The 72,089-nt window shown below is 37.5% G+C and overlaps 1 protein-coding gene across 1 annotated transcript; it reads right to left on the bottom strand.

The window, feature by feature from the left end:
• Positions 1–19,012: 19,012 nt before the first annotated feature.
• LOC149259366 (uncharacterized) lies at positions 19,013–64,900 on the bottom strand. Its single transcript, XM_089453987.1, has 2 exons — positions 64,426–64,900; positions 19,013–19,146 (listed from the first exon to the last, which is right to left on the bottom strand). Exons 1-2 carry the CDS (start codon positions 64,898–64,900, stop codon positions 19,013–19,015), a joined length of 609 nt encoding a protein of 202 aa, XP_089310113.1.
• Positions 64,901–72,089: the final 7,189 nt, after the last annotated feature.

Raw genomic sequence — 72,089 nt, 5'->3', positions numbered from 1 at the left:
AGAAGTTCTCCACCAAAAACAACTCAAAAAAAGTCAATTCAGGATCAATTCAGAGGCTCCACTAGCTGCCTGCGTTGAAATGCAGAGTCTACACTGGCTAGGTGCACTGCAATGCAGGTGGAAGCACTACCAGGGTGCGCTGAGCAGGAAATGACAAATGGCAAACTCATTCAACGAGGTGGAAAGACCCTGGAAGCTTCCAGAATCTTTTCCAATGACACTTGCCTCAATGAATTCGACTAGTGATGAGTAAGAGGTTCTCAACCTCCAAGTGGAAGCAAGAACTGACAGAGAGAAGCCACAAGTCAAAACATAAGCTGACTCATCCTCTCTGCTTACATCTATATATGGATCTCTCACCCAGAGGTTCAGGAGGCTGGAATTTTGTACTTTGTAGAGAATTGTTGTTGGTTTGAGATTGAGATTAGTACATTGGGTGATTTATGCTTTGTTGGAGGAGAGGAAGGGATTCCTTTGCTGGGAGGTAGATGCTGGATCGGAACTCACTTGGTTGTATCTCCTCTTGGACTTTCTTATATTATCAATAAACTATTTGAGTTTCTCCTACATGCTGTGTACCAATGATGTTTTGTTATGCTTACATGTTTAGCTTAATCTGATCTTGAGCTTTTTATGAATGTATATTTGTATCTTTGTGTAGTTTCTCTATTTTGTTGATCTTGCAGGAATTCGGTGAAGCTGGGCCGGTGAAGGAGCAAGAAGCTGGGAGCTACTGAAGAGAGGAGTGATTTGGATCGACAAACTAGCAGAAGACACCGGTTAGTTACATCCTTCTTCCTCATTTACATCTCATAAAGAAGAATACTCAATTAGTTTACCTTGTTTGTTGCTAAGGCACTATCACACCTTAGAGTGAGATAGGGGCATTCCGAATTGGATACTTTTCCCAACAACAGGGGTCACTAGGCTAGTGACTTTACTGTGATCCATGGTCTGGTTTAGGGACCACTAGGCCATGTGCTCTATCATTTGCAGATCCACCATCCAGCAATCTATCTCAACCAAAACATGAGAGCACCATCACACCATGGCTATCTGGAAATGGCAAGGCTAGGTTGAAAAACATTGTCACACCTTGTAAAACACATGCCATGGTAGAAAAAAACCACATGCAACATCATGCATGCCAAATCTAGCAAGGAAAATACACATCCAAATCAACACCTGCAAAAGGCACTATCACACCTTAGAGTGAGATAGGGGCATTCCGAATTGGATACTTTTCCCAACAACAGGGGTCACTAGGCTAGTGACTTTACTGTGATCCATGGTCTGGTTTAGGGACCACTAGGCCATGTGCTCTATCATTTGCAGATCCACCATCCAGCAATCTATCTCAACCAAAACATGAGAGCACCATCACACCATGGCTATCTGGAAATGGCAAGGCTAGGTTGAAAAACATTGTCACACCTTGTAAAACACATGCCATGGTAGAAAAAAACCACATGCAACATCATGCATGCCAAATCTAGCAAGGAAAATACACATCTAAATCAACACCTGCAAAAATTCCTGATGTAGCTTCTTGATCCGGCCTTTCCCTTCTTGATCTTTGCTTCCGCTTGTCTCATTTTCCTTTCTTGCTCCGATGCCAAAGTGCTCCAAGAAAACTTTGTGTCCAAGAGTGAGAGAGAGAGAAAATAATGAGAGAGCTCCAAAAATGAACTAAAAAAAGGTTACCAACTGATCCTCATAATCCTTTTTATTAATGAGGCCTATATTTTCTTCATTTTCCTTTATTTTCCTTCACTTTCCTCCTCACATGCAACCTGTGACCTTTCACCTCCTTTTTCTCCTGATTTCCATTATTTTCATAAATAAATGTGCCAAAAATTTTATTTTGCCTTTCCAAATTCTTAGCCATTTCCTTTGCCGATTTTCTTAGCCATAATAAATCGATGAACACCCACACTAGGACGTTTTTCCCAATATTCAGCTTGGAATAAGTGTCCCATCAACTGTGGTTATTAGTTTTTCCTTTATTAACTTTAATTACATGGAATTTTCACTAGGGATGTTACACTCACCATAGGTTGACTAAGCTAGTTGAATTCGTAGCACATGTCAGGTCTTGTGTTCACAAGGTACATAAAAGACCCAACAAGTTACCTATAACTGGTAGCATCAACTTCCTTACGTGAAGAAGCATACTGCTTCCTCCAGTTTGTAGCTAGAGGTTTGTCCATGGGCTTAGAATTCTCCATGTGAAATCTCCGAAGTATCTCGGTAGCATAATTTCCTTGAGACACAAATAGTTCACCATCACCATGCCATACTTCTAGCTTGACGAAGTAATGCATGAGGGCCATGTCCTTCATCTCAAACTCCCTTATAAGATCCTCTTTGAAAGAGAATATTGGCTTCCCATCTCCTGTCAATATTAAATCATCAACACACAAAACAAGAATATGAAACTCACCATCTACCACAATGTGATAGAGTTTTTCATTTGCTTCACTTTTGGTGAAGTCCAATCCACTGAGATAATTGTCGATCCGAGTATACTATGCTCAGGGTGCTTGTTTGAGACCATATAATGCTTGCTTTATTCTGCACACATGTGACTCTCTATCAGATGTATCAAATCCTTCTTGCTGCTCTATGTAAATGTCCTCCTCAATAATACCATTGAGAAAGGTGGTCTTCACATCCATTTGGTGAATTTTCCGCCCCATCTACACAACCAATGTGCAACTGGTGAAACATTTTCCTCATAGTCCACTCCCTCTACCTTCCAGAATCCTTTGGCAACAAATATGGCCTTGTACTTCTCGATGATCCCATATGCTGCATTCTTCGGTTTGTAGATCCATATTGAACCAACTGTTGTTTTCCATTCTCGTCTCGACACCACCTCCCATACACTATTCTTCATGATGGATTCATATTCTTCCACAATGGAATCAACCCAAACAGGTTGAGAAAATTCTTCTTCAAATGAAACAGACTCTATTTCAATGAGATCTATCATGAGATCCATGTAACCAATGTAACTATTAGGTCACCTCCTCTTCTTGTCCTGTGATGTAGGGGTTTCAACATTCTCCGTAGCATCCTGCACCAATCTATCAACTTCTCGTGTTCTCTTCCTCCCCTCTCTGGAAGATTCCAAATGAGTGGGTGACTCCACTCTGCCTCCTATCTTCTCCTCTGCATGTAGTTACTCCACAACCTCCCAAATCTCATCCTAAAGCTCCTCCTTGGGAGCTAGAAGTTCCTGCTCTGGTGGGATACTCAACTCTCGTTCTAGAGAGTATCTCATAGCCTTTTCCTCATCGAACTTGACATCTCTCCTTACAAATTTCATCCTCAGTGAAGGAAATTAAACTCAGTAATTGTGAAGAGTATCAGTGTATCCTAAGAAAATTCCCAACTTTGTTGTAGGCTCAAGTTTCTTCCTCAACTCCTTAAAGACATGACAATATATTGAAGCTCCAAAAATTCTGAAATGAGACATATCAGGCTTTCTCCTAGAGAAAGCTTCCTCCGATGTGATCATACCAAGTATCTTATGAGGACTCTGGAACTTCAAGTAGAGTATGTTGTTGCATGCATTTTCCCATAGATGTAATGGCATACCCTTATCATGCAAGATGACCCTTTCTGCTACCACTATGCTCCTGTTCTTCCTCTGAGGACTCTAGTACTTCAAGTAGACTATGTTGTTGCATGATTTTTCCCATAGATGTAATGGCATCCCCTGATCATGCAACATGGCCCTTGTTGCTACCTATATGCTCCTGTTCTTCCTCTCAGCTACCCCATTTTGTTGTGGTTATGGGGTATTGTCAGCTCTCCTCTAATACCTTGGCACATAAATCCTTGAAGGCATGTGAAACAAATTCACATTGATTATCGCTCATGAGAGCCTTCACCTTCTTCCCAGAATCCTTCTCAACTAATGCCTTGAATTTAACAAATTTTGAGAAAACTTCCTCCTTCCGCAAGAAAAAGATCCAACATTTTCTAGAGAAATTATCAATAAAAATAACATAGTACTTAGGTTTTGTTGTGGAGGCTGTAGAAAAGGGTCCACAAACATCAGAGTGGACTCACTCCAAGATTACATCTTCTCTACTATCTTGTCCATTGAAAGTGGATTTGACATATTTCCTTAATGTGAAACCATTGCAGACATCCTATTGGTTAAGGGATCCTTTAGTGAGACTAATGGTAATTTGCTGCATGATTTTTAAGGCACCATGGTGTAGATGATCCAATATCCTATTCCATAGTTCTCCAACATATCGACTCTGCACTTTTTCAACCTTACTTCTTAATGTAGTGCAATATCCCACCTCAAGTTTGTAAAGGTTCTTCACTCGAACTTCGATCTGCTTCACTTCATTGGTAGTTATGTGTCTTAGAAAGGCTTTCCTTTTATTGGAAATAACATCATAGTCACGATCCCCTAATACTTCTACAGATATCAGGTTCTTCTTCAACCCAAGTACAAACATAACATCTTGGAGGTGAAGAGGAGAGACTTTATCTCTCTCAAAGGTGACCATACCAATTCTTGTAGCATTGTACCTCCCATCATCCCCCATTTCGATATTCATCTATAGATCCTTCTCCTACATGTTATTGAAAAAATCCTTGAAATTTGTCATAGGCACCAGAATCAAGGTACCACACACTCCCCATAACAGTGTTGACCATGCATGCTATTAGGGTGAAATTTAATTAGAATTGTGAAGCTAATGCTTCACCTACTAATCCTCCTGAAGGCTTCTTGGTAGACATCTTATGTGAATATTTTGTTGCACAGTGCCCGTATTCGTGGCAGTGAAAGCAGTTTATCTTACTCAAGTCTTTCTTCTTGCTATTATTTTGGATGGATTAAGGTTTTCTTTGGGTCATCTTCCCCTTTCCCTTCTTCCCCTTTCCAATCAATGAAAAATTCTCTTCATCCTCAATTTTGGATGAGGTTCCATCTATGTTATTTATCTTGAACCCTTCTTGAATGAAAATGGACCAAAACCTTTCCCAATTCAGTAACTTTTCCCTTCCATTCACAAAGTCCTGGTAGTTGTGCTATGATTTTGGAAGGCCTAAAAGAGCTAGGCTCACCAAGCCATCTTCTGCTACATTCAACCCAACCCCTCCTATCTCATCTCTAACGTGTGTAAACCTGGAGAGATACTGCATAATAATATCATTCTTCTGCATTCTAATGTTTCAGAGTTTGTCTTTGAGGGCCAATTTTCTATGGTCAGTGATATTTTAGAATAGCTCAGCCAGTGTCTTCCACATAGAAAATGGTGTCTCTTTACCATGGAGATTTGATATTGTATGTTCTCTCACACCTTTCGGAATAATTATTCTTGCCTTTGCAACATCCTTCTTCTGTTGGGCTAATTGATGTGCATCCGACTGTTGGGATTTTGCAATATCAATTTTCACACATTGTAACACACAACTTTCGTCAAGAACTACATCCATTTGATCCTTTCATGCTATGAAATTTGAGCTACCCTCTAGGTCATACTCTAATATCAGTCCATTGAAAGACATTCTCCCGATCCCAAAGAAAAATTCTTGGAATGAAGCTGCTACTTCGAAATTCCTAAGAGACAAGTTCAAAATATTGGTTCTAATATAGTTTCAGGGCTTTTATACCATGTAGAAATTTTATATACATTGCAAGTTCTCAAGATTTCAAACTTCAAAATAAGAGACACATTTCTACTATATTGATCTGCGAAATGTAAAGCACAATTTAGAAAAACATGCAACAAGCAAAGCCACAAATACACAGTGATTTCTAGGGGAATCCAATTGGGAAATGCCCCTCAAGCCTCTTTGCATTAATAAAATGAATAGAGAAACTATTACAATTAATATCTCCAGCTTCGACTCAACTTGCAAAATAATAATTGTTCTCTCTTCTTAATCACAAGCTATAGCCAAAACTTAGCCAATTATTTTCTCACCAAGCCTCTTATTTCTTGCAGAAACCCTGGGGAAAAATGCCCCTAAAAGATGGGAATTTCTTCCAAATTGATTGTGCATTCCTGAGGTTTGATCATTGATTGCATGCAATACCTATACACTTATAACTAGTTTACAACTAATGTTACATTACTTTGTCATCACCACTTCAGCTGAGGAATTCAAAATCCTTGCATGCACTAGATATTTTGAGTTGATTGATCAGTTAATATTAGATCCCTATGTTAGATTATTGTCCCACAACACCACTAACCTTCAACTAACTCAAACAATAGTTCGAGGTTAGTTAACTGAATACAATTAAAAATAACTGAACTAGATTACTAAAATTTAGCAACCACATATGCATAACTAAACTCCAAGCCCTCTAACTTGAATTTATTGAGCTAACTGAGTGATAGGAGCCATTTTACACTAGTTAACTACTTCCAAGTTGTCCTCTTGATGTGGAAATTCGATTTACTCAATTTGACTAAGGATAGAGTCAAAATGAGCCTTTATTGCTACATGTTTTTCAACATTGGTATTCAGTGAGAAGGTCAGTACAAAGATCAATTTTAGAGAAATAAATAGAAAAAGGTAAAGATAGAATACATAATACTTGATGAAATCACAAAAATAATATTTGAAAGGTTAAAAAAAATTAGAATGTTTAACAACAATAGCAACAACAAATACCTCAAACTCCTACAAGTGTTATTAGAATATCAACCAAGTTAAGTATACCTCATGAATGATACAGTCCATTAGATTATGTATTCTTGATTGATTCCAGTCAACTAGAAAGTTATGAAGAAGTAATGCAGTTAGATACTAGAATGAAATGGAAGCAAGACATGAAACAAGAGATATAATATTTAGTACATAACGAAAATTGGGACTTAGTCTCACTACCTATGACTAAAATAGAATTTCAGAATAAATGGACTCACATGTTGAAGGAAGAAGATGGAGGCATAAATAGGTACAAGGCCAAGCTTGTTATAAAGGGTTTTTCCTAGAAAGAAGGTATAAATTTTGATGAATATTTTCTCCTATTGTTAAAAGGACTTCAATTAGAACTATTTCAAATTCAGTGGCAACAAAAGATTTACATCTTGAGAAATTATATGTAAAGATATATTTTCTCCATAGGGACTTGGAGGAATAAATGTATATGCAACAACTAGGGATACGAGTTCAAAGCAAAGAAAAACTCAATGTTCAAACTAAAGAATATCTTGTATGGTTTAAATAATGCTCCAAGAAATTTGTATTTTGAATTTTGACATGTATTTGATAGAACTTGAGGTTATTGTTGATATGTAAATTGTCTTGGATATTCCACTATATAATTCATCACAACATATTTGATAAAATTATACTTAAAAATTCCAAAATATACAGTATTATAGTTTTATATATCTTTATATCTATAGATTTGTAGCTTACTGTTATTAGTGTATGCATGTGAATTAAAATTATGCAGAAAATAGAGAATGGAGAAATGAAATCTCATAAACACATTTGACACGTGATATGACCTCGAAAACCATTTCACGAAGGTGAGGCCACTTTTCTCTCTTTCTCTGAATGGAAATGTGGTTGAAAGTACAAAGAAGTATATCATGTGGCCTACTACAATACATAAATCTTCTCTATGTGCTATGTCTTCTATCCCTCTTGACTATTTTTTCTTAGCAATGGAAAAAATGCAGTCAAAATAATGGAACCCCTTTTCCTCCTAGTGGCCTAGTTATAACACAACTTGATAAATTAATATTGGTTAGGTTTGACTATCTCAACTCTTAACCGAAGTTACAATATAGACTCTTATAGAGTCTTCTTCATCATAATCACATGGCTAGCCCCTTTTCTATGAATTATGGGGGTTGGTGTGGCATCCTCTCAAATTATGGTGGTGAAAACAAGAAGGTCAACTTATTGTTAAAAATGCAACAAGAAATGCTAAAAATAGAAGTGCTAAAAATAACATTGCTATAAATAGCATTTTGGGTATGAGTGCTGGATTGAGCAACAAGGAATGAAAAATGGAAGTGCTAAAAATAGCATTCGATTTTTAGTAGTTCGGGATGGATTCCTATTTTTAGTGAGTCTGTCGACTAAAATAGGAAGTAAAATTCGAATTTGAACTTAACAACTGTTTGAAAATAAATTAATTAATTCTCCATGAGTTAATTAGTTGTGAAAAATCAAACATGAAGTCTATGTGAGGACATGCAACAGTTTATCTATTAATTGAGGAATTTAACCTTTAGTTAAAGAGATAAGGATGAGTTCTAATTTGAGTAGTAATTAGTTGGCTCAGTTAATTGAGTCAAGTCCAGTTATAAATGATTTCAACAGTTTGTTTAAATTAAGTAAGTTCAGTTAGTTAATGCATGCTTGCATATAACTATTGCACTTTAGATAACTAAAGATTCTCTCATGAATAACTCATGCATGTCAGTTCAGAAAGAGATCCAGTTGAGATCAAATAAGGGACAATGTACTATCAGTTGGATGAATATTTTTCCTATAAAGGAAGCTCATCCATGATGAGGATTTATCTCCTTTAGGACTGCGTAGTTGGATCAGAGGTTAGTGAGTGTGTGAAGAGGCTAATTCACACAAGTGGCTGCACTAGACCCCAATTAGAATTGCATAAAGAAATAGGAGGCTTGGAGGGTAGACTAGAGGTTAGATAGAGGACTTTGACTGTCTATGAGTAGTAGAAGTATTGCAGAGATAGTAGGATAGCTTTTAAGCTGATTCTTTTTGTAATACTAGCTATATTTCCACTTGTATGACAATACAGAGTTGGGGTTTTAGGCTGAGGCTTTCCCTGCATTATATCTTGTGTGTTATGTGTGATTGATGCCTTCTTATCAGCTATATGTGCTCTTATTGATGTTGCTCATGTTTGATTAAGCTTCCGCTAAATTGTTTGTAGAAGTAGATCAAGTTTTTTGCTTTAGTATATTGCATTACCACGTGATCTACAAGTGCGAATTTCTACATGGTATTAGAGCAAAGGTGATCAAAGTGGAGAACAATATACCAGAGGAGATTTCGAAGTTTTGAGTGTTGGGCCGCGAGTTTTCAGAGCAAATATTTTTGTACAAAATTTTTAGAAACAAATAGAAGATCTGGATTCCTTATGGAAAAATACCCAAACTCAAAAAAAAATTGGCTGAATCAGCGTTCAGATGAGGGAGATATCGCTGATTTAAAATCAACTCTTTTTCCAGGAATTTTTGTGACGGCGGGAAATATGAAACAGATTGGTGTGCTAGCCGAGACCCTGTATGTACTTGAGGTACAAGATGCATGCAAAGCCTTGAGGAGAAAGGAAAATGTTAGATACTTGGTGGTTGAAAGGGAGAGTAAATTACCTCTCAACATGCAGTGCCAGAAGAAGTCTCAGACAATTGTGGAGGAGTCACAATTGATGAAGCAGCTTCAAAAGGTTGTGGAGTAGCCATAACTAGAGAAGTTGAGAGGAGATCAAGTAGAGACATCTACTCATGCAGAGACCTCCAGTAGGGGGAAATTTCGAGCCAGGTGGGCAGAGGGATCACATGCATCCATACCTCCAAGTAGGAGGTGGGGTGATGTGGAGTGATCGTCCCAAGGAGGAGGGGCAGGATCCTTGAGGTACCCAACCTCTTGGATTTGACTTTGCTACAGGAGCCCTGATGAGGAGTAGTAGGACTGATTGATTGGGTAGAGATAGATGCGGACGGAGCGACAGAGAGAGCTACAGTGCAGGAGTCTTAGGACTGTGTAGAGCTAGGAGGCTGCAACAATGCGAGAGGCACAAGAGTGGTGCACTAATGCAGGATGATAAGAGAGGTGTGCAATGATGCGAGATGCATGGAGTGTTGCAGTAGCTCAGAGGTCAGAGAGGGAGCACTTGTCAGCAACAGGTAGAGCTTCAGCATCAAAGTATGTTTCTAGCCCAACGGAGAGGTCAGTTGGGAGTTTTTTTGTTCCAAGAGTTGCTGGAGCAACCACGCTTGGTAGAAGTGTTGCATGCAGAGCATTCTAGAGGTACAAGATCGGGTTCGAGTTGAAGCCTTTCTTGTTGAGAGAGAGTTTTGAAAATAGCAACAAGAAATGCTAAAAATAGAAGTGCTAAAAATAGCACTGATATAAATAGCAGTTTGGGTACGAGTGCTGGATTGAGCAACAGGGAATGGAAAATGGAAGTGTTAAAAATAGCATTATATTTTTAGCAGTTCGGGATGGATTCCTCTTTTTAGTCATTCCCTGGGCTAAAATAAGAAGTAAAATTCGAATTTGAACTTAACAGTTGTTTGAAAATAAATTAATTAATTCTCCATGAGTTAATTAGTTGTGAAAAATCAAACATGAAGACTATGTGAGGACATGTAACAGTTTATCTATTAATTGAGGAATTTAACCTTCAGTTAAAGAGATAAGGATGAGTTCTAATTTGAGTAGTAATTAGTTGGCTTAGTTAGCTAAGTCAAGTCCAGTTATAATTGATTTAAAATGTTTATTTAAATTAAGTAAGTTCAGTTAGTTAATGCATGCTTGCATATAACTGTTGCACTTCAGATAACTGAAGATTCTCTCATGAATAACTCATGCATGTCAGTTCAGACAGAGACCCAGTTGAGATCAAAGAAGGGAAAATGTACTATCAGTTGGATGAATATTTTTCCTATAAAGGAAGCTCATCCATGATGAGGATTTATCTCCTTCAGGACTGCGTAGTTGGATCAGAGGTTAGTGAGTGTGTGAAGAAGCCATATCACATTGTGTGGCTACACTGGACCCCAATTAGAATTGCGCAAATAAATAGGAGGCTTGGAGGGCAGACCATAGGTTAGATAGAGGCCTTTGACTGTCTATGAGCAGAAGAGTTATTGCAGAGAGAGAAGGATAGCTTTTGAGTTGATTCATTTTGTAATACTGGCTATATTTCCACTTGTATGATAATACAAAGTTGGGGTTTTAGGCTGAGGCTTTCCCCGGGTTATATCCTTTATGTTATGTGTGATTGATTCCTTCTTATCAGTTATATGTGTTCTTATTGATGTTTCTCATGTTTGATTAAGCTTCCGCTAAATTGTTTGTAGAAGTAGATCAAGTGTTTTGCTTTAGTATATTGTATTACCAGGTGATCTATAGGTGGGAATTTCTACACGTATGAGTGACTAAAATTTCACATAGGGACTTTGATTGACATCATTCTTGCACTATTCTAAAGGTCTATACATGTAGAATAGGAAAAAGAGGTGTGGCACTAACGCATCAAAACATTACTCTCAAATAATGTCATTTGATGCCTCAAAATTCTCTCGAAAGATTTCAAACCCCAATTTACCAAACCAAATATCGTCAGTAAAAAGGGTCATGTGAGATGATTCCTCCACTTTTTCAAGCATGAAAGCATCAAGACAAATGACAAACAATATAATGATCCAATATAGATCAATTGTATATTGTTGTTTGATCATCAAATTTATTTTAAGATACTAGATAATTGAAGCTATATTATCTTGTTATTGTATGTAGATGATATGGTTATTACAAGGACTAACGTGCATGATATAAATGTTCTTAAAGAAAAAATAGCCAATTCATTTGCTATGAAGTATTTGTGTGTTGAAAAATAAATCCTTGATATGAGAATAACAAGAGACAAGAAAAATCACAACTTAACATTATCTCAAAGCGAGCGCATAGAAAAGATGTTGGAAAGGTTTAAAGTAAAAGATGCAAAACTAGTTAATATGCCTTTGGCTAGCAATTTCAAATTTCCCGAGCAGATGTGTCCAAGACACGGGAGGAGAGAGACTACATGTCCAAAGTTCCACATTCATTAATAGTTGATAACTTGATGTCTGTGATGGGGTGCACAATGCTAGATATTGCACATGAAGTGGGACTTATGAGCAAGTATATGAAAAGCCCATGTAAAGAGCATTGGAAGTAAGTAAAGTGGATTCTTAGGTACTTGAGTGGTACTACTACTTAGGAATTATTATTTGGAGGTTCAAGCATTATTATATAGGCATATGTTGACTCAAATATGGTAGGTGATACATATAGTGGGAGGAGTACCATGGGATATGTTTTTCCTATAGGTGGAACAAAAGTAAGTTACAATTTGAAATTGAAAAGTGACATAATTTCAATAATACAAGCAAAGTATGTTGGTACTATAGAGGCTACTAAAGAGATTATTTGGTTACAAAGGTACCATTTCATATGATCCATTTTGGAATATGGACAATTGAAGCTGGAAAAGATACATACTAGCTAGAATCCTACGTACATGTTAACAAAGGGCATAACCAAGTAGAAATTGAATTCATGCTTAGTTTTATTTGGTGTTCAAGCATGATGATGAAGATGGGAAAATACCTAGGTCCAAAGTTGAAGCATAATCTAGTAGGTGCATTAGCAACAAAGTTGTTGTTATCAATATCCAAGTGGGATATTGTTGGTTGTGGAGCCTAATTATCTTCTTGATTCAAAGGTCTTGTTTTTAGCTACATTTGGAGCCTAGTTAATGATTAGCAGTGTAGTGGGGCTTCCCCAACTACTATTATTTTCATAGGGTTTGTGGGGGCAACAACAACCCTTTGAAGCCGCCCTCCTCCACCCCCACCTAGCCCACCTCCTCTAGAGAGGTCACAAATGTGATGATAGATGTTATGTTTGGGGTTTTTCCCCTAGAAGGAAACCCTCTTTTTATTAGGTAAGTATATTGCAATGATGTATTCTTAAGATAACATTGTAATTGGGATAAAGAAGATTGTGATAGAGAGAAGAGGAGGTCGCAATGGATGTGTTGCATGTTGTAATCCCCTCATTTTGTCGGACAAAATAGTAGCAAGGACTGGCTATTTCTTTTTGGATGTAGCCGAAATCGAGTGAACCTTGTATATTGGTGTTTCCTTTGTATGCTTTATTCTATCTTATTTCCACATTCATTTTTTATTTTAATGCTCAATAATTTATTCCTAACATACACAATTTATGCAAATAAATTAACTCACACATAACGTCGGATGTGATGATAGATGTTATGAATGGGGTTTTCCCCCTAGAAGGAAACCCTCTTTTTATTAGGTAAGTATATTGCAACAATGTATTCTTAAGATAACATTGTAACTGGGATAGAGAAGACTGTGATAGAGAGAAGATGAGGTTGCAATGGATGTGTTGCATGTTGTAATCCCCTCATTTTGTTGGACAAAATAGTTGCAAAAATTGTCTATTTCTTTTTGGATGTAGTCGAAATCGAGTGAACCTTGTATATTGGTGTTTCCTTTGTATGTTTTATTCTGTCTTATTTCCACATTCATTTTTTATTTTAATGCTCAATAATTTTATTCCTAACATACACAATTTATGCAATAAATTAACTCACACATAACATCTGATGCGATGATATATGTTATGTTTGGGGTTTTCCCCTAGAAGGAAACCCTCTTTTTATTAGGTAAGTATATTGCAATGATGTATTCTTAAGATAACATTGTAATTGGGATAGAGAAGACTGTGATAGAGAGAAGAGGAGGTTGCAATGGATGTGTTGCATGTTGTAATCCCCTCATTTTGTTGAACAAAATAGTAACAAAAACTGTCTATTTCTTTTTGGATGTCGAAATCAAGTGAACCTTGTAAATTGATGTTTCCTTTATATGTTTTATTCCATGTCTTATTTCCACATTCATTTTTTATTTTAATGCTCAATAATTTTATTCTTAACCTACACAATATATACAAATAAATTAATTCACACAACATCTAGTACCACATACACACAATATATTTATGGATTCAATCTTCCATATAACTGTTATATGAATATATATATATGCCATGTAAACATACCTAAAACCATCATTATAAAAACATTTGAGTTATTTATAAATATAGTACTTTAATCAAAACACTCAAAAGTATTACTCTCATGTAACCAAAAATTAGACAGTATGATTAATTATACAATAATATTCTAGAGTTTTTTTGTTGTTTTAATTATCAAATTAGACTTAGAAAGCATCGTGGATATATGACTTAATTTAGTTTATTTTCATTAATAAAAAAAATGGAAAAAATATTATTTTCTTTAATATAATAATAAATTTATATTTATAATGAAAATAGTGATAAGCGTAATCTTTATTACAGTTCCACAGGTCATATATCCATATCATATATCCGATTCTGCAGACAGTTTCAAGATTATTTTACTAATAGATGTTTAAAATGATTTGTTAATGTGGCAGCAAAATCATTAATGGAATGAGATGTAAGTTCAGGTAGTTTTGATTTGTGTCGGAGATCACACAAGTATTTTGAAGGAATTTATATGATTCAAATAAAATCCTAACTCAAATATTTAGATTATGGAGCACAACGATAAAAAGGGTGAAAGGATAGAGTCTCCTCCGCAGTCAAGTTCGAACCCGCAGAATTGATGTCGACGCCACTAGCCGACATAGCCCGTGGAAATCACGCCACCAACCATTAAAAAAATGACGGAGACTGAAGGGCGCCGACATAAACGGCGTTAAGTTGTTCAATACTTATATATACGTATGCCCATGCCTCGTAAATAATATTCTGAAATTCAGAGTGAACAATATTATCACGATTGAGTTGGCAGCCAGTGAAAATTACAGCATGGGCGATCCAAGGGAGGAAAAGATTTCATTTGATTTCGAGGTCGAAGTTTTCGAGGATCATGAGGATCGGTATGAGGGTGAGAGCCAGGATGGTACTGCACATCCTTCGGCAGTGCCCACCTCTTCCGCTCCCACTGCAAATGCTTCAGCAGTGCCCATCTCTTCTGCTCCCACTGCAAATCCTTCAGCAGTGCCCACCTATGACAAAGTCAAGGAATGTATCATGTAAGTAAGATATATATATATATATATATATATATATATATATATATATATATTATAGTTGGGGAATTAAATTATTTGAGAAATAATTAAACCTATTGCAAGTTTTATATCAGGGTTCTTTCGACTGCGTTATTCTTAATTGGGAAATTCCAAGTATTTATGAGGGATGCTACTGTCGCTGTGAAATGCAGGTATAACTTTGGATTCTGTCCCAATGGACCCAATTGTTGTTACAAGCATAACAAGCTTCCTGGTCCACCACCCCCTGTCGAAGAAACTTTAAAGACTCTTCAAAGACACCAAGCATCCGAAAATAATTTCAAACATCCCCAAATTATTGAGACATCTAATTCTCGAGCTCCAGGACTTCTAGAAGGAACTTCAAGGTTTGCAACATGATTTGCAGTATTCAAATTTAGGTTTTTGTGATTCAGATTATAAATAGAAGATATTGTTTATATAATTTTTGAACTCTTTAATATGATATTTTTTATACAATTTTCTAATTATTTGGTGTGATTTATTATCAAAAATAATAATGTGCTTATTTATTCATCATCAAAATAATATTATACAGAATTACACTAAAACAATAATATGCTTACTTATTTCAAACTATCACAATATTGTACCATTGACGAATCACACTAAATAGTTCTAAACCGTTGACTATATACTCTTGATAAAATTATTAAGGAAAAATATCCGTACATTCATGCTTCATTTGTTTGGTACATTAACTTTCTTCTAATTTGCAGATGGTGACCTATGTCTGAAATTATTGGTTGCAGGTATTTTATTATCAAGAGCAACAATCTTGATAATTTGCAACTCTCTGTGGAACGAGATATTTGGGCAACTTTGCCAAAAAACGAGAGCATCCTCAACGAGGCTTTTGATGCATGTGATAATGTTGTTCTTATATTTTCTGTCAACCAAGCCCATCATTTTCATGTAAGTACTTCATATTCATTCATGTCTGCACTGTGGCTTTTTATTGAAAAAATAATTAACAACCGCTTTCATATTATGGAATCCATGGATTACTGTTATGCTCTTAAAGGGATGTGCAAAAATGACATCCAAAATCGGTGCTGTCCCCGACGAAGCCACATGGAACGACGGGCGTGGTCAGCTTAAAAAATTTGGCAAGAACTTTGGCGTTAAATGGGTAAAGGTGGGGTTGACATTATCCTTTGTCCGTAAGTTGAGAGTGTAATTTTTGTTTTTGGTTTATGCTATATTTGTTAAGGTGTTGCAAATTTTATAAGGTTGTAGATGTGGTAGTAAGTAAAGTGGGTTTGATCATGGGAAAATTTTACATTTAAGTAAGCTTGAGCCAGGGGTGATTTGGGATAGGTGATGTCCCTGGTTATACCTTGGAAGTGATGATTGATGTTATGTGATTTATTTCACTAGTAGATGCAATGAGTGCTAAATAGACTATTCAAAAAATATGAGAAATACATAGAAATAGTCATAGATGAATGACTTACTTAACCCAGTAGAATCCTGAAAATGATATCTAAAATTTGTCTACTTTTCTCTCTTTTAAACGAATGTTAAAATAAATGACATTATTTACATTGTGAAATTTTAAACCAACATATCTGTTAAAATATTTTTGCAGCGTTGTGAGTTGCCATTCCAAAAGACTCGGCATTTGAGCAATCCACTTAATGAAAACTTACCTGTACAGGTGTTTATAACTTTGTCTACTATTTCATTTTCAAGTGTGAGTGTGAAACATTTCTAATATTAATATTTACTAACCACATGTATTTCTAATATTAATATTTACTAATTACCACATGTATTTCCACACTAACAGATCAGTAGAGACTGCCAGGAATTGGAACCATCGGTGGGAAAGGAGTTGACTTCGATGCTTTTGCTTGAGAATGATGTGAACTTCTGGTATGTTAATAATGCATTAAAGCTAAATCTTTGTTTTGGAATTAGGAGTGTAGTTGTTGTTCGTGCTTAGTGACTGGCTTTGGATTTAGATTTATTTTTTCAAGTATTTTTTAAATATATGTATATATTGTTCGATTGATCATACAGGCAACGGCATTACGGTGAGCACCCGATGCCCAAAAGAAGGAAGATGAGGCAGAGATAATTCTCTTGAAGCTTAGTACTGAGGGTGATGACATGATGTATTTAGATTTTATTTATAAGATAACAATGGGATTGAATTTTAGCTAAAATTTCATAGGTGCTTTTGAATTGGACATTACCCAAATTCTATATGTTATAAAATGTGGTTTCATATTTTGAATCATTTGCCTATGCGGACAGCTTAATTGGCTATTTTGTATTATGTGTTATGAATCATTTATATATGTTGCTATAATGAATATGGTAGGATGATTAAAACATTTTTATTCCCACACAATCTGGTAGTCAAACATCATAGATCAACGTGAAAGTGTAATGTGTAAGGTGTTGTAATGTGTTAATAAAGACAAATAGGACTGAGCTTCCCATGGAAAATCAAAACCTAGGGTGAATTGGGGTTGAGTTTTATTTTTTTTCTTGCCCAACCTAACTTTCTAAGCGTAAATAAACTTCATAAATTTCCGAACACTTCTTTGGAGTGTGATTAAGAATATGCTTGAACATAAGGGGACGTGGCCTCACTGTGGGAGGTAGTAAGTGATAACTATGGATTATGTGTGCTTACCATGTAGAAATGACTTTCCTCGGTGACGATTTATATAACAAATTTATTACAGGGCGAATCAAATGAGATTTGAGGCAGAATAATTTAAGAAATTATATATGCGGCATATTAAATTTAAAGTTACAAAGGGCCAAAATAATTTTCAAGACATTGTGGATTGGTTTTATACACATTGGAATGGAGAGGCACACATCTGTAAAATACAATTATATGCTTTGTTTCATATGGAGGAATTCAACGAGTCATCAATTTACTAGTATGATTTGGGATGACATTCATCTCATACTTGAATCCTTGAGCTTTATATACCCGTGATTTTGTTGTTGTCAATTCCCTTTTGCGAGAGTTTTACATAATCATAAATCTTATATTCTTCCTTGGGAGTGAAATGAAATTGTGCAAGGGGAGTTAGCAGTCTCCCTAACCAACTTCATTTAGTTGTGAGTCCCAACATGCTCCTTAGGTTTCTTAATTCACGTCATGCCTCATAACTTCAGGTAAGTGATAAAATCCGCTTTTGTATCATTCATGGGAATAACTATTATAACTTCAATGAATTAATTAATTTCTATGCCATAAAACTAATTCAATTTTCACACTAGGAATGGTTCTAATGTTGAGGTTGACACCAACCAACATTGTGCCATGTTGGAGGAGTGTGCCATGTTTATGTTGTGTATGAGGTGTTTCTTATCCATGTAAATGAACTATGCCACATGCATTTTGCGAGTGGAAAATCTGGAAAATTCGGCTTGCTAGAAACTTTGTCACCTATTCGGCTTGCTTGAATACCCGTGTATGGGAAGCCTATAGACTAGCGATGAGCTGTGGGAGATCTTCGTAGTTCCGGATCTAACTCCGAATGCATGCCTTCAGGTTCATCACTCTGGGCTTCATCATCTTAGGCAAGTGTAGCAGGGCTCCCTTGTATCTTATTGTCCATGTTTGCATGTAATCAACAACAGCATGCATGTTCGACAAGATATGTGCTCTCCTAGCACATTGCTACTACCAACCATTGAGATGGATGACTGCGTTATGCACAATACCAAATTTGGAATACAACACCTGCACGATTGTGTCAAGGGATATGTTGAGAATCTTAGAATGAGATGTTGTGAATCTCTCCTTTCGGCTTATCTCCAATGATCTTAGAGTCTCCTTGGTCACTTGGGACTTTCTCCTCTTCTGGATGTGATGACGCTGGTGGGTCGAACTCTTGGTGGTGAGGCATGAGGTCGACGTCTTGCTCTAATTCCTATTGCTCCATATTTGTATCTATCTATTCAAGTGCTTGCTCTATCTCCTGAGCTAAGTCCTGCTCCTATGATGGGTCACCCTATCTACTTAATGCCAGAAGTTTTAATGAGTCTATTACCTATACGAACGCATTTTCATTTGTATGCACATGTTGCACACTTTGCTATATCTGTTACTGTTGCTCTTCCTTCTCCTATCTATGCAACTCCTATTCCTTATTGAGTTTCTCCTTCAACTCATGCAACTCCTTCTCACTTTCCTCCATTCTCTGTTCTCTCTCCGCCTTTGTGCGTTTCTCTTGTCGCATTATTGCCTCTTCATCTCTATTCCCAAAGCTGCTTTCTGCACAAGTGGGTCTTCTTAGAACTTGCAGCTTTGCTCTTCCTCCATGTTATCAACAATCTTCCTCTTGCCCATGTCGTGTACTGGTATGTTTACCTTTGTTGCTGCTGCTTCTGGTGCTCTCTGGGATGCTGCTTCGCTACCCATTCCATAATGAGGCTGACCAGTTCATTGGGTCTAGAGAAATTGTAACAATATCTCCATGGGTCTTCCTTCACCTAATGAAATGCCTCGTGGATCTAGTTAAACTGTACTCTCGTGTAGTGGTCTTTCACAATATAATGTGCGTCATACGGATTGTACCTTCGGGCGTGGAATGGATATTTCTTCATCTCCTCTGATTCAACATCTGCATGCTTGAAACTCTGTACCTCATATAACCTAATGCACGATGGAAGAGCGGGCCAAAGTGCCTCCTTCCATTGCAGCCTAGTTGATAATCCTGCCGAGATGTGATATGATACTTCCTGCATGATGAGTTTGTCCAAGGAAAACTTTAGTAGAACATGTGGAGGCTTCTCCGCGTTATACATTCGTATGAAGGTGTCCGATGGTGAGGTGTACCGATCTGCTATATAAATCAGTCCCTCCATTGTTGCCTTCAACATGTAGGGTGGATCCTATTCGAATATCATCTTGTAAACCAGGGTGACAAAATGATCAAACAGTTGTGTGATAACTCCTCTGAAGTTGCATTCAGACAACATCTTACAATAAGTGTTCACAGAGGTCTCTGTCGATGTCCATGCCCACTTCAAGCCCAGGAATTCCTAACGGACACAGATTGCATCCAAGATGTAAGCAGACATGTAGATTTTTTCTTGCATACCCTTGGACGGCTGTCGAGCCCTTGTTACCCGTTCCTTCTACTGGTGAGCCAACATGTCAAACCAGTTGCATGCTTTGCCTACTCTAGCCAGTTGGTCCAACGATCAACCGACTTTGTGGGAAGGTTTCGTGCTTTCTTGGCCATATAGATGACATGCAAATATGACTAATTATTGATACGCCTTATGCATTATCTTCATCTTGTAGACCTGATTGGGTATCATCCGTAATTTAGCTGGCTCCCTCGTTCACCCAGTTCTTCAAGATATCTCTGGAGTTGGCATTGTTGTTGGGCATGGTGAGGGGTGTCTCCATGGTGATCACAAGCTTTGACATATGATACATCTCATCATAATCCTATGCCCTGAAGGTAGAAATATTTGTCCAGCCTACACTACTCAATGTCATCATATTTGGATCATTGTGCGAGATGATCCAATGTATCATGTCTGCTAAAGGGAGCATGGGATACCTACATGCAATCCGGTACAAGATGAAATTGTGGATGTTAACATAGACTTGGAAGCCTTTGAGGTCTTCCCCAAGTGTGCCTACAAATGCATTATTGACCTATTTCCATTTCAGCTTGATGTCCTTGCCTACAATCAGCTTTGTGTCTTCATAGATCGGCAGACTTGTAGACACTCGCTTAACTATTGATCCAGTTGCACTTCTGCCAGTGTCCTTTGATCCTGCTCTCTTGGAGGCCATTGATCCTGAACTGCTAAGAGGCAGACGAACACCTGATAGATCTAGAGACATAGCGACATTCATGGCAAGAAATATGTCAGCTAAAAACCAAAGCAAACTTGAGCAATGACATGCAACATACTTGGGGATTGATTGGAAAGGATTGCATGATAAATTAGATACATCATGGAGCAGCACAGCACGACATAGCTGTAATCAACTGAAGAGATTATGGGCATCTCTGTTAAGAGAGAGCTCCTTGCCAGTGCACCCAAAATATATGAATGCGGTTATTCCTCTATTAGAAAGAGAAAAACCTTTGAGCCATTCCTACCTATTGAGGGAATCAAATGGTTAAGGGACAAATCAGACAAGGTTAAGACTCAGAGCCTTCTAGAAAGCTCAAGGGCATTGTAAAGGACCTATAAAAGGCAGAAAACTAGATGTAATAAGGGTTCAACTTTTGGAGATTATTCCTCCTCTATTTATTCAAGATTCTCATCTTCATCCTAAGAAATATAAGCTTATTTTGCCATTAGATGTTCAATGTCCATTCCCTTTATGTTGTTCTACGCTTGCACTTGAACATTTTGTTTAGGTTTTCTGTGTGTAAGGCTAGATAACTGTCATCTTATCTTTGCTTTGATATATTAGATTAGTAAGCTTCTTTGATACATGTAGCTAGACATTTATATGTGTTATTATATATGCATATGCCAGTATAGTCAGTAAGTTCATTTGCTTCCTGTAGCTAGGCATTCATATATGTTCATGTATGCAATCTATTGGTTCTGTCAGTATTCTCCATCTATCCATTAAATCTACAAACTATTGGGCATTTGTGGTCTAAAACCTTGTGTTGTTAAGGGTGTTCATGCATGTCTTGAGTAAGAATAGAGCTGAAATAGTTATCCAACTTGATCCAAACCATCATTTATTCCAATATTTCAGAGAACAATATTGAAGATTACATGTTACCAGGCATCTCAGATTTACAACTTGGGAGAGTTTCCTGGAGTGATAACAGAAGCCTTGAGAACCTAGGTATCTTCCTCAGGCTATTTCCCCTTATCTTCCCCTATGGTTGTGCCACTTTTGAGCATCATGTTCACCTTGGGGTCTTCTTCACACAGTTCGGACCTCATCATTTGGCTATTTTGAGTTGGAGTAGGCTGTAGTACCCTCTTCTCACGCATTTGTGCAATCAACGTCGGACAATCTACCATTTCATGATCAAAATACTCATAGTATGGACAAGATATCCTCGTTGGGTTGGTACAATTGCGAGCGTAGTGCCCTGGTCCTCCGTAATTGTAACAGATTAGCCTCCTGCGACCCCTTCCGGGCCCCATTCCTCCTCGTCCTCAACCTCGCCTCTAAAATCCACCCCGCACTATTACTATAGCTGGATCGAAGCCTCGTGTTTCTGCTACATTCGATAAGCTGGGGTCCTATCCATCATTAGCTCATAGCTCCAACATGTCCACTCATCGTGGCCCACTGATCTACAGAAGTTACAATACAGTTGCTGCAAAGTCTATGTGTATTTCTGTAATAGGTGACTGTTTTCCGTCGTGTGCTTTCCTCCCACTTGACAGATCACGCACCAGAGCACAGGTGCCACACTTGGGCCCACCTGTGCCTATGGTCTCAATGGCATTGGTCCCCCTCCCACCAAATAGTTCTCGAATACTGGACAATGATCCTTATCATGGTCTTGGCCTTTAGATTTTATGCACCACACTTCTTTGCACACCTCTGGCTGGGGTGCCCTATCCTGCTTCAAACTCTACATCTCCAAGCATAGGTTTTTTAGTTGCACATGGATTTGTTGGAATCCCAACCGCAGATCTTGTATCGATGTTTCATGAAACCTCATCACCATTTCCAATGCTTTTGCCTGGGTTGAGAGCTTCTGTTGTGACAGTGTCGTCCTCAAGTGTGGTGTCAAAGATGCCATAAACCACGCGCAGTGCTGCGCATCTGTTAGTGTCATATTAGCCTCACGGATCATACTTTTCAGCCTCTAATCTAGATCCCAAGGGGTTTCGCCTGGAAGCATCACGATATCCTTGAATTCGATGATCAACTACGTCTCCGATTTCGACTGGCTAAATTCTCTATTCAACGCACTCTGAATTTCCAGTATTCCAGCATTCAAGTATCATGCGAGTGCTTGATATACCATGTCAGCGTGTGATCCTGTAGCACACTTACCAATATGGCCTTGTTAATGTTATCATCCATAACCTCGTCTACTTCCCACACTTCTCTTACTATGAACTAAAAATGATCTGGATCTTTGTTCCCTACTCCTCTGAATACAGGCAGCTTGATCGCACTCACCATGCTAAACTGTTGGTTTGGTGGAGTTGGTGTGGGCAGAGATGGAGGTGAAGGAGGTGATGTGAGTGGTGGCGTTATCGGGGATGATAATTGTGGAATGCATTGCCTTATCAAACTAACAACACTCCTTAGAGAAACCCTAGCGTGCTCTTCCTCGTTCGCTCGCAGAGGTGAAATTAAAGGACTATTTCCTAACCCTTCGATACCTTTGTAGACTTTTCCGCTTTCTGTTGTCCCACTCATTAATGTATTCACATCACCCGTTTTTCACACAACAACATCTTAATCCAAGTATTCAATGATTTGATGTACTTACCTCGCGATCCAATCATACAGCTCTGAGGATAAGGTTACGAAGAAGATCTCGTGGATTTTCGTATATATGAAGTGATCCAACCACCTCTTCTCAAATATCTGCGGGGTTTTGTTTTCCTATATTATGAACTTGTGAAGCTTCTGATCCAACCAATCTTCAATTTCATTCTTTGTAGGGTTCCAATGTTCCGACATCAGACATCCCTTAGGCAGATCCCAGTACCAGCAATGGAACCATTTGCTGGCTTATTGGGGCCTGACCCAGGTTCAAAAGTGTTTTAGCCAAACAAATCCTGAAACTACCAGCCCTTTTGGCAACATTCTGCACAGCACGGACTGAGGTCTCACCCAAGGTAGTATGGGAGGGTGCTGGAACCAGGTTTCCGCACCCTAGGGATGTCCTAATGAGGTCTGGAAATTCCGTAAACCGATCCTATGCGCTGTGCTACTACCACACAGTCGTCTGTTTAGTGCAACTACCTTCGTGCGAGCACGAATGTTCTTTAACCTTTCCGGGCTTAGTATTATTATAGATCTTGAATTAAATTAAGTAGGCCCAATACTTTCAGTTACCATTTAACATAAATAGACATGCGCGTAATCATAACTCATAAACAGATGCATAAACTAGAATATAGAATCAGATACGTAATATTCCAAAACCAACTTATCTTTATTAATGCCTTTTCCAGTTACAATCCACTTCCTACCCTGCGCACACAGTTGTGGACTCTACTAGGCTTCTGCGCACATAGCTGTAGAGCCTTTTTTACTACTACAACCCTCGACTCAATCTTACAGACTCAGAGCGAATATCGCTGTTAACAACCCATTACACGTATTAACATTCGAAAAGCTACCTTCTACACTTAGAGCCTCGCTCTATTTATACATTCCCATGGTCTGCAGACCATGGGTAGGCCGACACATTCTAGACTAAATTACAATATTTTAGGGTAGACTTGACCCATTACAATTCATGCTCTGCACATTTCGCAGAGCCTTTACAATACCAATACCCAAAATTGTGGGCTTTAAGCCCCAAAAGTGTTACGCGGGGGATCCACTGCCCAACACCTAGTGATTACATTGCTCAATTTTCTTAGCCAGTAGTCATTTTCCCTCAGAATTGCACAATGCAAGACTAGAGGATAGTCAATGGGAAGAAATGCACATTTTCTTAGGGGAAGATAGAGCCTTTCCTCTCAGGGTTGCGTAGTGTTGTCTTGGTGAGGCAGAGTTCGGGCCAAGGCTAACCAGACTAGCCAACTGGAAACTGAAAGCAAATGTGAATGTGAATGCATGGCGATATGGAGTGTAAGCAGGAGTGAATGATCATACATGAAAACAATGAATGAAAGATTCAGAAAACAAAACAACATGCATGTGGGTGAAGCGAGTCGCCAAATCGGTGACCATTCGTGCAAAACAGTTTCATGCATGTGACAGTAGTGAGATGCTAATGTAAACTAAAACGATTCTAGTACAAGCTAGTATGCATGTAAATGACCGCAAATGTTAAGAGAAATCAAGCAAATAGCACTCACACATGCCAAAACACAAAAATCAACATAAATGTTGCAAAAGACAAGTTAAGAGGACTTACTCATGAATAAATGAGCTGGTTGTGTCAAAGACTCCTGGATGTGCTGTGGGATGTCAAAGTTCCAAGATCAATGTGAAGAAATGAGCTCTAAAGCATCGAATAAATAAGTTTGAGACTCATGATGTGCATGCCACAAATCTAGGAAAAAGTGACACTTGGAGGAAAGATTCTAAAACGATCTTTGCATGTAACCTCCAGCTGCTAAAAATAGCTCCCTAAAATCTAAGGATGCTTTTTACATGTTTCTTTTGCTAATCTGGGAAAAACCAGCCCATGCATGCAAGTCACGTTTTCTTGGTCCTGGGTGGAACCGGTCAACTCAATGGCACATGCAACAACCTGCTCAGCTGAAGGGAAAATTTGCACATTTCTGGGAGGGAGTTGGGCTCGCTGCCCAAAGATATTGTGCAATTTCTAGGCTGAGCAGCTGACTGCTACCTAGAATTGCAGAATTTCTGGGCTAAGCAGTCTTGTTCGGAGAGATTTTTCAATTTTCTCAGTGAAGGGTGACAAGCAGATTTGCGTAATTCTCTAGCCCAACAAGCTCCCAGATAGGATTGCACAATTTTTGGAGGGAAGGATAGTTCCCCTCTAGAATTGTGCAATTTCATGAGGGAGCTGCTAAGCCTGTAGCTAGACCAAGTCTGGAGAAATAACCTGTGAGGGGGAGGAAACAAGCTCTCATGCACAAGCTGGCAGTCTCCTAGAAAATCACTAAAGCTTATGTACTTGACAAGGCAAGAGATGTTGTTGAGGAAGGGTGGTAGGGAGGCTCCAAAATGATGCTAAGGAAAACTTTTGGAGGGTGGTTGTTGTTATCACTCCTCTGGATCTCCAAAGCTAAGGAAGAGTCCAGCTGAGGTAACCACAGACCAATCTTTTAACTTGGTAGCTAGCCCTACCAAGCCGGAGAGGGATCTCTCCAAAGGATCATAGCCAAGAGGGTTGGATGGATTAGGGTTTTAGGCTAGATATTGTCAGGAAAGGAGGTAACTCATCAAATGATATTATGTTTATTCATTTAGGTTGTTCATAGTTATATACATGAGGGTGTGACTATTGAGTTTCATCTCCCCATTACTCTCCATTTTCTCTTATTATTTATTTACACTATTGACAATTGTTCACCCAATCCCTATGATTAGGTGTCAACATCCCCCCCCCCCCCCCCCCCCCCCTTAATCTAAAGGGATGTTGGTGAGTCCAAGCATTGTTCTGAATCTCTCAAGCTTTTCTCTTCCAAGTGCTTTGGTGAAGACATCTACAATCTACTCATTAGTGGAAAAATGGTGAAGATGGATTGTTTTGGCCTCAACATGATGATGAATCAGATGATATTTTGTATTTATGTGCTTCATTCGATCATGGAACTTTAGGTTCTTGGCTAACTTTATTTCCAAGGTATTGTCAATCATGAGTGGAGTCGAATGTACTTGTTTTACTTGCAAATATTCCAGAATATTCTTGAGACACACAATTTCTTTTGTTGCCTCAGTTGCTGCCACATATTATACCTTCATTGTGGAATCTGCTAGAACTGATTATTTGCATGATCTCCAGGAGACAACTCCTCATCCAAGACTCATAGCATAACCAGAAGTAGATACCCCAGGTTCTTTGTCTCCATCGATGTCTGAATCAAAGTATCCAATCAAGATGAAGTTGCCCACCTCTGTATACTTGAGTCAAAGTATTGAGTTCCCTTCAAGTACTCTAGAACTCTTTTTGCAGCAGACCAATGTCCCTCACAAGGCTTTTTCCTAAACTTGGAGAGGATTCCAACAACAAATGAAATGTCTGGTCTGGGAGTAGTCAGGTAGTTGAGACTTCCTACAACTTGTCTATACTTTGTTGCATCCTCAAATTCTTTTCCTTCAATGGATGTGAGCTTTAATTTTTGTTCCATTGGAGTAGTGAGAGGATTGCATTCAGCCATGCCAAACCAGTTCAACAGATCTCCAATGTATTTCTTTTGAGAAATGAATATGGACTTCGGATTTTGAGTTACTTCAATACCAAGATAGTAATGAACATAGCCCAAATCAGTCATTTCAAAACCCTTCCTCAATTCCTTCTTTATGGATGCAATGTAGCTCTCATTGGTCCATGTCATCAAAAGGTCATGTACATATACCACAAGATATACAACTGTTTTGCCAACTTTCTTGACAAACAAAGTTGCATCATCAAGATCATAATGTTTGAAATCGAGTTTCAGAAGATGCTCAATTAGTTTCTCATACCAGGCTCGCAGTGCTTCTTTGAGGCCATACAAGGATTTTACAAGTTTTAATACTTTATGTTCATGTCCTTTCACAGAAAATTCTTCAAGCTGGGACATAAAATCATTCTCTTTTATATCTCCATTCAAGAAAGCTTTTACATCCATTTGATGGACTTTCCAACCATTCTGAGATACTAGGGAAAAGAGTGTCTGAATGGTAGCCCATTTTTCCATGGGGGAAAAGTCTCCTCATAGTCAACCCCCTCCTTCTGTGCAAAATCTTTTGCCACAAGCCTAGCTTTGTTCTTGTCAAGTGACCCATCTGATTTATACTTGTTCTTGTAGACCCACTTGCAGCCATTTGGTTTGGTTCCCAATGGAGGATCACCAGGTTCCAAGTGCCATTATTTATCATGGCATCATACTCCTTTTGCATTTCTTCTTTCCATTCATCATGAGAAGTGACTTCTTTGAAGGAAGTTGGTTCAAAATCTGTAGACAAATTCAATTCACAATCATAAGAAACATCTATATCAACAGGTGAATCAGAGTCATCTACATCACCTCCATTTTGTCGGGTTGAATTTCTAGTTCCTATCTTTCCAACCTCATCAGGATGAAAATTTTCATGTGTCTTTATCTGCCACTTTTGGGGACCTTTCTGAGATGGTCTAGGCTCCTCAGTTGATTGAGTTGGGATTGAATCAAGATTGTGTCTCCCAATTCTGTCAATCACATCACTCAAAGTATCATCCGTTGTTATAGTTTCATACGGGGGAGAGAGTGCTTCAGAAGAAGATTCCATAGGTTGATCTAGTATAGGAATCCCCCCTTCAGGATTTGGATTCTGATTATCAAATTATTGAAATGATTTTTCGTTTGCGAATTTATCCTAGCGATCAAGTTGCCGCTCAATAACATTGTGAGCTTTGGATGATTCAAGAATGATTACATCTCTAGATACAACAAAAATTTTATTGACTTCATCATAGAAACAATATGCTTTGGAGGTGTTTGAATACTCGAGGAAGATACACTTACGACTCCTTGCACCAAGTTTGTTTCTATGTACCTTTGGTATCAAGGCATAACATTTGGAACCAAAGAACTTGAGATGCTTTATTGAAGGAATGTGCCCATACCACATTTCATAAGGAGTCTTGTTTCTAATAACATTAGATGGACATCTATTATTTACATATACAACACATAGAACTACATCAGCCCAGAACATGAATTTTACATTCTTGAAAAACATCATGGAGCGCACCATATTTAAGATTTTTCTATTCATTCTTTCAGCTACTCCATTTTGTTGGGGATTATAAGGCACAGTTGTTTGATGTTTGATCCCATGTCGACGAATATAGTTTTCAAATTCATTTGAAGTGTATTCTTTTCCATTATCAGTGTGAATAGGGTTAATATGAGATTTTTCATCATTTTCAATTCATGTATTAAAGTTCTTGAACGTTTGAAAAGCATCAGATTTGTTCTTCAATAAATAAATCCAACACATTTTGGTGTAGTCATCAATAAATGTCATCATATATTTATTTCTATTTCCAGAAGGAATAGGAATTGGACCACATAAATCTGAATGAATAAGTTCAAGTTTTCTTTGTGCTATGGAATATGAATCATGAAAAGACTGTTTTCTATGCTTTCCTAGAATGCAAGCATCACATTGCTTAAGTTTCCTAGGCATTGTAGGAAAACTAGTAATACCATTTTTCTTCAACAAGCAGAGGCTGTCATAGTTCAAGTGTCCAAATATAGCATGCCATAATAAACTTGATGGAAATGTACCTTATTCATAATGAGAATGGTATGAAAAATTTTGTGCATGAGCAGAGGTTCCTTGCAGCTTAAGAAGCCTTTCTTCTTCTATCCCTGTCATGACAAGTGAGTGATCTGATGCTTTTCTCACCTCAACCTTGCCATAAAACATATGAATGGAGTGTCCTTGTTGGCGGATTTGGACTAAGGACAACAAGTTTCTCCTCAGCTTTGGGAGATATAAAACATGATGCAAAAGAAAGTTTGGAAGACCAGGCAATTTAACCTTGATTGTGCCAAGGCCTGATGGCTTGAGTTTTGATTTGTCTGCAAAGTATATTGATCCATCAGCATTGTTAGTAAATTCTTCAAAAATTTCTTCTAAAGGTCATTTGGCAAGTTTCTCCTAAATCAAGCGGCTAATCATTTTTCCAAGAAGTAAGTGAAGCATTAAATAAGTCTTCATTTACTCCTATATTACAGTGTGCCACAACATAGTGAGTAGATTCACGTGATTTACCTTTCTCTTTGTCATTAGTTTTACCTTTGGGTTGGTTTCTTTCCTACTCAATTCTATCCAAGGCAACTTGCATGTGGATGCATCATGTGATCCATCTCTTTTGCAATGTATGGAATGCAATTCTGACTTTTATCCTTGAGAGTGTTTTCCCCTCGTGCCTCTGAAATTTATTCTTCCTCTTCCTCTTCAACCACCTCTTCCTCTAGAAGAATCTTGAGCAAGGTTCTTCTCTCTATGTGCAAGACACACAGTCTCTTCAGAAGAATGAGGAGTTGTCTTCTTCCCAAAATCTTTATATCTTTCAACAAATTTTTTCACAAGGGAGTCAAAGGTAATTTCTTTGAGGTTTCCATTTGCTTCCAATGAATCAAGATAATTTGAGTAAGTAGGATAAAGTTCCTTGGTAAAAGCTATCAAAGGAAGGTCTAATTCAACATTAGTGACTTTGATATCATGCATAATAGATTTTACTTCTGATGCAAGAGCAAGAGGATCATCATTTTGTGATTCAAGGTTGAATAATTTAATCATGAGTTGAACAACTTCAAGTGTAGAGTGTGAGTCATAGAGTTCCTTCTACTTTTGTAAGGCATCGAAAGCATTTGAAAATGGTGAAATATGGTGACTCACCTCTTCATTTACTGATGCTGCAATCAAATCATAAGCCTTGTTGTTCTTATTTTCCCAAATGGTGAATTCCTTGTCTGATGTAGGCTGTTATGGTTCTTTGTCTCCATCTCCAACACACACTCCTTTCCACAGCTCATTAAAAATGAGAGTGTGTTTGATTTTCCATGACCATTTTGGATAGTTCTCCTTGTCGATGAGAATCACTCCCACAATAGATATCAATGAATGCATTTAAAAAAAAAAATTGTGCACTGTAAAAAAAAAAATATACTTCTGTTGCCAATATATAAAATATTTTCACTTCTGGTGCTAAAGAAAAAACAATTGCACTATAATAGCAATATTTTGGAAAAAAAATGTAATTCTGGTCAAGAGTGCAGTTCTTGTCAAAAATGCAGTATGGGGGGAGCAGCGTATTGGAGGGAGTAGTGATAGCGTGGGAGGAAGAGCAGTAAAAGCTACCTCTATCAAGTTTTGTATCGATATCTGATTAGGTTTTAATAACATCTACAGAATATAATGGTGAGCATGCTAGCGATTACTACTTAGGAAATTGAATTGACTAAGAAAATGATGGATATGACAGTAGATGAAGCATCAAAGATGTCCAAAAAAACTAGTCAAAATACAATGAAGCAGTAAAGACATGGAAGTCTGGAATGAGCAGCGTGCATGGAGAAGCTGTTGGAATTCAGCATTTTAAATATGTTATGTTCTCATCCATTATCCTAGAAATGTTGGTCTGCTTATGAAAAGAGGGGCTATTACATAGCAGAGAGTTGTTGGCGGAGGCTAGAGATAGCAACATATATACTGAGTCACATTCGAAATGTTGCAAGAATGCTTCTATGGGCCAAATAGCGCACTAGGACTGTTGGCGGCCTCATAAAATAGTGCACTTCAAAATATGGGAGCTGCAAGGGGAGGTAGATGAAGCTTTACAGCAAGTGTTACACCAGTTATGATGTAGAGGGTAAAGAACTTAAGAATATGCCAAAATGCAGGACAAATTTATTAAAAATGGCAGAAGGGAGCTACAATGGCAGACTATAATGCCAAAAATGGAGCTGGCTTTGATACCATGTTAGGCCAGGAGGTAACTCCTCAAATGAGATTATTTTTATTCATTTAGGTTGTTAATATTTATATACATGAGGGAGTGAGTGTTGAGTTTCATCTCCCGATGACACTCAATTTTTTCTTATTATTTATTTACACTATTTACAATTGTTCACCCAATCCCTATGATTAGGTGTCAACATATATAAAGTGCAAGGGTTTTTTTGATTTGATTTTGATTGGGCTAGTTACTGGATGAGTGAATTAGGTGAGAGAGTGAACTAGGTTAGGGAAAAAAGAGAATCAAAATTGAAAACATCTGATGTGGCAAGGTAGGAAAGTTACTTTAACACTTTGTAGTATAGTGATGAAATGGTTTAGATTGATGAGATGCTAAAAAGAGCATGAAAATCATGAATTCTTTTTAAACTGAAGAAATAAAATATATTATGATGACTTTCCCAAAAGAAAGCATAGAAGATGTATTCTGCTTATCATACCTTGAAAATCAAACATATTTAAAGTGAAATGGATCATGAAAGGTACAAAACATTCATACATATGTAACTGAAGAGGAAACAATGTAAAAATACCATGTCGCAAAATCCCACCAAAATAGTTGCAACGCATCCAATATATTTCATGCCAAAGTTTGAAACACTAGTACAACATCCAATAGAGTCCAACCTTTAGAATGACTGAAGAAGTACATGATATAGGCCTCAAAAAAACTCATCCTAGCCTCAGGGGTTGAATCCACAAGAGGAGCAGTTACAAAAAAAATTAACTGATAGCTATAGTGTAGGGTGGTCAAAGTGACTCATCCCTAACTTAAGCAAACTGATTCATTACAAGATATAGAGGACATTTACCTAATGTATTTACCCTAGGTAACAGTAAAAACATGATAATTACATCAATCATATCAATTACATCAGTAACACATTGAGTTCCCATAGGTAAAAATCAAATTTGGAGGGAAACAATAAAAAACTGGGCCAGTGACAAACATGCAGCGCTAGTGTCAAATGTGCAATGCCATCTTCAAGCTACCTTTTACCTACCTTCCTCATGTCCAAATTGAGCCTCGAATAGCTCATTGGAAATCTTATACTGTCTAGTTTCCAAAACTCCCCCTGGTTTTGAAAATAGGATTGATTTGACCCCTCAAAATTCCATTCTCCCAATACTACTCAAACGCGCAGTGCCTGGTCTAGAAATGAGGTAGAAACATGATTTTTAGGTGGTTTTTTTCCTTTTTTGCCTACCATTTTTTCTTTCCAGGGCTGAAAACATGGTTTTCCTATATGTCTTGGTCCTTTTGAATCCACTGATATTTTCCATTCCTCCAAAAAATGCCTCAAAAAAGTGTGCAACGCCTAGGGTGCTACATGTTTGACCAAACTGCTGATATGAAATTTCCTGAAAAAATACAGGAGAGATAATTTTACCAAAAATGAGCCAAAAGTCTTCAAAATTTGGCAAGAAGTTGAGGTTTGAGGTTGCTATGCATGGACTGAAACCTCTACAAGTATATCAAGCTTCTTATTCTCCCCTTGGTGAATTAGGGCTTCAATTCTTGCATTGCCCTAACTATTTGATTTCTTTGGCAATAATACTTTGTCATATTTATCTGAATGTTATTATCCCTTTTTACCTTATCTAGGAGTATTTCAAGGTGGTTTTTCACCCTCTCAAGCCAATGCTCCCGGTTCTCATTGACCATTTTGGGAAATTGTTCATTTAGGGTGAGCTCATTAGCTAGTTCAGCCTCTCTTTGTTTGTCTAGCTCCAATGCACTTTTTAGGTCTCTGGTCCTTAGCCTTCTTCTTGGCACCTGTTCCTCCAGCTGATCATTGTCTTCTCCATATGCTTCATCAAGTAAAGCTTTAGCCTTTTTAGCATCCCTCTTTGCCTTGATGAGTTGAATCTCCATGAGCTCATGTTTAGTCTCAATCTGCTTTTTCTCTTGCTCATAGTATGAAATGATGTATTTTTCCCTCTGCAAGTTGACCTAGAGCTCCCCTATGACTGCATCCTTTTCTTTGATGACAATTCTTGTGTTTTCACTGTCATCATGCTTACTTAGTTCAACTAAGTGAAAATCATGTTCTGTCTCATGGAGGTCCTCCTTTTGCTGGATCTTTGTCTCCGTCATCTTCTCCTTTCCTTTCTGTACCTGCTTTGTTGATGAAGAAGGCAAGGCCCCTCCCACAATCTATGGGGCAAACACTTGCCTATGACCCCTCTGATAAGTATGAGGCAAAATGCCTAAATCAACCTCTTTAGTTTGCTAACCTCAACATATTCAATGTGCTCTTGCTCTCTAAATTTATCTCTGTTAGGTGAATGAATATGCTCATGGAATGGTGATGATGGAGGTAATGGTATGGCTGGCTCATTAGATGAGGATGAATGCTCATTGGTATGAGATGGAAAAATGGAGATGGAAGGATGAGATGATGAAGGGATGTTTTGAGCATTCTAAGTAGATGCATGAGTGAATATGGCATTAGCTATGAAGGTGCTCCAAGCAATGTTGAGTTCCTTGAGATGATAAAGGACTATGATTTTAATGAGGGAATGAAGAAATAGGTTCTTCATTTGATCTTTATACTCTATCTTTTGGTCAATGTAGGCCATCTTCTCAACACTCCAGAAAATATAGTAGGGTATATTGAGCATTTTTATCTTAGTGAAATGCATTAAAAACTAGATATGGTAAGAATAGACTCTGGAGAATCTTCCTTCACATGAAAAACATTTCATAATAATCTTCATCATTGGGGAATATCTATCAAGGAGGTGTGAAAAAGGAAAGTAACCCCTTCTTTCATTTATGTACCTCGGTTTCATGTAAGGCTCATAATAATGTCTCTCTAAATCACCTTGTTTAAACCATTTCACCCCAACATCTGGGATCTCGGTGGTAGCTGATATAATGGCAATAGATAGAGTAAATTTGACACCTACTAGAGTGACCTGGTCATCTTGAAGTTTGTATATGAAGAGCCTAGTCAGCTTAGGATGGTATTGGACTGCCTGAACTTGCTCAGAGAAATCATAACAGCCTAGCCATTTGAAGGATGTCACAGTCATAGGGGATGCTAAGAGTTCCCTGAGATGTGTGGGCTCAAATCTGTGTATTTGGCCTCCTTTGTGAGCTTTCTTAACCTCTATTTCTTCTCTATTAGTTTCCTCTTCCTCATTGTGTGGTTTGTATTCCTCATCTACCATGGTGTTTAATATCAAACCCTAGGGAGGTATGGGGTAGTGGGAATGTAGTTTTTAGGAAATATGGTGTATGGGGAAGGGTAAATATGAAGATGATGGGTGAAGGGATATATGTATTGGAGGGGGATATAGGGTAGTAGTATGATAGCTTGGGGATGGGGGAAATTGTTTGCAATATAGGGGGTTTTGGGAGCCTAGGTAGTTGTATCACCTAGGACTTAGGGTTTTGGGACAAAGGGTTAGAGGGTATCTGGGATAAAATGGTTTAGGGAAAGGGAAGGAAGGTGTAGGGGAGTGTATGAAAGGGATTGAGAGTGCAAGGAAGTTTTTTGAGGGGGAGATCTAGGGTTTAGATATAAACTTAAACCAAATCTTCAATTAAATCTTTCAAACACTTAGGGAGTGACTTGAGGAGGAAGAAAAACACCTTCCCAAGCAGCTACTTACTTTTTTTGAGGTTGAATGGACCTTGGAGGAGCTGAGGAGGTAACTGGAGCCTTCCTGGACAAACGCGCAACGCCAATGCAGAGTGCATAACACCTCAGGCAAGTGCTCAACACCTTAAGGAAACGTGCAACACCTTAAGGAAATGCGCAACACGTTAAGGAAATGCGTAGCGCCAAGTAAATGCGTAGCACCAAAAGGAAACACATAGCCAGAAGGAAACGCGTAGCGTTGGCTCTGTTCTACTGATTTTTGCCTTGAACTGTGGAAAGGGTCTCTTGGGGTTTGCTCAATTAGTGATAGGAGGCAAATGAGGCTGAGTTTGAAGCCAAGAAGTCCTTTATAGCTGAGTGAATTTGATCTTTTAGATTCGAAACCCACTTTCTAATGTTACATTTCACCTTTTTGACCTCTTTGCTACTTTTCTTTCTAACTTTTTCCTTTGTAGGTGGATGATGCTGAAGTTTTGGCAATCTTCACTTTTGAATTTTGCTTGGATGATATTGGCAATAGAGTTTGAGTAAACAGCTAGGAATAGTGACTTATTACATATGATAAACATAAAATTACATAAATAAATAAAAATATTACATCTCTCTTTTTGAAATAAAATTACAATCTAAAACAAAACTTTCACTTTTGGAATGAAAATTAGAGATCTGGCAACCATAGTTACATGTTGCAAATCAATTTTTGAATGAAAAAGGATATTATTTCTTTCATTCTCATGCTTTTGTTGGCCTTATGCATTGAAATTGTGTTTTATTGGACCTTGAAAAAATGAAACCTAGAGACCTAATGAAAACCTTGAGTGAGGAGACTTCATGTAGACTTGACTGACATAAGACATGATGAAATGAGCTTTTAATATGAATGTATGCTCAGTAAGACACAAGAAGGTGGGCCTGCAAAAATTGATTTTTTGACGGAGAGTGGGATTTTGACTTGGGCTACCATCAGTGAGTAAATTTTTGAATGAGGACCTAGGTGGAATGACAAAAATTTATGAGTGAGACCCTAATATGATATGAAAAGAGGAGTTTTGATCACTAATGGCAGTATGCAAATACTGACACTAAGAGTTGTAGCCACTACAACATGAACTTAGCATCCTTGTCTGACACAATATTCTTCGGTACACCATGCAATCTGACCACATCTTTGATGAATACTTGTGCTACATCACTAGTTGAATCCTTCTTCATTATGATCACTATTCAATACAAACCTCTTGCCAAGAAGATAGTGCCTCCACATCTTCAATGCATGGATGATCATTTCCATCTCAAGATCGTGTGTCAGATAATTATTCTTGTGCTCATTCAGTTTCTGTGACTCATAGCATACTACCTATACTTCACGCATAAGAACTCCACCAAGTCCTCTCTTGCAAGAATCTGTACATACCACAAACGTTTTGCCTGGATCTGCAATATTTAACACTGGAGCATTCGTAAAAAATTATTTCAATTGTTCAAAACTTGCTGCACACTCCTTTGTCCATTCAAATTTCATACCTTGACTCTTCAGTGACGTAATCAAATATGAAATGGGAGAGAAATTCCTGATGAACCTCCTATAGTAACCTGTTAACCCCATAAATGATCATACCTCATCCACCTTTCTAGGAGCTACTGCTATAGGGATAATGCATGGGTGTTTGGTGATATAGAAACCCTCAAGGATCTTCCCGGGATCCCTGGAAAACTGTAAGATTAGCTACAACTGTCACAAAGATGCATGCATATCTATGTTTAAAAAATGAATATCAAAGTAGGAAGAAGGAATTATTACCTCAATTCTTAGTGTGGTGTTGTTGGAGAGTGCAATGTAGCTAGGTGGAAGACCACTGAGCCAGCTCCAGATCAAAACCTGCACATAGATAAGACAAGCATAATATCACAGCATAAAACCTTGATAAACAATGCATAAACATATAAAGATATCTAGTTGCATATATCTAAGCCACTCATAATAACAACATTGCATGAACATATAAACAAATTATACTACCAACATCGCGAAGTGGACAACACAATTGCAGTTCTATATTGATGTAGAAAAGAGTGATTACAACCATCGGCTGTATCATCCTTCCCTTAACCCTCCAAGTCCTCTCTCTCTCTCCTTTCTTAACCTCTTCTCTTGCCTTAGTCAGAGACTATGCTTAACAGTCAAATAGGAAATCCTTTCAAATGGTTCGACCTCTTCCACAATGGCCCTAGCCTTGCATATATAGCATGTGAGGATAGGGTTGCCAAGTCCTTCATGAGTTCCATTAGGCAAAAGCAGTGATGTTCCCATGATTTTGTGCTCTTTCCCATTTGTAGACTCCATTAGGAATTAGTAATTCCTCCAAACAGGTTGATTTTTTATGTTTCCTTGCTTTTGTGAGCTAACATAGGAGAGAATCTCAGGATATTTCTTAGTAAAATTGTTCCCTTAACCCATCGAAACTCATTTAGAGTCACTAACGCTCTTCCTGAGGTAACAAACAGAGTTACCCTAGGCATTAACACACCCTTAGCCTTGCTAGGAAGCTTTATAAAGTAGGTTACTAGTGTCTAGACAATGTTAGCTTGACAACTAGGTCTGTGAACTTGGTCACTCCATCAATCATTATGTCTTTCTCCTATGAGCTGGTGAGGAGGTCATTTTCCTGTATAACAGATGCCCCCTAAAGTGTGAGATCAGAGGTTGCGACGATGGCCGAAATACCTTATATTTGACTATCCTTTTCATTCGGAAAAAAGCACTAGAGGATCAGAGCTTCGAGCAATACGAGAAACCTGATACAACACATATATAGAAAACAACTAAAATCATGTCCTGAGTCGGGGATTCCCACGCTCAGTAGCTATGTCAGAGTGAGTTTCTCAACAAAGAGATATGACGATGTTGGCCACTAATAAGTAGAATGCGGAACCTATGTCATAATAGGATCATTTTTAATGAGCTGTCTCCAAAAAATAATAAATGCAACTTGGGAGAGGAAATAAGGCTGAGTGATGTAAGCCTCTACCCAAGGTCTTAATTTCCGCTTCATGCAACATCATAGATCAATACATGTGAATAAAGGCATTGAAGTCGCACATGCACGAAATCATCTGATTACCAGTCAATAATGAAGACCATTAATAGACACGAGGATGGCCATCGATAATGGTGATGGTCTCCAAGATGCACAATACAATCTAGCGAGTGTGAATAATGTTTTTGTCGTCAAACACTCGTAGAATCGTTTAACTAGGAGCTAGTAATAAAAACCCTAACGAAACACAAGGTAACCTGCCACTGATTTCTACAAGTACCAAGGCACTGAAGTGTTTTTGGGTCTTCTTCCTAGATAGAGTGTTGAAGTCAATAGGAAGAGACCTATTGAAAGGTAGGAAATAATGTGTCCTACATCAGTCGACATGAAACGAGACAAGAATGATTGTTTTTTGAGGAATCTTTTGAGAATTGGGTCAAAGCGCCACAGGGCATGATAAAAGGATATGCTTGATGGTTTGATGGAGGAAATAGAAGATAAAGGTTTTACCTTGAACAATAAAAGGCACGAAAATGGTTTTAACCATGCATCACTAGACTCATGAACACTAAAGAGTGTTAGGATACAGAGATGCAAGAATATCGGGGTATACAGGCTAAACTCATAGGATGGTAAGGTTCATATTGAGAGGCCATCACAAGGAAGGTTTATCTGAGGGAGTGCCATGTTCAAGGGAGCGACTGCTGCCAATTAACTCTTTTCAAAATATTGAACACAAAGAAATTGTATTTTCCATTTTCCCCATCTAATTAGTTTAGTGAGCCTAGACAGGTAAACTCATTGGTCTTTTCATGTTTCAAGAGTCTAAAAATATTATAAAGAGGAACTCTATTCCCTATCTAATTAGTTTAATGAGTTTAGACAGGCAAACTCATTGGTCTTTTCATATTTCAAGAGTCTAAAAAGATCGTAAAGAGTGACTCCATTCCTCATCTATTTAATTTACTGAGTCCAGACGGAACTGTTAAACACAGACATGGCAGCTAGAGAATCTGAAGGATAAAACATGAGAGTACATTTTTATTAACAACTGATATACATTTATAGTACATAGTTTAACCATTGGGTTCCACATCCCAAGGTCTCATGGACTTCCTTTTGTCTATTCTACTTCCACACTAATCCATTGAGGATTAGGTGTCCAACATTCCCCCCCTTAATCCGAAGGGTTATGTATGAGTCCAAGAAGAGACCTATAATACAAAATGTGCAAAAATGCATGGAAGCACTAGGCTAAATGTGCTCTCTGAAATGTTGGTATAAAGGGTGGTGGTTTAAGGATGACCACCAACACTAGAATGCTTAGTGCAGTTCCCGGAACTCTTCCAAAACTGGCAAGAAGTTGAATTCTTCTGCTAGAGGAAGTGCTCCTATTGTTTTGAAGAGAGAAACCTTCAACCAATAAAGGGAGGTCTCACCCCGGATAAAATGGATAAATTCAACTTGAAAAGGGAAGTCTCAAACTGTGATGGTTTAAGGATGACCAACAACTCTGGAATGCTTAATGCAATTCCTGGAACCCTTCCAAAGCTGGCAAGAAGATGAAGTATTCTACTAGAGGAAGTGTTCTCAATTTTGCTCCTGGAATTCTTCCGGAACTAGCAAGAAGCTGAAGTCTCACCTGAAACTCGTGTGGCAGGTTGTGGCTCAGGCTCGCTTGATGTGGCTTTAAAGCTTGTAGATGACCATCATTTCCTCCCATGTCAGATACAAGGTGAGATGATGGAGAAAACTCAACTGCAAGACTATTCAATATTCTAGAACAAGTTCTGACATGTGATTGGAATATCTTCTTGGATGTTGATGCCCATTGCCAAGAAGTGATCCATCCAAGATGAATGTTTTTTCTTGTAGGACGTTTGTTTCTGAAGCATTTGTGTGAAGAATGGGTGGTTTTATGACAGTGCTTACATGGACGAAGATCAAAATACTGATCTTTCAAATGGCCAACTTGGTCACAGTGTTGGCATTTCACAATCTGTTGTTGTTGTTGTTGTTGTGGAAGAGGGGAAAAATCTGGAACAGCTGGAGATGAACTGTCATGAAGAGCAGGTGAACTCTCATGAATGAATCCAACACTTTGAAATTGGATTGGTTTGGAGTAGTCTGGAATATGAAAGGACAAGTCCTTCTTATATCCAAGACCAGTTCTGTGCTTGTTGTGGACAAGCTGTTCCCAAGGTATGATGATGGGATTGGGAAGTGCAGACTGAGTTTTTGCATCTGCATGTACAACTGCTGCTTCATTGGGTACTAAATCTGAACCAACTGTAACATTATTGACTTGCTTCTAATGGATTGCAGTCTCAATGTTCTGAATAGAAACATGTTCAGAATGACTCCTCTGTTTTAGTTCTTCTTGTTGTAGCTGATTTTCGATCTGCAAAAATTCTATCTTCTCTTGTGCATTTTGCAGACAAATTCTAATGTCAACTAGAGAGGATTTGTTGATTTTAACTGTGTCATTAGTAGTAGACTGTATCATAATTTTCAAAAATTCTAATACTTCATAAATTTTCCCCATTTTCTCCAGTTCAAGAGTGCCAAGAAAAATGCAGAATAATACAACAATTTTAAGCACTTGAATTCTCTAGAAAGAAATATGTAGACACTTGCAGCAGGGTCGATATAAAACAATCTTGTCCTCTTTGAAATGATTCCCTTCCTCCTTAATTTAATGGCTTCATATTTCATGTATTTGAAGGAAATTGAAAGCACTTCAAGTTGGCACACACTGGAATTTATACATGTGATTGTCCTTTACTGTATTGCGATGTCGAAAACAGCAAGAAAAATGCTCATAAATCTAAATTGTTGTTGCAAACAAATAACAGACAATCTGGTGCATATAATGCTGATATCACCCCAACAATTAAAGCAACCTTCTCACTAGAATCTGTTGAGAAAAACAAATTTGTTTGTTGCACATAAATTTATGCCCAAATTGCACAACAGGAACAAGTAAATTGAACAAACAACAACTTTAAATTGAATTGGAGCAACTTCGTTAATATGCCAATAGCTCACTGTCCCAACTTCCCTCAAACAAATGAAGGCCTTGTTCTTTCAGATTATCTTCTGTGTCAGATCACCGAAGCATATCACATGTATCAAATTATTTGCACAATGGTCATGGCTTCAACCCATCAATAGTTCAATACAACACCATTCCAACACATGGTGATTGAAATGAACTCGGGACTATTTTGTTCATTCCACGAGTGAGAGAACTTTGGTCATTTTCTGTGGTAAAAGTCTTAAAATAACTTCATAACTTGCTGAAAGTAAGAACCTTGGACTGGCTTCCTTTATTCCTTGGGTTATAGAAATTGCTCTTTAATGTGGAGAGTAATTGCAAAATCTTCTTGACATATGCGCTACTGTAGAATTCGTGTTTTACGTATTTGATCCCAATATAAAACTTAGAAACAAAAGAAATCGAAGAAATGTAGGCCATCCACTGCCGAGAACGGGGACAACATCACAGTTGCATTTCAGAAATAGCTGCCCTAAGAAAACATGGTTAAGGAATCATACAAAGCATTAAATGCCCTGTGCTTATTAGCTTGGTGCTTATTGTTTCCGTTTCATTGAATGCTGAGAAACCAATGGGAGAATAATAGCAGTCCTCGCAATCAACCAGCAGAATGATGAAACAAAACTGAAGAAAACTTCCATACAATCAAAAACCAATGAATAACGATAGCGGGGGCATATCTATATCCGGGAAAGCTCACTGAAATGAAACACTAGATTTTCTGAACAGACATTTTTCTTTTTCTTTTTTGAACAGCATACATCATTTATTTCTTATACACGAAATAATTCACAACAGGAAGAATAACATAGAGCCTGGGTACAATGGCTGCCAATAGAGATAAGTGATGCTTTGATTTAGAAATTTTGGAATGTAATGCCCAAGTAAAATGTAGACAGTTAAGGCTCCAATTTTAAGCACACGTCCAGTTAGCTTCCGGTGATAAATGGGACCACCCAAGATGGCCCTCCAATGTAGTGTTTGTGGCCTTCCAAAAGAGATATATCCATCCCTTTAAACACATATGGGATAGCATTAAACAAAATATGGGGGCAAACGACAACAGGCTTTATAAACACTCAGGCTGTTGGATCACAGCTCAATGGGCTAGCATTCAATAGAATTATATGGGCAGCGTTCAACATATGGCCAACGGTTGAACAAAACTGTTCAGGGGTCAGTGAATGGGATTTTCACCTCAGAATTGGACCTTGAGCTGAGGGACACCGTGGGAAATCTGCTGAATAGCAAACATGAGCTATTTTTCTTGTACAACCACATCGATTTCACACTATAAAACTCGCAGCATTCTGCTCGTCTTGAGATGACATAATGGGCAAGAAATCTACTAAAAAACAAACTCGAACCGTTTATATCATAAATTTGCATGAATTTGAGATGATAAAACCAGTAGCGCACAAATATATTATAAATTGTTGGTCGCGGTATAACACGATTGAACATTGTAAAATTCGCAGCACTCAGTTGGTCTAAATAAGCAGAAATGCTTACGGAAAATAGAACTTGAGAATATGGAACAATTCAATGTACAACCATGCACTAGACCTAGAAATAAGAGAGGCTGTTACCTTATGTTTTCATCAAAGACAGAGAGACCGCACATAAGGTTTCAAAAACTCTCCCGAATAAGCTGCCATCCATCCGCACATAATGTCAGAGATTTGCAGCAGAGACTGTGGAGAGGGCAGTAGACTGACTCCTCAGGGGGTAGTGGATAAACTAGATGAAACTGGCAAAAGGTAGTTACAACTAATTCTAGGAATCTGGCTCTGATACCATGTTAAACATATACATGGCAGCTAGAGAATCTAAAGGATAAAACATGACAGTACATTTTTATTAACAACTGATATACCTTTATAGTACATAGTTTGACCGTTGGGTTCCACATCCCAAGGTATCTTAGACTTCCTTTTGTCTATTTCGCTTCCACACTAACCTATTGAGGATTAGGTGTCTAACAGGAACAACTCGGTTGTCTCTTCATATTTCGAGAGTCTAAAAAGATCATAAAGAATGACTCCAGGGTGGTCCCTTTGTCATAGTTTTTAACCAAGTGCAACAAAGGTTTAATAGTATAGATGTTTGCCTCATTTTGCTACAAGTATGAGGAGATGGACTAAACTTGATTTTCATCATGAAATTTTAATGAGTCACATGACAACTAACTCAATATACCATCATCGAGTTTTAATGAGTCAAATGAAGAAAACTCGAGGTATATTTTTCAGTTTAATGAGAGAGGAAAAAGAGGTAAAAGAACTGATCATTCCTTCTTCGTAGATTTAACGAGATTGAAGAAGGGAAAAAACTCGAGGATTTTTCAATTTAAGAGCAAGAAAGAGTCCCAAAAAAGAAAGCGCTCATATCGTCATCGTAGGTTTTTAACAACCCCAATGACGAAAACTCGGGGTTTTTTTCGATTTAATGAGTGAGAAAAGCTCCTAAAAAGAATGCTCAGAGCTTCTTCATAAGTTTTTAATGAACCTGAAGAAGGAACTCGAGGTTTTTTTGGTTGTATGCGCGAGAAAAAAGTCCCTAGAAAGAAATACTCAGTCTATCTTTTTCAATTTAGTGAGCTAGAAAAAGAGAGAAAAAGAGTTGCTCAAACCATCTTTGTAGGTGTTTAACGAGCCCGATGATGAAAAACTCAGGGATTTTTTAGTTTAAGAGTGAGAAAATATCCCATAAAATATCATGATCATATTTTCTTTGCATTAGTTTAACGAGCCCAAAGAAGGAGACTTCAGGATTTTCGGATTAATGAGCAAGAAAAATACCATAAAAAGAATTCTCGATCTTTATTGATCTCATGCTTGAAAATATAAAGGTTCTATGCCATGCATTTCATCATAAGACCAAGGGAAAACGTTGTGGAAATCCTTAAAAGGGTAGGTGAAGCTTACAATTTCCTCAAGATTGTATTTGGCTCCAATCTAGATGTTTTCCATGATGACTATCTTGACAGAAATATCAATGAGCAATGTCTTTAAAATATTTCCCACGTTCCCTTCTGAATCCAAAGTTTGGATAGTCGTATAAGGCGAGGGAACAATTTCAGGTGTGTCAAAGGACAAGATTTGTATGGGCATTGCCTCTGAATCAGATATTGAAACGCGATGGTGAGAATCCTACCAAGGGGGCTCTTCTAAACACATGATCTCTCGAATATCTTCATTCGAAGGTAGGACTTGATTGAGGAGATCCTTAGAAGGAGAATTTATGGGAGAGGAGGTGGTGTCATTGGTCGTGACCAAAGTGATTGGAGATTCAGATGTAGATTGAAGGGCTTGGTAGGCCAATTCAGCTAGTGACAGTGGCATTTGCTCTTCGTAAGTGTCAATGTATGAAGGAGCCAAGAGGATCAAAGGATCGGTCGGTTCCTGAGAAATGGATGGAACCATAGAGACCGTTTTTGGAACTATGGGCGGCGGAAGAGGGAAACAACCCATCAGGGAAGAGCCCTTCAATAGAACGATATCGATACTGACATAAGAGTCAAGTACACCACCCACTAAGGGTACAAATCCACTATGTAACGGGGAATAATCAGGGGTGCAAAAGGACAGTTGGTCCACTCTGACTATGTTTCCATCCAATGGGAATAGGATGATGCGAAAGATAGTAGACACAATGGAAGTAATGGCATAAGTCCAACTGTGGTCCAACAATAGATTATAGTCAAGCTTTCTATCTACAACTTTGATGTCCACCATTACCGTTTTCCCACAAAAAGTGATGGGGTAGCTAGAAAGGTAACCTTTTGGGATGAAAGTGTGGTCGTCGAAAGCTTTATGGGAATTCGACAGTGGTGATAGGTTTGGAGAACGCAAAGTGAGCCAACATGAAGCCGACATGACATAGGTAGAAGCACCTTCGTCGATGACAGTTCTATGTATTTTGTGCCCTTTCAAAAATATTTGCACTTGAAACGCAAGTTGGTGTGAAAGGGGAGTTTTACATTATTCCATGTCGAAAATTGCAAGCATGGAATCCTAAGGGTTGATACCACCAATTTCTGAAAGCAGAGCTTTCCTTTATGTTAGACATGTTTGTAATACTTCGAGCGCTGACATAGCTAATGTTGCTTGTGCCAAATCTTCTACAATACTATAGTTCTGGGCAACACGTGTAGATGTATTATGCGTTGTGTGATGAAGTGCCCCTTTTAGGGGGAGAATCACAAGATCAATAATCAGCCTTTCGATACGAAGATCATTAGGCGGCGGTGAGTTTTGACTCGAGGAGGATCCCTCAGCATTAGGGACTAGAGCTCCATAAGATTTGGCTCTGGTTTGAAGATCTACCATTTCAAAGGTGTAAACAGTAGATGGTCCTTCACTAGCTGAAGGATGATGCGAACAGTTGTTTCCCCCTTGTGGGGGTTTGGATTGGTTGCAATAAGGTGCTGCTACTGCTGAGCAAGGAAAGGATTATTTAGGACTGCAGGGGTCCTGCCAGTGTCCTTTTTAGTGATGAAATTTGTGCATTCCTGAAGACATGGACAACGATATGTCATGTGGTCTTCCACATAGATTTTTAAGAGGGAATTTAGCAAGTTTGTCCTTTCCTTTGTTAGAAGGTGCAACAGCCTTCTGCTTTGGGTTGTACTACTTTGTTTACTTCTCTTTAGAAGGAGCAATCTTTTTCTTATTCTTCTTGTTTTTACGACCGGGTTTTTGTGTAGACAACACAGAGTTTATCGTGGTGGTAGGAAGAGCAGTCAATTTGGTAGAGGGGTCAACTGACAATTGGGCAATATGACCACTGAGTTGTTTTACAGCAGTGTCGAAGGTAGCACCGATAATATTGTCGGCGTGCGCTCCAGGTTGATGAGTATCGGGAGCATTGAAGTTGCGAGGGGAATTGGGAATGACGTCGTATAAAGTGCTAGACTGTGAATATATCAAATCTAAGTGTTGGGCATGACGAATGGATTGGTCTTATGTGACCGCATCACCTAAGGTAACATCTTTAGTGATTTGGGGAGTAGAGACTTGCAGAACCAATCCGCTAATAGATAGTCTGGGAGGGGAGCTTTGACGAGCCTTCGCCTATGTCTCCATTCATGAATATGATTAGAGATGTGGGTGGTGGCGTCCCAATGTAATGAAGTGAGGAGTTTTGTCCTAGTTTCATAGTGGATGGGTAGCTGGAAGTGCTTTAAGAATTCCATCGCTAAAGCGCCAAAGGCATTGACTGACACGTGTGGTAACTCAATGTACCACTTGGCTACATTTCCAGTGAGGGTGCGGGGAAAGAGCCATAACCGGATACTATCATCCACCATGGAGTTAGAAACACACCATAAATGATAGGTGGTGATGTGCGTACCTAGATCCTCCCCTTGTTTCCCTTCGAACTTTGGGATGTCCGTCGAAATTTTGTGTGGGATTGGAGGCCAAAGTAAGTTTTGATAGATGGGGTTGTTGGTGAGTTTGTACAAGTCAGATATATCAAGCATTTCCAAACAAGGCAAGGTGTTTGATGCCACCGAATCGAACCTAGGCAATGACAACTGACTTGAGGATCCTTATGGTCCTCCCATCGTGTTGTTCCCAATATTATACACAGGATGTGTGGAATAGTAATCTCCTTAGGGTACATTCATGTACTATGGGTTTCCATAGGGATTGTTATACTAGGGGTTGTAAGTGCCCCCGGATAAGGAATGCCCCCTTGACTCATTTGAGGTTGAGAGTGGGGTGTCCATATGGATTAATGGGACCTTGTTGAGGAATCCCGCTCGCTACGTAATTAATTATAGGTCCTTGACTAACATAAGGAGGGTTCATGTCCATCAATGACTGTCCCTATTTTCCCGTAAATGGAGGGGGAATTGTTACATTCCCAGTCAGTATATGCATATTGGGAACTGTGCCCCCAGGCATATGAACTTGGGGGTTACAACTAAATGCTGGATGCCAACCATAGGGGATTGAAGGGACCCTTGCTAACCGTGTTATATTGAGCGTTATAAGAAGCACTATATGTAGCACTTGTCGAAGGTCTAGAAACTGACACAAAAGGGGCAAAACCCAGTATGTATTGGGTTCCACCCATGGTGGGTGTCATGATAGGGTTCGAAATTGGGACAAATGGGATAACAGGGTTTGCCATCAAAGGTATGGTACTAACTGTCGACTAGGAAGGTGGTGGTGGACCAAAAGTCTCCACAAAATCCCATGACCCTTTAGTCGTTGATGGGATGGTAGTGGTAGCTCCAACATAAGACATAGGAGGTACAAATCCAATGGGAATCAAGAGTGGTCCTAACGGGTTCACAATCGGAGGATTGTATGGAGGAATGAAACCTTCAATAAAGAAATCTTCCAATAAGCTTGAATCATGGGATATCCAAACTAATTCTATGTTAGATCTCAAAGACTGATTGCCCAAAGATAAGGAATCTGGTTCACTGGGGCTCGGCAGGTCCTCCACAATGAGTGGCGGAAGACCTAACAACCGTCTGTATTGATGATGAGGGTTGGATGTAGCCACGATGACCAATAAATTTTATCAATAGATTTTATAGTGATATTTATTAAAGTCTCAGTGATAACAATCTGGCACTTAAAAAATAAAAAATACGCTAAGGAAATCAATCAACAAGTAGAGGGAAATGACTGTGTCTAATAAGCACCGATCACTAGAGATGAAACCTAGTATCACAATGAATACAGAGCGAGTCATTCACACATCAATATATATACCATGCACGTAGTTCAGTAAAACACTACCACAACCGACAGAACTACAATTCTCACTAACAACTTTTGAAACCAAATAATGCATATCTAACTAACTAAGCAGAAAACAGTAAAAATTTTGTAGTTTTTCTTTTATGAAAATAAAAAATTAAGAAGTAAAGTTATTTTCTTAAAAAAAATTGTTCAGGACACAGATCAATCAAACAAGCACAACTATAGATCCCTAATCAGTCTACAAGCATATTTCCCAACCCATGAGGTCACAGAGTAGCCTGTTTATCAAGAAATGGATGGCTAACACTCTCTACTAGAGGCTACAGAGAGTTACTTGCAACACTAGCGCATTGTTTTTGAGGCCATGGTGCTTTATAAAGAACTATTTACACTAGCAGATAATGTTAGTGAGGAAAAAGACTCAAAAAATAGGATGTGGGGATCAGATATAGGGCTGAGCATTGACAAAAGGGTGTTGTATAGTCTTGAGTGGTCAGAAAGGGAATGAATAAGTATAGGAAGGCCTAGAAGAAAGAGAGATATAGGAACTTTCTAGGATAAAATCGGGAACTAAGTGTAGTCCCCAGTGGAGTCACCAATTCTGCCATAGGGATTAATGCACGGGTGTTTGGTGATGTAGAAACCCTCAAGGACCTTCCCAGGATCCTTGGTAGACTGTAAGATTAGCTGCATTTGTCACAAAGATGCATGCATATCTAGGTTTAACAAATTAATATCAAAGTAGGAAGAAGGACTTATTACCTTGAGTCTTAGTGTGGTGTTGCCAGAGAGCGCAATGTAGCCAGGTGGAAGACCCTTAAGCCAGCTCCAGATCAAAACCTACACATAGATAAGACAAGCATAATATCACAACATACAACCTTGATAAACAATGCATAAACATATAAAGATATCTAGTTGCATATATCTAAGCTACTCATAATAACGACATTGCATGAACATATAAACAAATTATACTACCAACATTGCGGAGTGGAAAACACAATTGCAATTCTATATTGATGTAGAAAAGAGTGATTATAACCATCGGTTGTATCAGCCTTCCCTTACCCCTCCATCTCCCCTCTCTTTCTCCCTTCTTAACCTCTTCTATTGCCTTAGTCAGAGACTATGCTTGATAGTCAAATAGGCAATCCTTTCAAATGGTTCGACCTCTTCCACAATGGCCCTACCCTTGCATATATAGCATGTGAGGATAGGGTTGTCATGTCCTTCGTGAGTTCCATTAGGAAAAAGCAGTGATGTTGCCATGATTTTGTGCTCTTTCCCATTTGTAGACTCCATTAGGAATTAGTAATTCCTCCAAACAGGTCAAGTTCTGATGTTTCCTTGCTTTTGTGAGCTGACATAGGAGAGAATCTTGGGATATTTCTCTGTCAACTTATTCCCACTCCATGATAGCCCTTATCTTCTCTAGATCCACTGTTATGCCTTCCTTGGAAACCACATGCCCCAAGTAATGTATCTTTTTCTGAAAGGAATTTCATTAGCTAAGCTTGGCATACAACTAATGCTCTCTTATAAACTCAACATTGTTGCTAAATTTTCAAAATCATCTTCCTCATTTTTAGAATATATCGAGATGACATCAATAAATACAAAAACAAACTTGTTGAGATAAGGACACGACACATTGTTCATCAAGCACATAAAAGTAGTTAGAGCATTACTCAAACCAAATGGAACTACAAAAAACTCATAATGTATGTACTTGGTCTAGAAGGATGTCATGTAAATGTTATCTTCTTTAATGCGTACTTGATGATATCCTGATCTCAAATCAATCTTCGAGAACACTGCTACTCCCTTCAACTGATCGAACAAGTCATCAATCCTTCGTGATGAATACCTATTCTTAACGGTTACCTTGTTAACTACTTGTAATCGATGCAAAATATGAGAGTAACATCCTTCTTCATTATGAACAGTACTGGGGCACCCCACAGTGATACACTTGGCCTAATGTATACCTTGTGAAGCATTTCCTTCAGCTGTAACTTTAACTCTACTAATTCTAGAGTGCTCAATATGTATGGTGCCTTTGATGTTGGTGCTACCCCTAGTACCAACTCAATAGAAAATTCTACTTCCTTGTGAGGAAACAAATCTAAAATCTCTATTGGAAACACATCTTGGAACTGCTAGAAGATTGGATACCTTCTTAATACCTCTACATCATCAACATCTTTACCTTTATCACTAGAAATATGCACTACAAATAACACACACCCTTTGTTGCAACTGTGCTTTTCCTGCATAGATGTCATCATCCTAACTGATGTTTCTTTCTTCTTGCCCTGCAATATTCTTTATTCCCCATGGTCATCCAAGCAGTCAATGGCCTTGTCATAAAAATCCACTTTGGTCCTATGAGTATACAACCATTCCATCCACAAAATCATACTATATTATCCCAACGATAATACATTCAAATGTTTCGATGTAGGCATACCATTCAAGTCGAATGCACAAGCTCTTACCTAATGATGAACTCTCTTCTTTGTACATGTAGCCAACTACACTAACTAATATTCTGCATGCACTTCTTTAGTCAAACCCACTTATCCACCAGGTCATGATTAACATAACTATAATTATATCTAGGGTCAGTCAAAATGGAAACAAATTGATCACAAATCTTATTTTCCATCTCAATAACAGTTGCTTGGTGCTCTGCCTGCTTATTATCCAACACTGCATAAATCCGTGGAATGCTCTTCCCAACATCCCCAACTATCTGCACCTCCTGTGCACTATAAATTTGAGGTCTACCACCCTTATTTTGTAGAAAATTCCTCTTAAGATGCTTATTACCACATGTCCAACACTCTAACTATCATGTACCATGACCTCTATTATGTTGTTGTGACCCATGTCCCTGTCTAGCTATGTTGAAATTCTTGTATGGTGCAACATTCTCTTTCTCTTTTGCATTTTGAGGCTTTGTTATTTTTAGTTTCCATTTACCTTTATCTTTCCCTTTCCATCCTTGCTGATATTTTTTCTTATGCTTTGAATGTTCATGTGTTTCGATTTCCCAATAACTTCCTCAAGTGACTAAGGCTCATCATACTCAATCTGATATCTAAAAGCTAATGGAAATCCACTAAAAAATCTCTAAAATTTAGCTTTATCATCCTTAATATATGGTAAATACCTCAAAATATCTAGTAACTTAGTTATATATTCGTCATCTATCATTGATCCCACATTTAACTCATAGAAATCCTTAGCCTTACTATTGTGGTACATTTATGACAAGTACTTCTTCCTAAAAAGTCTCTTGAATTCATGTCAACTCAACTTTTATGTCCTGATGTCTCTGACCCATTTTACGTCTTCACACTAGATGTATTCTTTCCCTTTGAGGATGAAGATATCTATTATGGCCTTCATATTTTTTTGTGTACTCATGCAACTCAAATAATTTATTCATCCCAAGTAACAAAGCCTCTGCATCCTCCGACTTCTTCAAATCTCCATCAAAGGTAGGTGGCTTAGATTTCTTGAACTCATATGGGAAGTATCCCCTATCACTCCTCTAGTAAGGGTGATAACGATGACGATCATGGTTCGTGTCTGAACTAGAACTAGAATAGAACTTGTGTCCATTACCTCTCCTATCTAGAGTATCCAAGAGCTTGCCATCTCTAATTGTCTCATTCCTATCTGACCTATGACCACCATGAGACCTAATACCATATGCCCCATTAGTCTTATTCTCCTTCCCATGGATAATCAGAAGTAGTCATTGTCTCTACAACTCTGAAAAAATATGAAGGATTAATGCATTAACTTCTACTTGTTTCTCTTGTGCCTGCATAATTCTTTCATTATCAGCTTTGCAACTCTTTATTTCTTCCTTCAATCTTCTCAATGTGTCTGCTACGTCAGAAGAATGTCCAACTCCACGTTGCTCATCTAATCCATATGGAGAGTCTCGTGAACTGTAGTCTACCATATTGCTAGTCATATTTTATCTCTTTGTTGCCCAACAGACAATGTCAGCTAAACCAAAATATAAACATAATCAACATACCTCAATATAGTTCAGGGAAGATATATCATCTATAAGATCAACCATATTAGTGCAATACATGTAATAACATAATCATAACAATACTTAAACACCATTTCAACCATTATCAATGCATGAACATACCAACCACATACCACGATCTCATGCACAATAACTATCACCATGTCAATGTATGAATAATCAACACATGTACAAAATGTACGCATACAAAATACATACAAACATTGACATGCATAACTAGTGAATAACCGACCTATACTCATGATAAACACATCCAACAATACACCATCTACTTTCACATGGTGGCACCATTGCAACCATGACCAATGCCAAAAACAACAAGCACATATACCAAAATCATAGAGAACACATATGCAATCGACATGAATGCATGAGCAACATACTACCAAACCAATCCAAGAGGTGAACCATGCTCTAATACCACTTGGTAACACCCTCCTCCCACATTTACCCAAGTTAATTAGTTTGTCGGGGTAAACATGTGACGAGAGGCTACTATGATCTGATTCAACTCCCCATGAATAGTTAAGTGTAACTCACAAAACACAACCAATCTTACCTTCTACACATGTTACATAAACTGCAAGATCCAACCAACCCTTCCACCCCTGAGGTAACTTGAGATTTTACTGACCTAGAGACTTAGTCACTCCCATGACATGGTCCTACATGTGACTAGGACCCTTCATTCGCTCCCATGACATGGGAATGCATGCGACTAGGACCCTCGAGTTGCTCCTACAAAAAGGGCATGCCATCTATTGGGGACATTTTCAACTAGTTCGAAGCTGGTGACCCCAGATTCTATGCCACTTTTTCAGGGCTAGGACTCAAGCCATTGCCCATAAATTCATGAAACTTTCAAAAATGAAAAGTAACATCAAAACAATGATACTAATGAAAATACTTCAACAAATACTTGATTGGACCCCCACTAGCCATGACAAGCATTTTGTCAAACATGTCACAAATATGCATTCTACAGGTCATAACAACATGTCTAAGCAAAGGGGTCTCATACTTATCTGAGAATCACAAAGAAGCATTGATTCCTTATCACATTAGTTGCATTATCATCTATTAGGTAATACATTCATTTTTCATTCATTTACAAATCAAAACATGATGAGAGCCATACATCATTATTGTCATAAAACATACCCATAACTAGTATATAAACAACAAAAACAATAAGGATAGAACAACCATAAAATTCACATATAAACCAATACATTTACACATGAAATACGAAGGAGAAGGAATTATTATTAATGAATACGTAAGCAAACTAGGTATGGAACTTCCATGATCCACCCATCAAAATGGTAAAAAATTGATGAGAAATCTTACTGTACATCTCAATAACAATTGCTTGGTGCTATGCCTGCTTATTATCCAGCGTTGCATAAATATGTGGAATTCTCTACCCAACATCCCCAACTATTTGTGCCTCTTATGCACTATAAATTTTAGGCCTACCACATGTTATCCTCGACAATATCCCAAGGCTAAGAAGGGAGATCGAAGGAGGTAACCTCAAACCACTTAGGGTGCAGTAGCTAGCCCTATTAAACCAAAAAGTGATCTCTCTATGAACTCACAACCAATGATGACTAGAGTTGGAAACGATGTTAGGTTAGATATGTTCAGCTCTAGGGTTTTGAATATTTTAGGGTTTTGCTTGATCAGGAGGGAAAATCAGGGAACTGGGTCAAAGGATCAAAGGTTTCAACTACAAAATATATAAAGGAGCAAGGTAGGTATGATTTTATGATACTTTGGGGTTTTTTCAATGTAGTGTAGGGTGGAAAAGAAGAGATCAAAATGAGCATGGAAAGCATGAATTCATTTATCATAAGACAAGTGGCATAAACATGAAATTCCTAACAAAACAGAGCTTAAAACTAAGAATTTTGTTTATAACCTTAAAGGAAAATCACTGAAAAGCATAGGCATGGAAAGAATATGTATTTATCATTCATATAAAACTATAACAGAGAGAAAACATGATCACAAACTCACAACACAAGAATTCCTTAATAATAGCTGCTACTCCAAGAGTTCTACTCGTTGATGTCCAACTTGTTCTATGAGTGAAAACTAGATACATAAGACTAAAAACCATTTTCCCCTCTCTTAGGGTCGAATCCTTTAGTTTAGGAACTGGTTACATGAGGTGTTCCAATGAAACCCTAATGTCTAGGGAGGTTAAAAGAATTCTCCATTTTAACTTTCACTGAACTGCCCTCATAAATGAGGCCTAAGTTTACATAAAAACAACCTAACAAGCCTATTTACCCTTCATTACATTATAATTATATCAAATTCAAGTAATTACATCATAAAAACTTGAATCTAACAGATAGAACTAAGAAAAAGCAGTTACAGGCAAAAGCACAGTGAATTCAGTCAAAAGCGTAGCGTGCAAGGAGAAAGTGAAACGAATTTGGGAGAATTGATTTTTGGAGGCCTTCTCGAGGTCCAAATCAGGATCTTGATAGCTCATTGGAAATATGTGGATGTATGATACATCATGGAATCTTCAAGAACTGAAATATGTTTCTTCTTTCCCTCCAAAACATCATTCTCCCAAAGGTGCTCCCAAAAGCACAACGTGCTCTTCAAAAAGAGGGCAGTGAGGTGGTTTTTGAGTAGTTTTCAGCCTTTTCCACCTACCAAAACTTGCTAAAAAATTTCTCCCAAGGTCTAGAAGTGATATATAACTGATGAAAAATCCAAATATTCAAACCAAATGTCATTTGGAGCTCCCCATCAAAAGCGCAGCGTGGGGCACACTACGTTTTTGGGCAACACATTATGTAAACCTTTTGGGTTTTCTGCAAACATAGGCCTCAAATATGGAGAAATATTTGTCTAACCATAAGGAGTTTTGGAATACTTAGGGAGGTTTTTATATATAAGGTTTTTTTAAAGAAAATCATCTCTCATTGTTTGGAAATTGATTTTCATTTTCTCGAAATCCATGCCACAAAATCATGGCTAAAACAGGAAATTAACTTGATTTTTTTTTATTTTCTGACATAGGTCTCCAAGAACGTTTCATATATCCCAATATACAATACTTGTATAAAAACGGAAGGAGGTTTTTGCTCCTTGTCCTATGGTTGACAAAAACCTCTATCACTTTTGTTAAGTTCATCTCTATTTGGTCAGAAACATACTTTGAAGAAAAAAATTCCATATGTGAAGCAATTGATTATTTTAATGTCCCTTTCACCTAGTGGAGGAGATGGCTCACTCTCTTAATTTTTATGCCTTTTTATACCTCTTGTCCTTGCAATATTTTATGCTTCTTATAATTAGTGGTTGTGTTCTATGGATCCATTGTGAAACCCTAACTCACTAGGAAGGGAAATTAGGGTTTAGTTTAGGAAAACAGGAGTTTTGGAGCAGTTTTAGGAACAGAGGGAGGTGAAGGGTTTTGAGGGTGTCTAAATTCTTGGGAAAAATTAGGGGGGTATGGATAAATGTTAGGGAGTGTAGGGAGGTGTAGTTTTAGGGAATGGGTGAGGGGAACGGGTCCAAAATGTAAAAACACAGTCCTAGCCTAGGAAAGTATAGTCTAGGCTAGGGTTTGTGGGAAAATGATGATTTTGAGGGATAAGAGTGAGGGAAAATGTCTATGGATGTATATGGAAGGTGGGGGAGGATAATTATGCTTTTGAGGCTTGTTCTCAATAATTTCACCAGAGAGACTATGAAACCAAGCAAACCCTAGGAGAGGGAAATTTGATCTTTCTAAGCATGAACTGATGGTGGCAAGGGATCACTTGTCTGAGAGTGAAACTGAGTTTTTTTTTGGTGGAGAGATGTCTTATAAAGTCGGAGTGAGAAAATGAGAATCCATTTTTGGTCTTTTATAGTTTGTAAATCAATTTTCTCCTTTGGTGATGTAGTGGCCCCACCATGTCCTTTCACATTCTGATTTGATTTTCTAATGAACTGTAGGCTTAGAAATTTTTACATATATTACATCTTGATGAAGATAAAAACATACTTTAGAAACCTTTATTGAAGACTTTTCACTATTACTACTCCTTTAAATGATGATTTTCATGATGAAATGACCAATTTTCATGATTTTAACCCTATGACCTAATGATGACACAATATGGAAATATGAGCTGAATAATGACCATGATGACTATGGGACTCTTTCAACAATGAATGACCTGACCATGATGATGTCCATTAACCATGGAGGTGAAAGGAGTAGTAATAACCTAACTGACCTAATCAGTGACCAAATTTTTATTTGATGACCTACTAAAACATACAAATTTGACCTAGGACCCTAACAAGTCTAGGGTGTGATATGACTTCTCATACATTTGAATGAGTCCTATTGGACAAATGATGTAATTTGTATCCCCACTTTGCATGGGATGGATGATGTAATATTTATTGTATTTTTGTCATGTATAAACAATTGGTATATCCCCACTTTATTGGGTGGATGAGTCAAATTTGGTATCTGCCCACTTGATTGGGAAATTAATGTATGCATGAGTCATTGGTGATAGGAAGGTCAAACTCACATAGTTGAGTTATAGAGTCATGTTATTCTTATGGAAAATATTTTTGCAGACTCTGCATGTGCTTAGGGGAAGCATGGACGGTTACTGCATCACAACATGTACAATAATATCAGAACATGCACAAAGAGGGAGTTTAATCAGAGAATTCAGCATGTGCTTAGGGGGAGCATGATCATATTTAGCTGTTCAGATATGAAGAGTATCCTGGTTTTCCCTTTTCCCTTGATGTCAAAGGGGGAGAGAATTTTGGTGTTGATTGTTATCTCTAACAGTTTCTACAGCTTTCAGAAATCAACACCATCATGGTTGCCATCAAGTACAAAGGGGCAGATTGTTGGAATTATGATACAAGTGTTTTCCTTGATGGAAACTCACTCACAGGTCAATTTAGTTTTGGTAAAAGGCAACTCACAGTCCAACAGGTATATTCAGAGGTTACAGGGAAATGGTAGAGAAGAACAAGAAGATGGAACAAAGGTCTACTCATCAAAATAAATAAGGTAAAGGAAAAGGTTTATGTAAAGCATTTTAAGAAGTATACGTAGGTCCATTTAGTCAAAATAGCGTAAACACGCTGGTCCACAGAACAAAAAGAGCGTATACGTATACACACACTCCCACAAGAGTAAAAGCGCATACATGTTGGAAAACCAAGGTTTTCATCCAAGGTATTTGGTATGAGGTATTGACCCTAGGTATTTGGTCCAAGATATTGGTCCTAAGTAGTTTTGGTCTGAGGTATTGACAAAGGATCTAAGTATATAAGGAGGAGAAGATCAAAGGGCTAAGTGTAGAAGTAATGAATATCTTATGAAAAATGAGATCAAAATAAAATACACATGTTATGGGTTTATGGTGCTTTGCTTGATCTGAACTAAGGATGAACCTTAGCGGTTGATGGGGATGAGATCTGATGATCATGAGACCTAAAATGAATTATTATTATTCGATCATGGATAGTCTAGATCTGAATGCTAGCGCATGATTTACACTGTAAATGTTCTGATCTGAGTATGTATGAAGTCCAGAGGTGTAGAAAAGTTATGAAGTAAGTATTTGCAGATCTGTATGCTGATTTTCTTAGGTGAAGGTGTGTATACACGCTGGTTCAGCTTGTTATCACTTAAGAATTCTAATGCCAAAACTTCTCATACTAGCTTGATTATAAAGGTCGGTGTTAGTCTAAGTTTGATTTTGTTTTCTCTAAGAGTCTGAGTCTTAGGGGGTCTTGAGTCAATTATGCATTCTCATTCATCACTGCTCATTCTCATTCATCACCGGTCTCATAGCCATGTGTTAGTTTGATTTAAAAAATTACTATGTACCACAAAGCCTTTAGGTGATCTCGTAGCACATGTAACCATCCTGAAGTGTTTCCGTAGCACATTAATCCTTTTTGGCAGTTTGACAGCGCAAAAGTCCATTAGGTGATTTCGTAGCGCATAATTCAAAATTTACACTGACCGCGCTACGAAATCGGAGATTCGTGCATTCCGCAGCGAATCGTTCCCAATTGTCAAATCTGTTTAGTTAATCTATGGCTGCATCATTCATTGTCAGTTTGTGCACTCCACACATCAAGTCCAACCGCTTATCTCCATTATTACAACCACCAGGTACATTGATACACACAGAATACAAGTTCCATGGAAATCCAGATATGCACAATTTTAATGATGATTGTAAGCCTTGCATGAGAAACAAATCTGCAAGATTTCAATTTGAAAAAACATTGTCATCAAGCGAGGCAGCTATCAGACGAGGCATCAATTCAAGCGAGGCAGATATCAGGCGAGGCAGAGTTTGGATTTTGAGCAGCGCTAACTTTTCCAGCCTCCATTACACTGAATCCTCATGGAGGGATCGGTAGAAAGGAAAGACCATAGATCAGGCAAATGTCTGATAAATGAGCCTGAAGGTTTAGACATAACCTTGAAGAGCAGAGAAGTCGAGCATGCAATTAAACAAGCTGGATGTTGGAATTTTTGCAAGAAGCTTCAGGGAGGTCATGCACAAGTTACTAAAGAATTTGCACTGAATTTCACAAGGCTAAACTCAAAGGTTGGCATGCTGGAATTGCAGGTCGCATCAGACGTGATATCCACAGTTACAGAAATTCCAAGAGGGCAAGAAAATTGGTTCAAGAATTTCAAATTTGACATGAATCCATGCAAACAATTTCTAAAGCAAGAGTTCATTAACTCAGATTTGAGCAAGTCTGTTCCTAGAAGTTATGTTAAAGAATCATATGCCCAATTGCTTACTTGTATACAGAAGTATCTGACCTGTGAAGGGAGATATAACAAAGTGTATTCATACCATTTTAAACTTTTGTTGCATTTCATATGTTAAACATCTATTAATCTACCTTTTTACTTATTCCACAACTTAAGTAAAATGTGTGACAAGGTACAACTGAGAAAAGAAGACTGTGAGACTTCATTGTTCCACCATGGCTTGGTTTAGTTGATTGTTCTACATGAACTCCAGAGGGTAGGTAGAAACTGGGACACATTTATATTCATGTCTGGTTTCAAAAGCAAGACCGGTCTCACCCCTCAAGATGCAAAAGAACCTTCAACAACAATCGGTCCTCAAGCAGAAACAAGAGCCAAGAGGATTTCAAAGTTAGAAGCAAGGAAAAAAATTGGAGAGTCTACCAAGCCACTGACTATTCAGGATACACCCCAGCAGTCAATTAAAGAAAAAACTCAGGTCGAAGAAACTGCACATGAATCAAGCACAGGTGGAGGAGTTCAAAGAAGAAGAACTAGGATCCAGGTGGCTAAAGAAAAAGGTAAGTCAGTGAGTATTGAAGAAAACCTTGTTTCAAAGGGAGACTTAAATGATTTATTGCAAGCAATTGACATTGAAGAGTCCCCACTAGTTCAAGCTGAGTTAATACAGTCAGGAAAAGAGGAGGCTAAGAAGGTCAAAGCCTCAAAGAAACTCAAGTTTGATGATCAAGTTGATCAATTTGTTTTTAAGCCCAGGAGACCCATAACAAGGAAGTTCAAACAAGTACAGGAGGTACCACCAAGAGCTGATGAAATAGGGGAGGTGACACGGCCTCATGAAAGAAAGGATAAAGGCAAAACAATTGCCACTCAAGAAGAAGGTAGTGTGGAAGACTTGAAAAGGAGATTGGAATCTGCCAACTTTGAAATTGCTAGATTGAAGAAAGCTGCTAGGAAATTTGCAGCTAAGGAGGCTTATTTCAACCAAATGCAAGCTCGGTGGGAGGACCAAACATTTCAAATTCCTGAGGTGGTTGATTTTAATGTTCAATTCCGTAGCTGGACTACTCCTGCAATAAAAGAAGCTCAATTTATCAAAAAAGTCAATACAAACCTCAGGTCTGGGATTAAAGTAATGAAGAAACAAATTGAAGACTTAAAGATACAATTGAGCCAGTGAAAAGAATCTCCGTAAAGAAATCTCACTTCAAGTAAGGATATGTTTCAAAGTTTTGATGGTTTTGCTTGGTATAATCTTTTCAAACATTCCCATTCAGTTTTGGAAGGTATTGGAATAGTTGAAAGAATGTTTTAAGAGCAAAGTGCTCAAATAGCAAAGTTTTGGGTTGAAATTGTGATTTTTGAAACAACTCAGCAGTTTCGTAGCACGCTACGAAACTGCTGAAGGTGATGACTAGAGCTCAGCAGTTTCGTAGCGCGCTACGAAACTGCTGAAGCTAAATAATCCAATATCAATCAACCGGTTTTGAAACATAAGCGGGAATTTTGAAAGGGGAATATATACAAGGCATCATCTGAAGCTATAAACATTCAACCAGGTCAAGACAGGTGGAGAAAATATGGATTCGAATCCAACTTTAAATTTTTGTCATAAAGTGAGCACATTTACCATAGTTCAAGATAGGTCAAAACAACTTGAAAGAGTTTTTGCCTTTACACATAAAAGAGGTGGAAAACACATCAAGGACGTGGCCATCTGTTACATTTTGGATAATCAAGGATAAAGGACATGCTTCTTTGGATTCGAAAATTTTGAGGCAAACTAAAGACCGATGAGCAAGGGTAGTTTCCTATGTTTCAGGGCAATGGAGAAGATGTGGCATTGAAGACCAGCATGGAGTTTTGAACATTCATCACAGCCAAACTAAAAAGGGACCAGATGTCAAAGAATGAGAATGTTTGTAATCAAGGCTATTATTAGCATAATAAGGAGTTAGACTCCTATTTGATTTAAATCTCTAGAAAGTCTAGTTACAGTTTGTTATATTTAATAGGCAGTTAAAAGTTGAACAGGTGTCATTAGAAATAGATTTCGAGTTCCCCTCAGGTTTGAGGAGGAACCTCAGTCAGGTAGAAGAACTTTATAAATAGGAGAAAGGGAAATGTAAAAAGGGTTGGAAGTTTATGTAAAAAAGCTCTGTTGTCAAGCTTATGTAAAGACTCTGTTTCTTTTGGTAATATAGTAAATGGCTTCTACTGCTCAAGAATCATAGTGACTTCAATGTATGAATTCCTCTTGTTGTCTTTCATGTTGTATACAGTATTATGAGTACTTGATTACTTAGAAATCACTTGCAGTGTTCTAATTTCCTTCATATGCTCAAATATTGTCCCTTTTGTGTCTGTTGTACTTTATCTATATTGAAGTCTGAATGCCTTGATTTTATTGCAAAGCCCGTTCACTGTTGATGCTAAATGACATATGACTCCATGAGCCCAATGGATGCTTGTTAATTTAGATCTTACCAGCCTCATTCCTATTTGTTTTTATAAAGAGTTATCCATCTCAATTATGATCACAAACCTTAAATCCTTTGAGAGAGCCCTCTCAGGCTAAGGAGGCTAAGCCTTAGCTAAAAGATTGGTCTGAAACAGTTACTTGAAGTCTTCCTGGTCTGCAGCCTTCCAGGGCCTGATTTTGAGATAACACGACTCTTCCAAGTAGTGTATACAAAAGGAAAGCTTGATGTTCAATGCTGACTGATCTATCAGATCAATGCTGTTGTTTTACTGTTGTCTGTCAATGAAGTATTCTTAGATCCGAATGTAAAACTGAATGAATAAGGAGTTTGATATTTGATAGATTGATTGTATAAGTGAGAAGAAGTGATATCTGTTGTTGCATGTGTAAAGCTCTATAAGTTGACAGTAGATGTTCAGTATATTGCTCATTGGTATAGACTTGATTCAAAAGTTTATGTTTGCGGTAGCTTTGAAGGTATACACAGGTTTCATTAATAGAAGTAGTGTATACACGCAGTTTGCGTTCAGCCAAGTAGTGTATACAGTTTGATGCATGGTTTCTGAGGTTACAGCTGGTTCTGAATGATGATGCAGGTTTCTGGGTTCAACACAGTGTTCTGGTGACAATAACCTGATTGTTTAACTGCATGTTGGTTGATGAAGTTTGAGTTTCTAAATTTCTGATTGATTATTTATGAGTCAAGGTCTTCATATGGCTTGATATGTGCCAGGAGCATCCAATCTGAAAATTCATGAAACGTGGTCCCTGTTGGATGAGTGGAGTTTTTCTGTAGGCCAACGCCTACGTACTAGTAAACATATTGGCTAGTAAAAGAGCTAGGGGGTTGTAGCTCCCTTCTAGTAGACACTGGAGAACGGGAGAAGGTTGTAACCTTTTGTAGGTAGAAGCTTGTGTACTGGTATAAGTCTACACTAGTACACGATTGTAAACATATTTTCTTATTTTAGAGAAAGATTTCAGCGAAAATCACATGGAGTGACATTTGTCGACGCGTTTCGAACCAACCAGTGTGGTTCATCGTCAGGACAAGTTGAAGAACAGATCTAGCGTAGCATGTTATATAGACCGAGTAGAGCCTCCAACGGCTAGTTTGACCAGCCGCTAATAATGACCAATAGTCAAAACAAATAAATTAATTAATTAATTAATAAAAATTAAAGTATAGTAATTAAAAATAATAATAAACCCTAAAAATAATAAAAGAGAATAAAATAAAATAATCCAATAAAACCCAACTGAACGACCAAAGGTAAAGAATAAATACCTAAATGAAAAATAAATAATAAGAATAGAAATAGAAATAAAATAATTAATAAAAAGTAATAGTAATAATAGTAATAATAATAATAAATTAATTAATTAAAACTAAAAATTAATAATAAAATACTAAGTGACTTAAAATAATAACCAAAATAGTACGAAAAATAATAAAAAATAAAAAGAATAAAATGAGGATAAACAAAACTGAAAGAAAAATATAAAAATAATAGTATAAATAGATAAATAAATAAAATAAAATAATAATAAAAATAAATTAAAATAACTAAATTAATAATTTTTTTTACTAATAATAATAAAAATAATAATAAAATAAAGTAATCAAGTAATAAATAAAGGAATAAAACCCAACTGAATGACCAAAGGTAAAGGATAAATACCTAAATGAAAATAAAAAATATATAAGAATAGAAATACAAATAAATTAATTAGTAATAAAAATATTAAAATAATAATAAATTAATTAAAACTACCAATTAGTAATAATAGGAGAATTAAAATAATAATACGAGAAATAATAAAATAAAAAGAATAAAATTAAATTGAATAACCAAATAAGGATAAAACAGAAAGAAAAATAAAAATAATAGTATAAATAAATAAATAAATACATAAATAAAATAAAAATAATAATAAATTAAAATAACTAAATTAATAAAAATTTTACTAATAATAATAAAAACAAATAAAGTAGGGAAAAAAGGTGTATAAAGTTGTATACAGTTAAATACAATCAAAATAGCGAGTTAAATAGTAAAATAGAAAAGCAATATAAGAAGAAAAGCTACACCGAGGCCTATAAAAATAATGAGGGGCGAAATAATGACGATAACATAAAAAAGAGAACAATATAAAAACCAACGAGGACGGAAAACACTAGGAGGAGAGGGCAGGGACCCAACAGCTACTGACTTTCCAACCATCATCCCTATTGAGATTACTAGGTCTCTTTTCAATCTCTAGCGCTTCCCTGAATTTACGATGATGGAAATGCGGAATCCTAGCAATAACACTCGCTTCTTCGATACAAACATGATGATTGGTTTTCTCCGCATGTTCAGCCAAAGCGGAAGACTTAAATCTCCTATGCCTCAGATCCGCTGCGTGCTCACTAATCCTTTGATTAATGGAACGACCGGTCTCCCCAATATAGGGGGTCCCGCACGAACAAGGGATCAAATAAACACCTTTCATATCCTTAGGGTCGATGGGATCCTTCACCGATCTGAGAGACGAACGGATGGTGTTCAGGGGCCTGAAGGATACCGGGATACTATGTCTCCTGAGAATCCTACCAATTCTATCCGTGGTCCCTTGAACATAAGGAAGAAGGACACCAGGAACACGATCTCTTGGCTCTCTTTTCACCAGAGAATTCTTGGAAGCTTTAAGGAAAGCCCTATGACCCAGGTATCTACTGTAACCATTCTCCACAAAGACATCCAGCAGATGGGATTTTTCTTTCTCAAAGCTCTTCTTGTCCGAGATCCTCAGGGCCCGAGTAGCAAGGGTACTGAGAACCCCCATCTTCTGAGCTGGGAAATGGTGGGAACTGGCATGAAGATACTGCTCCGTATGAGTTTTCTTCCGAAAAACTTGATGGGCCAGGGAGCCATCCTCATTCCTAGAAATAAGAATATCAAGGAAAGGAAGGCATCCATCAACCTCCTGTTCCTTAGTGAACTTAATGGCTGAGGACTGCTTGTTAAGATGATCAAAGAAGAGATCAAGCTCATCCTGGCCATGAGACCAAATGACATTGGTGTCATCCACAAACCTCTTCCAAAGCTTAGGAAGGAGCCGGGAAGAGTTCAAAGCCTTGGACTCAAAATCTTCCATAAACAGATTAGCCACAACAGGGGAAAGGGGGGATCCCATAGCAACCCCACAAGTTTGCTCAAAGAACTCCCCTTCAAAACTGAAAAAGGTTGAAGTGAGACAGATCTCAACCAGCCTAGCCGTGTCAGGATCCGTTAGGCGGTTGATCACCATCATGGCCTCAATAATAGGGATGCAAGTGAACAAGGAAACAACATCAAAACTAACCAGAATGTCCCCAGGATCAAGCTTAATGTCCTTGAGCTCGTCGATAAAGGATGCAGAGTCTTTTACGAAGGACTCAGTCTGACCAACGAGGGGCTTAAGCTTTAAAGCCAGGAACTTCGCGAGAAGATAAGTAGGACCTCCAATGGTGTTGACGATGGGCCTTAAGGGGGCACCATCCTTGTGGATCTTAGGGAGGCCATAGATTCTCGGAGTAATAGGGTTACTTTCAATGAGCTTATGGTGTAAGGAACTCAACGAGCTAATGGATTTAATAGCCATAGCCACATTTCTAGCAACCTTCTTCAAGGGATTTTTGGAAAGCTTTTTGTAGCTTCCACTATTATGAAGATGGTCTAACATCTTGCTGCGGTAATCAACCTTGTCAAGAATCACGGCGGCACCACCCTTGTCAGCCTTCAGGACAATGACATCCTTGTTCTGGTTTAAGGATCTGAGAGCTAAAGATTCATCCCTGCTGAGGTTACTCTTGGGCGGCTTAGCCTTCCTCAAGGCCACAGCACAATCCTTTGGAAATCCTTTGAAGACTCTCCTCCTCATGCCTTATTTTTGAGTCTATAAATCACGTATGTGGCTCATTTTTTTTTATATCAAAAAGTAGAAATATGTCCTCAATATTTTGGAAATATTAATACTCTAGATCTGGTTTGATTTTGGGATAATGGGAGTGACTAAGTTGTCCAAAAGTACATGATTTAATATATACTCAATATTTTTAAGCAATGCAAAATATTTATGAAATAAATAATGAAAAGATTATTTCATATAAAATAATTTGTTGTAAATGATGGACATTGTACAATTAATTTATATTATATGAAATAATTTGTTGTAAATAATGGATAATGAAAAACTAATTTATATTAAATTTAAAACATAAGTTGAATGTTAAGTCGGTACGCTGATTGGATAGTAGAATCACATGTATTGACATAAATACATGACAAACTTGTGCTTTGATTATGAGTGGTCGTACGACATGGTTGTTGTGTCATTTCTCATGCATTTAGTGTAAATAATATATCCATTTCAGACAACCCTAAATGCTTGTTGGTCAATGTGACCCCTCTTGCATGTATGCAACCAATATTTACCATGTCGTGGAGTTGTATATGTCCATTGTTGGATTTAAGCAATTACATTATCCGGCGGTGGACATATACAACCCCCGCATTAATGGGTCTATGGCCTAGTAAATATATGAATCACATTGCATGTCATCCTCACATTCTTACTGACAAACACACAATGTACTACTACATTTAAGATGTGAACTTGTCGTTTACATCCCCTCCACAAAATTTCCCCATGATTTATGATTTTCTAAGCATGAATAATCCTTCAAATAAATATCATATGAATTACTAAGGCTCTTATGCAAAACATGTAATGCCACAACATCCATGGTCAATAATTGTTTCGATGGTTACAATTCACCATTTAAAAAATTTAGATTGTGGGAGTGTTTGAATTGTTTTTATATGAAAACAACCTCAGCACCATTAAAAATTTGGGCAACCAATATATATGGAGCTATCGCTCCATTAATGAGTAGGGTAGTATATGCCACCTGTCTGATTTAACCAAGTACATTATTGGAAGTGTGGAATATATTGCCCCACCCATTAATGGAGCTCCATATATATTGTTTGCCCAAAAACCTTAGGCATCCAAAATTCTGAAGAGGTCAAATCCTAAAGCTTAATTGGAATTTCCAAAATATCTACTAATTTTTGCCAAAATCATTAGATAATTTCAATTATTTTCTAGGAAAACACATCACTCATTAGATTATGTGAATCTTTTCCTTTATGATGAAAACAACAAAATGGGTGACGCCAACGTTGGACGATCAATATCCATGTTGCATTGCTACTACGCAGCATTGAATGATATGTGATCGATGCATATCCACATTGAAGCATCATCGCCACCAAAGTTGAGCTCTCAATATAACAATACAAATACTGATAGCGATATAGTTTAGTCATGGAGGGATAGAGACAGTAATATAATAACATATTGAATATAAGTAAATGACACTAACAAGAAAGGTGATATGCATAATTGAGTTGTATCTTGAAACAATAACAACAAAGTTGATACGAAGGATAAAACTTCACATAAGATTGAGTTGTGGCCTTCAAGAATAACAAGAAAGGTGATATGAAAGATGATATTTCACTAGATCAGTATGGTGGCACATTCCCTTTGCTAGTGGCAACAGATTATTCTCACAAAAAGCGAGAAAAAAATAATTAGATGGTATGTGGGGAATGGTCCCAGAATTTATGTATTCATGACTATAGGATGCCTATCTGCGCATACTTTACAAGAGTCGAAGAGTGTTCCAATGATTAACATTGATTCTACACCCACATCACTAAAGTTTCCGAGGAGTGCTTCATGTAAGTATAAATACAGGTATAATATTGGTTTCTATCCCAATGGACCTAATTGACGTTACACGCATAACAAGGTTCTTGGTCCATCGCCTCTTGTCAAAGATGTTTTATAGATCATTAAAAAAACATAAAGCATCCAATAATAAATCTAGATACGACCAAACCATGAGGAAACTTAATTCCTTAACTTGGAGCTTACCATAAGGAACTTCAAGGTTTCCTACATTTGCATTTTCTAATTTACGGTGTAAATTTGTTTAGTCCAAGCTGAACACATATTTGTGCACTTGTTACATGTCCATCTCTAATAGTATAGATATATATATTTCCACTTATTGGACATGAATAGAAGCACATGTCTTCACATAAATATGTGAAAAATTTGTGCTTTGATTGTGAATAGTCGTACCATACCATATGTCTCTTGCGTCATTCTTTGTGACCTCAGGGTAGATAATATGTTCATTTCAGGTAGCCCTAAATGTGTGTTGGCAACGTGAGTCGTGAGTTAGCATTGTACTACTTTCTGTTTACCATCCCCTTGTCAAAATTTTCCTAAGATTTATGAATTTCGAAGCGTGCATAATCCCAGGAATAAATATCCCAAGCGAAACCATGAACTATGAAGTGACCTAAGTTAATAATCCATATGCAAAAATTGTAAGGGCAACCAAAGATGCACTACTGGCACTATTGATTTTTACACAGTGAATAATCTTTTCCTTTACGAAGATTGCAATACAATGGGTGGTGCCAACATTGGACGATCAATATCAATGTTGTGTTGCATGCTAAGAAACATTGAATATAATAGTACAAATACCCATAGTGATTAATTCACTGACGAATGGATACGGACAATAATACAGTTTACTAATAGGAGATTGAATTGTAGTTAGTAAAAGTAACAAGAAAGGTGAACTAGGATAGAATTTGATGCGAAAATTTTCCATAGTGGGGTAATTAATTAGTTAGTAAAAAGAGTTATTTTTTTTTCTTCCTGTCAATATTCTTTGTTGAAATGATTAAACATGCACTAAAGTTATATAAACTGGGTGTTTTAGATTTGAAATTCCTACCGTGGAGGTGATATGAAAAATTGAGCTATAGCTAGCAACAATAAAAAAATGTTAATACGCAGAATAAACCTTCACATGAAATGATTAAACGAGCAGAAACTGGGTGTTTCAAATTTGAAATTCCTATCGTGGAGATGATATGAAAAATTAAGCTATAGCTAGAAATAATTAAAAAAAAAGGTTAACACCTAGAATAAACCTTCATATAATATTGAGTTGTAGCCAACAATAATAACAAGAAAGGTCATATTGAGAATGTGAATTCACTAGATCAGAATGGTGGTGCAAGACTTTTGTTCGTAACCATATACTATTTTCAAAAAAAGCCAGAAAACAATAAGCACATGGTATGTGGGCAATGGTCCCCAAAAATTGTGTGCTCATGACTCTATCTGCACCTTTTTTCAACGCTATGACAACTCTAGGATGCCCATCTTCCCATACTTTACATTGCATGCACAGTGTCCTAATGACCAACATTCCTTCTACACCGACATCAATGAAGTTGTCGAGGATTGCGCCATGTAATGGTGGATTATCGACCTTTAAACCATCACTTTATTAGGATGTTGGGTGAGCAAAGACATAGGATGACATGGTATCCATGATATAGATAGAACCTAATATGTTATCAAGGAAGGGTTCTTTATGAGAGATGGCTGATAGAGATTAGATATATACTATTAATTGTTAGGATTTTAGAGGCCATTTATTAAGAAGACAAGACCCAATTATTGATATTTCCCTGGTACTAATGAACCCTGATAAGGTGCACACATGGATATAGGAAATGGCATGCTATGTGGTAGATAACATGGTGAGGAAACATGTCATGATAATGTTGGAATCGATTAAAGTTCACAAATGGCTTCACTTAGCAACAAAGCTGCATGACATAATGCCCATCCCTCACTTTTCCAATTATCTTGCGAATGATTTACTACTTTTTCCTGCCCCTTAGACCCTTCTACTATTAAGTAAGATTTAGTTGCCACTTCTTCATTGGGTGTGCGTCATTGTTTTATTTGTTTCGCTTTGCGTAACTTACTTAGATGCTATTTGTAAAATCATAGTCAAATAATTGAGGATAGCTATTTGTTCCAACTCAAGTCTTTGTTTATTGTTTTTTTCATTGATCTTATCTATTTAAATATGAAACACTTGATTTAAGAAATTTATCATATATGTATTTCCTTCTTGGGTTGAGAAATTTATTTTGTATTCATTGCACATTTGGGTTTCAATGGTTCTTTCATAACCTTGTTATCCTCATTAGATTTGAAGAGTTTAAATTATCTTTATTTGAGTTATATTATTTAAGAACATTGAACATGACAAGTGGGCTCTATTTGTAGTGAGATGAAATTCCCAAAAATTTTATTCCTTCTGTGTACCTTTACACCTTTAGGGGAAGTTATTAATACATTCATTTCAAGAAAGCTAAATGCTTGTTGGAAAATGTGACCCAATTTAAACAAGTACATTATCTAGTGGCGAGCATATACAACGCAACTGCATTAATGTACCTATAGCCTGTTAAATATGGAAGAGTCTTTAGTGCGACGAAATGGAGAAACCGACGCCCCGAAACCGGTAATGGTCCAGTGTATCCATCTATTTGCGCCCCCCTCATCCCTCCCCTTCAGCGTTCGCTTTTTGACCCATGCAACTCCCGTCTGGCAAGCCCCTTGTTCGTCTCCCTCCGAAATAAGCCTTCTCGTTCTCTCCCCTCCACCACCCCCAACCCCTCTGCCACCCCATCCATTAACTCCTCCCACTCTCCTCCTTCAAAAATTTTAAACCGGAATTTTCCCACACCAAAAATACTGTAATTCCAATTCTTACAAATAGACCATTTCGCTTCAAGAACATTGTGAACACCAAAGGCTCAATTGTAGACGTCCCGAGGGAATATTTTCAGCACGCAGACGTAGCCTTTGATACAAAATTTTCTACAAGTCCCAAATTCTTCCTATATGAAAGTGTGTTATCGAAATATATGGTGTGATTCACTGGTTTCTTGTTGTTAACTAAATGATGCAAATCAAATACAAGCAATTTTGACAAAATATGTCAAGGATCCTGCACTGATGGCAATGTTTTAAATTGAACTATGTTAGTAATATGGTTTTCCTTTTAAATAAATCAATGCTCAATAAATTAGGTTTTAAATTGGACTATGCTAGTAACATGGTTTTAAGCAGCAACAATATACTGAATACATTTTCCATGGCAGCAAAGGGACCCACATTCTTGGAGTCATGGAGCATGGTAAAACAGATCATAGTACATAGACCACATGAATTTTTAGAGAGGAAGAAGCTAAAATAACAACAAGATGTATAACATAGGCATGAATGATATTTTATTCATACGCACCAACATCCCTGCATAGCCCACATAGGAGGGGAGCACCAAAAAATAAAATCCAACAACGGTGAATAAATGTTTCACAGCAGGTGTACAACACTCAATAAAAGAAAGTAATTAGAGTACATAATGAAAATCACCCTCCCACCATTGTACATAATCAAGCAAATTATAGGAACATGACACACACCAAATTTTTTTTGTCTTAGAAAATAAAAATACATCAATCACCATAATTTTTCTCATAGTGGATGATGTTAAACTAGCCCTGTCAACGATTAATCTATTCTTTTCATTTATACATAAGTACTCCGAGAACCAATTTTTGTTGTGTAGAACGCCACATTTTTGCAATAAAGGAAGATGCTGACATACAACATAGGCAAATAATGAGATTTCCCATTGAACTTCACAAGAAATGTTCAACATATTTCTTTTCCCACCGAGTAAACATGTGCATCTAGTGCAGGGCTAGAAGATGTCTATTTGGGATCTACATTAACCAATGTTGCTTCACAAAATTGAATGGCTTTGTGTAGCTCATTAAGGTGTCCGATAAATTGAATGGCTTTGTGTAGCTCATTAAGGTGATCCCATAAATTTAATGGCTTTGTGTAGTTCATTAAGGTGGTCCCAAATTCCTTAAAACAAAATATGGGTTGGGCATGAGAGATGCCATGGAAAAATCTGTTATCTAGATGGACATGGACAGACCCTGGGACGAATTTGAAATGAATCAAAGCTATAGAAAAACATATATGGAGTGGTGGAAAGTTGGAAGTGAAACCCTATGAAAGGATTCAAATTTTCCCTCAATTCCAGGATGGTAATGAAGGGAAGAAATTTGGGTTAGGGTATGTAGATTTTCACAATTGGAAATCATATTTACTTAATTTTTTTTTGGTGCCTAAATCATCATATTTACTTAATTTTCTAGGTGCCCGAAAATAAATTTGGGTTATCTTTCAGTATATTATGAAGCATATAGTGAAAATAGGTATGGTATACCTATTTAAATATATGAATTGTACAAAGAAAACTTTAGAAAAAAGAAGGAAAAAGAAGATCAATTTCCTTAACATTATATGATATTCCTTCATTCTCTTTTATAGGTAACTTATCTTTACTTAACTTTTGGTCTATCCAAAATTTCCCGAAATATATCTTAACCTACCATCTCTAAGATTGATGTAAAAAAATGAAAATTTTAACAACTGGAAGCAAAATGGATAAACAGTCATTGGTTTGTATGATCCTTTGGATCTTTTATACACTAATCATTTTGCTTGGATTTTGATCTATCAAAAATGACCCTCTAAAGAGAGATTGTCTTGCATGGCCACATGACACCGATGGGGTAGAAACCATGAGTAAAGAAGCCTCAGCCTCCAAAGAGATCTCTACCTTGATGTAACTAATGAAATTTTACTCATCTAATGGTCAACCCTCAAGTGAACATATAAATTTGAGAAATAGTCCAAGTGATCATTTTCCAACACCTATTCACCAAGGATCCTACTCAAGCATTAAACATCCTTACAAGTAAACATATCTAGGCAAAGATAGGGTTATTTATAAAGAGAATTATTCTTATTTGTATTCCACCTTCTTTATCATTCTTGTATGTATGGACACTGGTTATCAAATTACGCATGAACAATATAATCCATATTCATTTGGGAATGGAAGATACAACATACATAACAATCAGTAGCACTGATGTTGCACATCAAAAAGAGAGTGTCCAAACAAGGTGTGTTACAGTAAAACTAGGTTGTTCACCAGTAGCGGAAAATAGTTAGCTTTGATCAATACAATTTCCTAGATTATAATACAAATTTATTTCCTTAATCAAAACTAAAAGACCATGGGAAA

This window comes from Pinus tabuliformis, chromosome 6, assembly GCF_031772625.1.
Source record: "Pinus tabuliformis cultivar Carrire ecotype Pingquan chromosome 6, CPIR1, whole genome shotgun sequence".
NCBI classification, from domain to species: domain Eukaryota; kingdom Viridiplantae; phylum Streptophyta; class Pinopsida; order Pinales; family Pinaceae; genus Pinus; species Pinus tabuliformis.
Note: the sequence above shows the minus strand (reverse complement) of the source record. Positions and strands in the feature narration are given on the sequence as shown.

Bases quoted from the DNA above. Each gene is read 5' to 3' on its own strand.
- LOC149259366 (XM_089453987.1), bottom strand. From the start codon at position 64,900: ATGAGGAGGAGAGTCTTCAAAGGATTTCCAAAGGATTGTGCTGTGGCC. The intron at 19,147-64,425 runs GTCAGACTGAGT...CCACTTGTGCAG, and splicing joins AAAGCTTAAGCCCCTCGTTG to AAAGCAGCTTTGGGAATAGA.